The sequence below is a fragment of the Tetrao urogallus genome, assembly GCF_951394365.1.
Source record: "Tetrao urogallus genome assembly, chromosome: 3".
Lineage (NCBI taxonomy): Eukaryota > Metazoa > Chordata > Aves > Galliformes > Phasianidae > Tetrao > Tetrao urogallus.
In genome coordinates, this window is record NC_136815.1 from 71,474,962 (window position 1) to 71,545,654 (window position 70,693).

Consider the following 70,693-nt stretch of genomic DNA (forward strand, 5'->3'; position numbering starts at 1 on the left):
AAATGATTAAGGATGACAAATCTTGCTGTTAAAAAGGCTTTTCTGGTATTTGCCCAACACATTTTTCTCACTCACTGATTTTCATTACTCTTGGTCGAACCATTTCCCCCTCAATAGTTGTTAAGTGTTCTGGACACGTGTCGTTCAGACATTTGAACACAGAAATCTCTTCCTCTCTTAAATTGAAACTGTTGATCTTTTCTGGTGAGTCATTCTCATCCAGCCTAGTACTTATTTGGATGTGAATGAAGATGGTCTCTTTACAACAAAACATTTTAAGACACTTCTCATTTTTTTTAAGGTTGGGTTAAAAGGCTGCTAAAATATTCCTTAAATCACGGGTACGTAAGAGGTGTGCGATGGAACCTTTTAAGTAGATAGAGGAAGGAACTAATTACTCACCTTGTGCTGCAAGTGGCTTTGAGATACAAACTCCGATTTCAGCTTGGTCATGTGGAATTGTGGTGCTTCTGGGAAAGGCAGCTTTTTTTAAGTACTAATTAGAAATAATGAATTCCCAGTGATACAGCAGATTTCCCCTGTCATAGTTCCTCTCATCTTCTATTTCTCCCCTCCTTTGGGAAATTGCTGAAAGCTAATATGGAAAGGAATCCTCACAGTTCTCAGTGAGATTGGCAGTTGTATGTTGGCAGTTTGTCATGGAAGATATAAAGTACCTTTGGTTGATATTGCATTTGGCCGATGATGGCTAGCATACTTTTCACTTGAACTGCTTAAAGAGAAGTAACTCATCTGTAGATTTAGTAAGTGTAAATTTGAGCTCCTGAGAATTAATGCAGAACGCTGGACCCTCTGTAGCATTCATCAGCAAAATGAACTCTACAGAGTTTGGGAGAGCCTCGGGATGGGGATGGGAGGGCACAAGGCGGCTGGGAGCCACCAACAGCAGGAGAAACAGCCTTGTCTGCACCTGGGGAAAGGGGGAGGGCAGGGTGGGCTGCAGGCACAGCCAGAGTGGAGGGCTTCCAACAGCGCTGGGCAGGGCTCTCCCTCAGCCCCTGGGAAGGCCCAGCTGGAGCAGGGCACGGTGTGAGGATGGGGGGCCGGCAGAGTGGGGCTGTCAGATACTGACCCGATTCCCCAGCCCTGTACTGCTTGGGGTCAGGAGGTGGAGAGGTCAGGGATGGAGGAGTGAAGTTGTGCCTAGGAAGAAGGTGGGTGGGAGAATGATTTAACTTTTTTTTCTTACCATCCAATTCTGTTTCAATTGGCAATGCATATAATGCCCATTTCTTTTCTATTTTAAAGAACATGGTTGGGCAGTGGCTTGTAGTAAGAGTGCTGCTGGAAATTCAGAGGCTGCTAAATGCAGCACCACTGTTTGGAATGCAGTGTGATGTCTGTGCATAGGAACAGCTCCTGTAGTCTGCAGATCTTGGACATCAGAGAGGAATTGCTCGCTCTTCCCGTCTGTATCTTACGTCTGTCTGACATTAATGTCCCCCTGGGACATTAAAAGAAGAGCTGGCATCTTCCCTCTTGGTTCTAAGAACAGCTGGTGGACCTCCTGCTTAAAGGCAAGGGACAATATATCTCTCACCTACTTTCACAAACCCAAACTAAGCCACAGACAACAAAAAATGATAGAAAAGAAAGAGTACTTGACTTGTGTCAACATTTTTTTTTTTCTTTTTGAAACAAATCTCTTCAGTTTAATCCTCATGAAAGTGGGAAAAATAATAACAGTGGGTTAAAGCCAGTGTTTAAGAAAATACATTTAAATATATTTTTTTACTTAAAAATGACTTTCTTCAGCATTCAAAGACCTAAGAATTAAACTATAATTGTATACACCTTATGTAACAAATTGACAAAAAATTTAATAAACCAGACTATATAAAAAGCAAGAGGTTGGGTGTTGGTTTTTTGTTGTGGGTTTTTTGTTGTTTTTTTGTCAGAAAAATGCATTTGTGATTTAGCTGATCATATAAAAAGCATTAATTTTTTAAAAAAATGTGTTTTTTTGTTTTTTTTCTGTTTTTTTTTTTCTCAAGTGTTAATGGTTTTACCATTCATTGTAGCTACATTCCAAACCCCTGTAACATCAGGGCATATTATTCTTATCTGTGTAGCACAGTGAGCTTAATCTTTACACTGAGGTCACTCTCATTACTACTTCCCCAGAGCCATTATCCTCTGATGAATCTTCCTGAGGTCTCATGCGGTTGAACAGATGTAACAATACGTAGCCACACTGAAATCTTAGTGAGGTTAACTGTGTTGGGTGAACTAAATTTCTGTTTCTAAATGCAGTCAGTGGTAACCACAGTGTTCTTCCTGCTGAGGATTCTCCTCGATTGCTCTCTTCTATATCTGTAGCTTTATCATAATTTAACACATCCCAGTGTAGATTCACAGCCCTCCATCTCTTAAACACTCGATAAACAGGTGCACCTTCATGTACTATGAGACCTGAAATTAAGAAGAGAAGACGTTAGTTTGTACAAAATGTCACAGGGTATCATCTTGAGAGCAAATACAGATTTAATTCATAATGCCAATCTGTAATGGATCTAGCCACTATAACTGACAATTCAAATAAGTTGAACATGTGCGATGTAATATTCATATGTTCAAGACTGGGGAAAAGGGAGCATGCACATAAATTCTGCACTTCTATATTTTTTGCAATTTTAAACTTTTCCTTCATATATTCAAACAAAATCCAAAAATTACACAGATTTCCCAGTCCTGCTTAGTAGGGAATAAAATTGTTCTGAACAGAAGCTCAACATAATGAATATTGGAATTATCTGAGCATGCCTAACTGAAAAAAAGTATTTATGTGTAAGTAAAACACTATCAATCAACTTTACCAGCAGATCTGGAAATTGATTGTTCATGCTAGTGTTATCCTTGTTCAATGTAAGAGTGAGTATTATTTATTGAGAATTGTAACAGTTTAAGTAGATCTTTAAGTTGGACCTTCTCTAACGATCTTAAATTTGTTCAGCGGTGTTTTGTTGAATGCAATACAAACAAATGGTACTGTTTTTACATTCTTATTTCAGCCTGGGAGCACAGAAAAGTTAAGACAACTTGGAACAGCTCTAAGAATAATGACTTTCCTTTCTTGCTTCAGTGGAGAAGGAAGAAATTACATCTTATGATTAACTATGATGAGCATGGCAAGGATGATGGGCTTTCTTCTTAAAATTCAGCAGAAAAAAGCACAAACTTTTTTGCTGAAACCCCAGAGATCTTTTAGATGGTCCTTTCAAGGAAAACACAGTTTATCTGAAGTTCTGAATGGACCAATCTGCTTCTGATCTTCCACGTAGGCTCATGGCTTTTGTAACTGTGCAAGAAATTTGTTTACTTAAATGAAAATCTTCTTTTGTCATAGGTGTGCATATACTTTTATTAATTTATACTTATATGCACATTCTTCAAGCAGGAATGTTTCAAATATGAATTTGTGGGGTTCATTGAGTTTCAGCCTTATTAGTTTTTTCTTCTGCTCAGACATGGCAGTTTGTATGGTTCTGAGTAATGTTGCAATCTAATAGTTGTCTGATGTGTTTCTTGCTTAAAATTTTCCCATACGTTTCAAAGTCTGTAGTATCCTCTGTTGCACCACAGGCTACATTTATTTATCAAAAAAGATCATATATTACCTGTTGCTACACAACAAACTTGTAATTCAAGCATCCAAGTCTCTTAGGGATAAGAGATAACTAAGAGTTAACTGATACCAGAAAAGAGTCATTCAAAGAGAGATGGCACAAGTAGGAAAGATGATAAAAGAACTTATATGAGGAGCAAACCTCCAATTCAGGTGCAATGATTTTCAGATAACAGCACGTATTCAAATAGATTTCTAAAGATTATTGCATTGAAAGATGGATAAAAGCGAGGTTGCTTCCAGGACACATGACAGCAGGTGTAGTAGCCCTCTCAAGTCACCAAGAATTCCTTGAAGCATCTGATACAGGCAAAATGATCTTTGATCACATACGAAGTCTACAAACCAAATAAGCCAGGATTTTATTGCTGTGATGAAAATTCCTTTTTCTTTCTTTTTTTTTTTTTTTTCCCTGCTGCTTTTCCTACAGAATGAGAAGAACATAATAGTAGTTCCCCTCTACCTGTTCCTGGATCATAATACTCTTCAGTCCAATTTCTCCCAAGACTGTAATGAAGCAAAATTGATTGAACCTATTTTTCCCCAGTCTAAAGATTTCAGATATCTACCTGCTCTCCACTGGTGCCCAAACAGCATATTTTAGAATGCATCAGGAAGAAATTAGGAAGGATCAGTGAAGTATGTGAGGTACACCTAAAGAGTCAAAAGCATCCCCCCAGAGTTATGACAGAAAAGTCATAGAACTGTTTTATTTTAAAGAACTAATTTTTCCTGTTTAGTGAAATTATATTTTCAAATTTTTCTCAATAACGGTAAGGAAGATAAATTTGCTTTAAAATGGAAGCTGTTATTCACATATGCTCTCAAAGAGCTAAGTAACAAAGGATCAAATATTGAATGGCTTGAAATAAAGTTGACTGATTTGGCAATGCTGAAGGAAAAAAAGAGCACTTTCCTAACTTGTCTCTTCAAAAGGTTGATTTCCCATCTGATGAAACTGCAAATTCAGAAGGATCTATACAGAAGAGGCAGAAGAGTGCTAGCAGACAGCCTGTCTCTTTTGAAAGAAACTTTCGGGCAGAAAAAAGATAAAACACCTCTCTACACCAGAAGTTCTGAGACCATAAAGAAGGGGAAATCTGGTTTAAATGCTGGATATAATTTTCCAGTTACAGAGAAGTTCTGATGATCAGAATATAATGGTTAGTTAATCACTAAAATGAAGCTGCATCACACTGACTCTTTTTCTTAAGAGGTTCACAGCAGTGAATGGGGATACAAGAGAAGAAAAAACAAGGATAAATCCCTGAATTATACTAATTTGTTCCAAAACCCATAGTTTCAACAGCACAGAGAACATACGCAGTCCTAGAAGAAAAAATCACAGATCAGCAGAATACTTCTGTCTGACCTAGACAATCCCAAGAAGTAGTGTTAGATTTCAGTGCTATTAGCTGTTCCAACATTCTGTCCAAATAGCATCTACAAGGAACAGAGTTTTGGGAATGAGAGACCTGGCAAAATGTGCTAACGCTCCAAAAAGGCTTTATCTTCAGGATTTATTTCTAAAACGTAGTGACTGTCGTGGGAGCCAGACAATAGGATTATGAGGATATCATTTTTTGTTTGTTCATTGTAAAGTACTGTGAGATTCTTTCATTTGCTCTGTCCAAAGGCTTTCATATCCTGAACCACAGAACACTTGAGCTTTTTCATACTGAATGCCTTTACAAGAAGGACACATCATTGTTCAGATGTGGCATTAGGCTCCTGTGCTGTCTTACTTATCACATTCATTTCTCTTATAATCATTCAGGAATTATCATCCCAGAAGCCTAAACATTTTTTAGTGGGGAATTAAAGACACTTTTTAAAAACAGCCTTCACCCACTGGACAAAATTGTCAAGACTCACAAAAAAAAAAAAAAAAAAAAAAAAAAAAAAAAAGCAATAAATAGGCAAAGCATTAAAGTGAAACATCCACTTTAAAGGAGTAATTTAACTATTTCTCAACTATTTAGAGTTAAATAGAAATGTGAAAAAAACCTGTTTCTGACTGAAAAAATAGTGTGTAGCTAGATGTATCCATTATAAAAAAAAACCTCTGCTACTACAGCTTTGCAACTAAGGGAATCTGTGGATGTTATTAGGTATTTGCAATGGTGGGAGAGAAAAAGGCATGAAAGAAGGCTTGAAAGAGAACTATTTCATTGAAAGGTCAAAGACAAATGGTCTGAGAAGAAGTGCAGGCTGGAAAAGGAGTGGAAGGTCAAAAAAGGAGCAGCAGAACAAAACAGAGAGCAGACGAAAAAAAAAAAAGATTGAGAAAAAATAAAAGACTGAAAAAAATGGAGGTCAAAAAATGGAGTAGAAGGCTGAAAGTAAAGTTAGAGGGAAAAAAAAAAGAAGGAAGACAAAAAAGAGTAGGAGGTCCGATTAAGAGGTTTAAAAAAGAGTTGGGATGACAAAAAAAGGGTGAGATACCAAAACAGTAGTAGGAGACCAAAAGGGGTGGGAAGGCTTGTAAAAAAAATTTGACAGGCATAAGAAAACATGGAGCTTGAGAAAGAGGGAATGCTAAAAACAGGTGGAAAACCAAACACTGTAAAGGGATGGGAGACTAAGGAAAAGTAGAGACTGAAATAAAGTGAAAGCTTGAAAAGGGTGGAAAACTCAAAAAAAAAAAAAAAAAAAAAAAAAAAAAGTACTTGAAAAATGTAGAGGCAAAAAAAATGAGTAGGAGGCCAAGAAGTGGTGGGAGGCTGAAAATAGATAGATAGATAGATAGATAGATAGATAGATAGATAGATAGATAGATAAAAATAAAAATGAAAAAGGAAGCTGGAAAAAAAGTGGAGGCCAAAGAAAGGGTGGGATGCAAAAAAGAGATAGGAGACCAAAAGGGGGTGGGAGATCCTGTAAAATCCACTATTGTTGGGAGGTTAAGAAAATAATGTGAGAAAAAGTGGAGACTGAAACAACATGGGAGGATAAAAGTGGAGAGAGAAACTATGTGAAAGACTGAGAAATAGGTAGATTTTGAGAAGAAGTGGAGTTTGAGAAGGAGTGGGAGCTCTGACAAAGTAGGAGTCTGAGAATAAGAAGCTGGAATAGGGCTGTAGTCTGAAAAGGGATGTGAGGCTGAGAAAACCATAAAAGATTAATTAAAGGGTCCAGGCTAAAAAAGGTTGAGAGAAAAAGAAGGGAGGGATAGCAGAGGAAAATGTAAAGGCTGAGAAAAAGGTTGAATGTGAAAAGGGCTGCTGAGATCAAAAGGGAGGTAGAGGCAAAGGAAAAATCAACTAAAGCAGTGCAAAGTCAGAAAAAAATACACGACGAATGAGTACAGGCTGAGAAAAATTGGAGGCCCAAGAATAGTGAGAGGCAAGAATAAAAGCTGAAAGGTAATGGGAGGCTGAAGAAAGGTGGAAGCCTAGAATAAAATGAGGCTGAAATAAGTTGGAAGGCTGAGAACAAAATATGAAGCTGAGAAAAAGTACTGAACAAAGAGGTAAAAAAAAAAAAAAACCACCAAGAAAATGGTGTCTAGCTAAAAAACAGCACCAAAAAAAAAGTTGAAGCAAAAGAGGGGTAGAAGGCCAAGTATGTACAAGTATTCAAAGTATAAATATGTGTAAATATGTCAAAACTTTGGGGCAAACTGCTTTTAAAATGGTAACAACAAAATACTTCAAAAAGTTCAGCTATTTAAACTTCACAAACGGCCAAAAAAATAATATTGTTTGTGCAACAGTATAGAGAGGCATAACTCCAATGAACTAGACTAAATCTTGATTATACCACCAGTGACTCATCCACTTGTCTTGGAATAGGTGCTGCACAGGCAAACTCATATGCAAGCACAGTTTGTGAGTGAAATAAACAGAGATTTTAGTGGGAGTATAGGTATAATTGCAAATCCTTTGTAAGACTAAGCTCAAACGGAGGGAATGTCATGGATGACTAAATACAAATGAGAGCAGAGGACAGACTAAATGAGAAGTAGCTGGTTGTAAGCATTACAAGCTTTATGATACAAGAGATTATATATGATATCCAATGGTAAAAAGCATATAGTAATGTCTTTGGGAATTCATTAGCATAATTGGCAGTATTGTGTTTTTATGTGATTCATAAATAATAATTACATTTGTCTATTAGAGAACGTTATTCAAAGAATTCAAATTAAAACTATCAATCTAAAATTCCTCATTTTATGGTACAATTGAATAGAAATGAATATATTAATAAATATTTTGAAAAGCTACAAGAATTCCTGGTATTACAAGCTCACAGAATACAGATTACTTGAAATTACATGTAGACTGTGTAGGCTGAATGTCTGCATTATCAGAATTTTTCAGTGACCAAAGTTCTGTTTCTGAATTTAAAGATAAGTCATATGCGCACTGAATTTAAGCATTATTAAAAAACAGGGTCCAAATATGTTTAATTATAGTCAGTTTCAGAGCAAGCAACATGAAAGTTTTCATATATTTTCTCTGATAGGCCTGTAAAACATACATCTGTGTGATTTAAGGCATGTCAGACTTCCAGTCCAGAGGTGGCTTGAACAGTGGTTTACTTAAAGGGCAGATACCTAACTGCATGAAGCAGTCTATTGAACACACACCTTATAATAGTTTATTTATGTAGATGAATTCACTAGTATTTTGGCTCATCCACAGACATTCCCTGTTGGTTTTTAGATTGATTTAGTTGTTTTAACAACATTCAAACAGAATTAAAATAGTTAGAAATAACTGGTTGTTCCAACTATCCAGTGCCTATCGAAGTAAATTTTTGTAATTTGCACAAAAAAAAAAACCAAAAAAAAAACCAAAAAAAACCCCAAAAAACATGTAGAATTCCATACAACTGAAAAGCTTAGAATGCCTGAAGCACCTTTTGTCTATACCTGGAGTTTTGTTTTGTTTTCTTTTTCTAACAAAAGGAAAAGCCTTTGAGCGCTCAGCAGAAACAGGGATGTAGCTGGTCATGAAGCTGAGCTTTTTTTTTTTTTGAGTATCAGTCCAAAGTGTTGGAAATTTCAGTTGTGTTCACTTCTTGGAGCAGATTCACAGAAGAAAATCTGTCAAAAAATATTCTAGAGTGGGCTTCTCATAAAATTTACAAAACAAATAGAAATGGCCATCAGCCATTTTGATGTGGCTCTGGGCAGCCTGGTCTGGTGGTTGGTGACCCTGCACATAGCAGGGAGGTTGAAACTAGGCGATCATTGTTGCTTCTCAACCCAGGCCATTCTATGATTCTATGATTCTATGATTCTATTATACGGTAATGAAATGACAGTAAAAGACAATATGGCTTTATGGTTGAAGCAGAAGTCTTGATATTGGAAATCATTCTGTTTCCTTGAGCCTTATTGAGCAGAATTCAGCACTGCCCTTCACAATTCCCATATAAGAGATTGGGATAACACCAACATTTATCACTCAGAATTTCTGAAATTTGTTAGCTGTCTGTATTTTCAAGTATTTGAAACTGATCCTATTCCCATCACTAAGGTACTTTGATAGGACTGAGAGTAAAGCCTCTTTTGTTCTTTTCTCTTTGCAGTATCAATAACACTGTAAATAGCAATATTGGTATCAGCTGAGAATAAATCGGAGAAGAACTGGAGTGATTAATTAGAGTGACCAATTAGAAAAATAGATAGTCACAGTCTTACACCACAGTCTGTGCTTTTTAAGTTTTTGAGCTTACCTATGCATACTAGATCCATAAAACCATACAATCCATAGCAGGTTTGAAAAAGGCTGTCCTTTCTTTGCAATACTGCATAGGGGCTGAAGGCTGACCATAGAAGCCAAGTCACACTTGCTACTAAGAACAGAGATCCTAGGATTACAGCAACCATCTGCACTTTCTCAACCAGTGTTATAGTAATGCTTTGCCACTAAAAGAGAAACAAAGGTGTATAAGATAAAAATGTTATTTTCTGTGATTGTACATTCAACTCCACTTTTTTCCTGAAATCAGAAATTACTTTAAAATTTATACATATCTTCATAAAATGTTACTAATATTTTTGACACTAGCATTTTAGAGAACTTTTTTACCTATTTCACTTTAGCTAAAAGTGAAACTAATAGTTGCTTCGCCATCTCCTCCAGCATCACTACCATCACCATCTAGCTGTGAACTTCAGAAGAGTTATTAGTTTATTTCTATTTTGAATACATAAGCACAAAAAAATTAGTCTTAGGAACGGAACTCAGCCCTTCTTATTTGTATGCTAACAAACAGAATACAAAGAAAGTTGGGAAGCCAGTCTTAGTCTGTTTTTATGTTAGTATAACAAGTTGAAAGTGACAGTTTTCCTTCCCATCCCATCCCCCTCCAAGTCCAAAGCCATTTTCCACTTTCCTGCTGCTCATCAAAGAAGCTCCTGGCTGTCTCTTGGCATGCCAAGGGAGATGAGGTTCTGTGCATAAACCAGTGATAACAATACAAAGAGACATCCATAGCTTGGTATGGAGGCAATCTGAAGACTTGGGAAGAGCCCTGAACATAGGTAACACGCAGATTTCTTTCCAGTGCACATTACCTATGTCTGCCTTTCTAAGAAAGTCTGGAATGTATGTATGTAAGATACTTCAGATTTGTGATGTGACAAGATTTTAATATAAAGAATATACTTACTGAATTTTGTTGAGATATGAATAGAAGAAAAATTTTGTTAAAATAAAAGGTCACAAAAGCAAAACATAGCATGCCAAGAAAAACAAAATCATCCTAGATTGCCCTTAATGTCTGTGGTCTTTCATAGACAATTATTTGTCTGAATTAGTTTGGCAGAATCCCCACTCTAGCACCATGATCTGCTCCAGAGATAGTAGTGCCAAATCTTTAGATTGACATCATTTCTGTTCCTAATTTTGAAAATATCTGCCCACTTCCAGGGTTGCAATAAAGACCAAATGGAGAAAGATCTACTGAACCAACAGCTCTATTACTTCTTTACCGATCTGGTAATAGTTTTTTCTGTTAGTTTATAAAAGCATTCTTTTTTAACAGCAGTTGGGTAGTCAGTATTGTATGATTGTAAAATGCTAGAATAATTCAGGTTGCAAGGGACTGTGGGAGGTCTGTAGTTCAACTTTCTGCTTAAAAGGGGGTCAGAGATAGGATCAGGCCAGATTGCTCAAGGCTTAAAAATCTCAAATTATGAAGACAGCTCAACTTCTCTGAGCTATCTAGCGCACTTCTTTACTGCTCTAAGGTCATAAAACCTTTTTCTTACATCCAGTTTGAACCACAATTTAAGCTCTCCCATCTAGTCTCACTGCTAGATGAGCAATGAGATCCTCTCCCCTTTTCTACCATTTCAGCTTTTCCCATTAACTTTTTTAACTGGTGCGTAATTTGCACACCTGATCCTGCTCACCTCCTCTTGTTGCAGCCTTCTGAGTACAACAGTACAAAAAGGTAGCCATACAATTTGTGAATTTTGTATTTCAATATGCTGTTCTTTTATAATTAACTTATTAAACTCATACTAATCATTTCATTGAAATTTGGAGGTTGGATTGGAGCTATTTATATTAAATAATAAATTGTTTTTTTAATAGTAAGCCAAGTATGGATACTCATTTCCTTTGTCAGGGAAGGTCAGTTACAATTGATGCATGACAGAATGGTATGAGCTTCTCATGATTCAGATATTGTACATGGGACTTAAATATCAGGGCTGAAATTCATAGAGCTCTCTTTAGACTTGGGATATGTTCAACAAAATTATTCTTCATTTCACAGCTAATGCTACACAGTGTGACCCGGCAGAAAGCTGTCAAAAATGCTGTTGGTTATATATTTCTATTTTCTTTCATTATCAGTATAAGACAGCCCCATAATGTGTTTGTTCAGAACGCGTGAAATCATAGTATGTTTACATGAGGTAAAATTTAGTTTTATGCATTAACTGTCATAAAATGTTAAACTACCAAATTCATGGAAGAAGCTAGCAATAAACTGAAAAAAAAAAATGTATCACTGAAATAAACAGCTGGTCTTTCACAGTGCAATTCCTTAAGCTTAGTTCAGCTTACTTTGAGTTTTATTTTATTTTATTTTTTACTTCAATTGCTCTTAATTATTCTTCAAAACTAGCACTGAGCAGAAGGAAAAGCAGTCTAAATATTCAGGATAAATAACACAGAGTGCAGTCTAGATATAAAGCTTACCCTTTATTCTAGCATTGCCAGACATGCAATTTCTATGCCTGTTGTCTCCCATTCATAACCACACTCAACCATTTCTGCTTTTTTTTTCTTCCTTTTTTTTTTTCCCCTTTCCTCATGTAAAGGTCTCACTAGGGCATCTATTGACTTACCCCAAACTTCCTTCTAGAAAATCTTGACCTTTAAAAGTCCTAAGAGACATAGATATGATCTCAGTCTCTTCCTGGCATCTTCTTAATAACGTGCTCTAGTCATTTTGTTGTTTGTGAGATCAGATGAACAGGCTGTCAAGAATGTAAGCAACAATCATCTCTCAACCTTCGTAAATTTAATAATTCCAAAAATTCAGCATACTACTATGCTACCAACCAGGAAGGGGAGCCACTTCAATTACTGAGAAAATGCATAAGCTTTCCACAGATCATGGTTCCTAATTCCTTTGCCTTTAAAAATCAGTGAGCAATTAAAACAAAAACAAACAAACAAAAACAACAACCAAGAACTCATAAAGGGGGTTGGATGTTCTTTACTATTACTCAGCTGCTTTGACCTTTGTGGTGTCTGTTGCCTTTCTTCTGTACAAAAGAAACTATACTCCTCCACCTTCCTGAATATGAAGGTCAGCAGTTTCTAAGCAATTTACATATTTTATCTTCCTATCAGTACAGTTTCTAAGTTAAACTAATCAATAAGATTCCACAGTAGACAGGGGAGGAAGGGTGGTACATGTAATAGGGAAGGCACTCAAGGAGCCCAAACAGTTTTACACAAAACTAACTTATCTCTTAGTGCAAGGCTGTCTGCTGTAAGATTCCAACAGCATAACAGTGACAGAGTAGGGTAGATAGGTGTTAAACTCTACATGATCAGATTCAGGGCTTTGGTTACTGTGTATGTAGCTCTTTAGTGCCAATGGCAAGAAGACCTTGCATGATACTGATGTCTAACCGACCAGAAATGAAACTTTCTTCTCCCTGGCCCTCTGCCCCCAAGCAATTTTGCTTTAGAAACTTAGTCTGAGATTGCCTCTCAGAAAATATATGGCTTCATTTTTCCTTTGGCTTTTATTGTGTTTAGGTATGAATTATAAAAGCAAGCAGATTGAACTGAGACAAGCATATTTTTCACGTAGAGAAGGTATTCTATAGTTATTGCACTATTCGTATGTAAATAAGCTCCAAAGATTTAGTTCTTTACTTAGCCATAGACAATACTAGCCATTAGGCAATGAGAAGGAACTACATGGGACTGTATTGTTTGGTTACACCGCATTTTATAACAGAACTTATGAAGAGGAATGGCAGTCGTAGTCGCAATGCTTTCTACTGTCTGAAGTCTCATGCAAAGTGTAGTTACAGTGTGTGAGTGCCCACTCTGATAAATGCTTAGGGATAGAAGAATTTTTCTGTTTAAATACCAAAGACAGTTAAGCCTTATTTGATTTCTTATGATCATTCACCTTATTGCATGCCCTGCTATGTGTTCTGCTCACTTCAACTTTTAGTATTAAAGTAACTGTTTATGATAAAGAGGTCACAAAAGTAATGTGATAAAAGAATCAGCAGTAAAGAAATTGCATTTAGAATTTAACAGTCTGCATTATTTAACATCTCAAATTGAAAGTATCATTGTTGGTATGTCATAATTGAAATCCATTATTTCCATAAAATTATTGCACATTTTCTTCATAAAACTTGCTTTGTAACTCTTAGTTGCTCAAGATTATAAATTATGAGTTCCTAATTTGTCTTTGTCATTTGCTGACTATACATCCCCATAAACACTAAGTTCTTTTAGCTAAGTTTTAACAAATCAGAAAAGTTCTATGCAGCTTTCCTATTGTAAGCTTCACAGAATCACACAGAATCACAGAATCACCCGGGTTGGAAGGGACCTCAAGGATCATGTAGTTCCAACCCCCCTGCCTAGCAGGGCCAAACATACACATTTAGATCAGGTTGCCCAGGACCCCGTCCAACCTGGCCTTGAACACGTCCAAGGACGGGGCATCCACAACCTCCCTGGGCAGCAAAAGCTTCCGTTGCATTGGCCGGGAATCGAACCCGGGCCTCCCGCGTGGCAGGCGAGAATTCTACCACTGAACCACCAATGCACTTCAATAAAGTGCATAACCATAAAAAATAAGTATTTTGATACAAACTGGCATTTTGCTTTAAAATCAAAATTAAAAGAAAACTTTAAATATTTTGTGTCTTGACAAAAATAATAATAATTTTTCATAGATGGATTCTTCTTCTTCAAAAAAAAATCTCCTTTAAATTTCTGTGAAATAGTATCCTGTTTGATATCGATCCCCATCATATCTGTAATGTTATGAGCTTCTATGCCATACCCAGACTTCTGATTTTGATATAGCACTGCTTTTTCATCCCTTGAGAATTCCCTATACTCTCACTTCTGCTGACACTTTATTATGTTTGGCTTTGGTAATCTTTTATTTACCACTGCTCTTCCTTTCATAAATCATTTGGGAGTCTGGTACATTTAATGAACCCTGTAGTTCTGTTTCTAACCCCAAAACCATTGTTCCCATAAGTGCTCCATTAAGGATAAATACTGCATAATTTCATATTTTTTCAGGTAGAGACTTCCAGAAGTTGAAAGAAACATATTGCTTTGAAGGGCTAATTGCTAAAAAATAAAGTTAATGAAGAAATATGCATGTTATATACTAACATAAAAATTGATAGGCTATTCAAAGATTCATCATCTTCGATGATAAATCGATACTAACTTATCTTTTTTTTTTTTATTGTGCCTTATAAAAGCCTGTTGATTGTCATAAAATGCATGGCAGAAAAGTGATCTTAAAAGCACTCATTGAGACTGAAATTGGACTCAAAATACTTTATATGAAAAATGTCTGCACTGAAACTACAGATTTTCTTACATCCTTAATAAAGAACATATGAAAATTCCTCATGGCTGGCCAGATTAGATGACAGAGAGTAATCCCTCTGCATATAGTTCTATATGCACTCAGGAAGACTAGCAACAGGTGATGAAACAGAAAACTTTCTCAGAGGTGTTCGAGGCAATGTGGGATGGGTCTTGGAGCAACATGGTCTATGGCAGATGTCCTTGCCCATGGCAGGGGGGTTGGAAATAGACGATCTTTACATTCCTTCCTACCAAACCATTCTATAAGTCTATGAAGACACATGTGGACTATTCTGTGTTTGTGAAGGGTAACATTATCTTTTGAGTATATATACCTTTAACACTTACTTAATTTTTGACTCAGTGTTGGGTTTTTCAAGCAAGTGATCATAAACAGTGGGTTCCCTTCACTTTTTTTGAATTCATGTAGTAATCTAGAATTCAATGCAACTAAGGTTCTGAGTTATTATAAAAATGTGTCCAATTTTAAAATATAGTAAGGAGTAGCACAGGTGTGCACATTGGTTCATCATCAACTTTATCATGTTGGTATTAACCTAAATTAGATATAGTACTGAACAATAATATACCAACTAGTCTGCTCTGAATTCTCTGAAGATGCTTATAATCTCTGCTGAATTTTGATGTGGTAGTTTGACATGGCTGCCACCAACTATCTGCTCTGTCACTTAGAGACAGCCTATTTAGATGCCATCACAGGAATGAGTGTAGTTGATGGTTGGCTCTTGTTCTCTCTAGTCATTCTGGAATGTGTATCTATTGTAAAAGTAATTAAAAATAGCTGGTGGTGAACCAACCTTATGGTGACCTATTATAACATAGTTTGATTAACCTAAAGATGTATTAATTATATGACTTCAAAAAGATTTTTATAGAATCTTCTACTTTCTCTGGCTGCTAGAAACAGGTAGCTGTGACAGAAACAAGTTCTTAAACACAGACATTCATTATGCACAATAGGATTTGCAATCTGTTTATGAACAAAACTTAAAGAAGTAAAAAAACTCAATGATTCAGGTCCAATATATCATTTTTGAAATGTGTATTCACTGTAGTCTAAATGATCAGATAATTTTTCTAATGTGTTTTGCAGTATGCACATAACATTATTTGCATGATTTAAGATGCAGAGATATTATCAACTTATTGACCTACTTGGACAGAAAATGCATAGGATTGAGTATATGTATGTAGACATTTGAAATGCCCTTTTCACCATAGGCTTCTATTTTTAAAAGGGCTTTTCTGAAAGTAATGCCTCTGTATGGGAACTGCTGAATCATGGCCTGAACCTCTGATTGATCACCTGAGGCGAGCAACGAGTGAGCCATGGGAGTACAGGTGAAGGCAATTCAGCTGTGCTGCCAGAAGGGGTGGAGCCTGGCTCACCTCTCCTAGACCCATTTAAGAGCTGACTGCCAGTAGGGAAGGATTTCTTCTGGAGATCCATCCTCAGGAGTTTTATAGCAAGCCTAGGATGTGAGTAAGCTTTCTATCTATTCTCTTTTTGTTATTATAATCTGCTTTGTCAAACTCTCTGGTTTATTTCATAATTATAGCACCTTTATATTCACTGAATATACAGCCTCCTGTTTTTTTTATACTGGCCTACAATGTCAGAGGCAGATGCTGGTAGTATGGGATAACAGGTTGAACCTTCGCACCAATAATGCATTCTATGTTGTTGCCGTGTGACAGATAGCAGCAGAGTCTGACAGAATGGCTTGTGATATGGAAGTGCTTATCAAGCAATGGGAGGCCTTTAGGTCAAGAATATAGATAATTCAACTTGCATGCAACTTCTTGGTCTGCTTAGAAAACAGTACTCATACTTTGGGCATTCTGAAAGCATAACATTCACTGGGGAGGCCTATTCCATCTATGCAGCCCACATGGAATTTAGCTGATAGTTCCTGGAAGTGTTGGCTTATTGCTTGTACCTGGCAGAGTAGACTATCTGCACTTGCATTGGATGCATCATGGATTTTTGAGTGACCAGAAGCCTAGAAATCCTGGAAATCTAGTTTGCTTTGGATATGAAATAATAGTATTAAAAAACTCTGGAGATGTATTTTCTTTCTCTTAGGAGAGAGGAACTAATTGCAAATTTTAGCTAGTATGGTTGAGTAGGTTTAAAAGGAGAAAAATAAGCTGACCATAAGGATAAGATCATGCAACTCCTTAAGATATTAGTACACTCATCAAAAGTCTTGAAAAAACTGTTCAGCAGGGAGGGAACAAGCCTCACCTGCAAAATGCCCTGACCACCTATCAGTATAAAGAGGGATCATCTGTTCTTGACTGTTTTTGCTTGTGCCTTCTTGTCTGTGTTGAAGTATTCGACTATTAATTCCAGTTCATTTACTGAAATTCATGTTTCATCTGCTAACTGGACTTTCCAAGAGTGTTAGCTCCTATTTCTCTGTCTTTTTGACAATATGAATAATTAAATAGTTTTTACAAGATGAAAGATAAAGGGTTTAACCTGAAAATATTCTACTTCCTAATGGTTGATGCATTTCCTTTTGCAAGGCCTTCATTCAAACCCATTCTTCACCTGAGTTAAAGCAAGATTTTAAACTTCCACCTTGTAAGATGCTGTTTTAATGATGATATTGACACATTGTTCAGAATATGCAATGACTTTTCAAAGTCATTTACTGGAATACTTCCAATTCATATATACCAGACACACAAGTTTGCTGAACCAAAGAGAAAGCAGCTTAATTGATTCCTGTACTCATATCACCTCTGTAAGATTGAGTAGGGACGTGACTTTAATACTGCACAAAGCATGAAAACCTATTTCTGACACTGGTCTACCTCAGCTGTACTGAATGCTGACAAAGAGGCCATGGTCTTTCCTGAAAAAGAATGATAAAAATGATGTGAAGGTGGAAGAAATGCTTTACAATTCTAGGGAATTGTAGAGAATTGTAGGGAATTCTAGAGTTCAGAGTTTTGAGTTTGCTGGAAAATGACTGCAAGGAATTTTCTATATCATATCAGTACTTTAAGAGTTAAAATGCTAAGTATTAATATATTTTTCCAATCTAGGCCTAACACACAATGATGTTAACCATAGAGACAAAAAATGTAGGTGTACAAACAAATTTGAATGGATAAGCATGATCAAGAACTTGTTAAGTATCATTGTGCTTCGAGTATGCAGAGTTTTAGTGCATTCCACCATCTTCATCTTGTTTGTTCAAGTCTGTAAGACAAGAGATCAAGTAATACATCTTCATCTGTTGTCACTGGATTCTTTTACATCCTGAAGAAGCTACGTACACAGCTGAGAATTGGGCTCTTTTCAATAATTTTGGCACAAACCAGCTCTTTAGCATCTGTTAGGTACAGAATTTGAAGGACATTCACTATCCAGTCTTCTGCCTTTCGTTCTATGGCAACTACATGTGTCAGTAGTGAAAAGTACCTCATAAGAAAACATCTGACTGTAAGTATTGGGCTCAGGCTGTTTGGCCTTTCAGTCATAACCAAGAGTAATTCATAGAATTGTATCAATGTTTTCATGTGACCCTAGGAAAACCTTTGAGGGAAGACTGTGTTTCTTTGTGATATATAAATATATGAAATAAGGGCACCTCAGATTTTGAGGGCAAAGTGTAAAGTTAAAAAAAAAAAAAAAAAAAAAAAACACACCTTAGTTCAGAGTTAAGGTTGTTGCCTCACCTAATCCCTAAGCAAGATGTATATATGTTGGGTAATGGTTAAAAAGTAGGACAATAGATATGGCAGTGTAATATCAACCACTATGTAATCATGGAGAAGGCAATCCTAGGTTCTGGCCTGCACAAAATCTGGCAAAACCTGCTTTAAAATTCAATTAGAGATTAATGTACTAGATTGACAAATCAATTAGATTGACTGTGTAATCAATTACATTTGCAATAAATCTTCACTTGAAGACAACAGTCATAATTAGATGACTTCAGACTACGCAAATTAATATAGTAAGCAGCATATTGCTTGAAAATTTGGCCAAATAGAAAAATTCATTTATTATGCTTCCTTTTGTTTTAATTATTATACATTATACACAATATCTAAACCATGATATAAAAAGATGCACAATGCATCAATGATTATACCTATTAGTATGATGTATGCATTTTACAATTTCTAGCAGCAATAATTATTACTATCGATTCTAATTTAATAAGCATTAATATTTTAAAAATCAATTGTCTTAGTAAGTTTTTTAGGTATTACTACATAATCATGGCCTCAAGCTGGTAGGTATATTGTTTGAATTAGCAATTAGTTTTTTTCTAATAGTTTGGGCTGGGCACTGGAAATACACAGCTTTCTTGCTTACTGTGCATCAACATTCATAACACTACAAGAAGCAATGGTCTTAATAATAAAACTGTTATATCCAATTCATACTGCTGTGCTTGGTAGCCTTTAAACTATAAATTGCTCTTGGTCTAACAGTGGTTATATGACTCATACATAACCTATGTACATCCCTTCCAGTATAAATAAATACATAAAAATACCCTTGTTTTCTCTCAAATCAAGATGCACCTAAGAGAAAGAACGGTATGTAACAAGCTGTATACAAAGAAAATACTTGTATCAACGAACTACTGTTCAGTTAGTTAGAACTACTGCAAATTATTTTTCAAGTATGTGTCGGTATGTATTTTGGTTGTCTCTCTAGACAGCAGTCCCCTCTTTAAATTGAATAATCATATATGACAAAGGTGTTGGTCTTCTTTTCACATCAGCTGCTCTACCTTAAAATCAGCTGCATTGCATGAGTCCTTAACAATATTAACAATAGGACTTGATGTTTGTTTAGGTTGCTCTTTGAGAAATACTCCAGTGATCCTATAGGAAGTCCTTAGACAACTTGAAAAATTTGAAATGTCCTGAGACACTTCAAAAAATTTTCTATGTAGAATGCTCTTGTTCACCTCTCTGGAACAGACAGAAACAGGTAAGCAGATCTTCAAAAGTCCCTTGATATCCAAAGTTTGTAAGCAACTTGTATCTTCAAACACTGATAAAGAAAGCATGCCAGATAGAAATCTGGCATTGCCCTGGTCAGGAACTTCAGTTGAAGTTATTTTATGGCATGGGTGATAGCCATAGGAAACCATAAAATCTAAATGAAAAATTCAGTCAACGAAACCACAAGTTTATCAATAACAATATAGATCCCTTTCCACTACTGCTTCTTTCATAAGAACAAAACTCACAAGTCTCTCAGAAACATCACGACTGTAAACTAAGAAAGTGCAGAGCACCTAAAAGTGATAAATGAAGACAGAGCTAAAGGAGCGCACATCATATGCATTGTGAAACAGTTAGTATAAGATCTTATGGCTCAAAGAATGAAAGAGATAACTGGCTCAGACATCTAGTACAGGGAGAAGCTAATATTCTTCAAGGAGGTTTGCCCAGTCATGCAGATTTGGTTGACTGTTACTAACTTATCTATCATGCAGTTCTGAAGTGGAGAATGTTGGCTGTGGCCTAATATCCCAAATGTATGTATGGGGAAAAAAATCAGGAAAATAGAATAATAGAATCACAGAATTGCTCAGGTTGGGAAAGACCTTAAAGATCATCAAGTCCAACTGCAACCTAACCATATTACCCTAAATGGACACAATTCTGACGCTGACACCAGACATCTTTTGTTGTGCTCTGCTGAAGAGGACCAATTCTGCAATGCTAGCCTTAGCACAGAAAAGATTCCAAGAAAAGGTCATGGGAAAAGGAATTAATCATTTCTCTAGAAGGGGAACTGGAAATGATTAAGCAGCCCTAACACCACACGGTAAAGGTTGTTGTGTTTTTTGTGACTATGAAAACAAGCCTTGGAAAGCTTCTAATGGAGGAGTAGCTTTTAGAACGCTTACTCATGGCCCAGCCTCTCAGCTAAGATGCCAACTGAGTCCAATGGTAGAATTCTCCAGTAGGCAGTCAAGCAGCTGCCACTAGGGGACTCTTAATGCCCCCAGAGATGTTGAATGCCACAGACAGACCATACAGTACAATCAAGCATAGCACATACATATTTTTTTCAGAAAGTGTTTTGATTTATTCATGAAAATAAACATGAGAGTTGTAGATTAATTACTCTTTTAGAACAGTGCAAATTAACAGGTGAATTTGAGCTTGTAAGCTATTTAACTTTCTAAAGTCGTTTTCCTTTTCATATCATGAAATGTATTCTATAATACCCTCCTCCCTGAAAGAAAATGTTATTAGACTTCTTTTGATTACCAGAAAGAAAAAAGACAGTTTAACTTCTGCTAAATGAGATTTCTATCCCAAGAATCTTTCTGACTTCTTTTATAAACTTGGAAAGGTGGTAATCAGTGCAGTTACTGAGGGGAGTAGAGAGTGACAAGTTCAGTGTCATAACCAAGGTTCACAGCCTTCGGGATTTGTAAGTCAGAGGCAACTGTGGTTCATCTGGTGGTTAGTCTGGTCAATTCATGAATGAAGTTAGGAGAAGATTAAAATGTAGGAGAGAGTGATGCTGAGACAAAGGCGTGGCATAACATTCACACTTTAGATGTGCTAATTCAAGTTCAGAGACATAGCACCGTGGAAATGCTGGAAGAGTTTTAAGTGAACAGAATTGGTGCCTGTACTTCTGAACCCAAAAAAGGAAGAAAGGAACCTTCTCAAGATTATCATGAGGAGCTAATGCATGACAGTTCTGCAATAAAGACAAAGATTCCCTTATGTCATGTTGTAAACAGCAAGACATCCGAAAGTAACTGCATCTATTCAGAAATAATCTAGGCTAGAAGGCTGAAGTTCTTAGATCTTATAGGTCCTAATTGCCATGGCTAGATTTATGGCATTCATAACAAGATCTACAAAAGTATGAAGACAATAGCCAGTGGATAGATGAGTTTTTGAAACTGCCATAGCCATAAACTCTTCTAGTGAATCCACAAATCTCTGAACACATTCAAGTACCTGGTAACTGTATCAACTCTTACTAATGAAAAATCTCTGAAGCAGGCATCCTTTCTAGCTAGTCTACATATTTCTGTATCTTTAACCAAAGCTAAAGAAAGAATAGACTTTTGAAATTCATAAGCATTTGATGCTCCCTTGCCATATAATGAATGAAGATCTTCCCCTCAATTTTGACAGACATCAGATGATATCAGTAATTAATCAAATTACTATTTGGTGCAAGTTTTCAGAAAGCAGTGAGATGATATGCAATACTCTGTGACACTTGAAGAAAAAAGACTCTCTTTATTAAATCTTATGAGGATTTAAAGTCATCATTGTATATTTCAGTACGAGCAAAGTATCCTCTTTGGAAGGTGATATTAAATTATTGGAGTTTCAAATAACTCTTGAGGCCTCTGAAAAAAGAGGTTCTGTGGAGAACAATGTTGCAAGTGTAGGAAAAGACTGCATATGTAGGACTCCTATATTCTATTAATGTTATTCTGACAAGATACAGTGAACAACTGTGTTATGCTGATTCCTTCAAGCAAAATATGTCAGATTGCTCTCCTCCTATGAAACAGCAGCCCTGAAATTGAGATGCTGAATCTTGTCATCCACAAAGGAACACAACGTGCTGGAAGTAACCACAAGGTATAGTAGATTGTAAATTGCAGACTGCTCAGATAATGGCCATTAGAGATATATAAAATGTCCCATTAAGAAGTAGACTCTCCCTGACCGTTCTTCCCTAGTGAGCAGAAGAAACTTCCCTAGCATTAAAGAAGAGAAGGCATATGGAAGTGTACTCTCATTTTCTCAGAATACAGTTTCCTGGATAACAATGTTATGGCATTTATCTTCTTCAAGATCTTTGTCGTGCTCAGAGGACTCTTCTTCCAGTGTTAGCATAGTTGCTAAATATGCATGAAGCTAGCAAGCATGTTATCTTGATGGTGAAGGTCATGACTGTCTGAAACAATTAAGGAATTACTTTTGGAATTTTATTTGTTGTTTGGGCATTAAAGACCAGAAAAAAAAAAAAAGAAAAAAAAAAGACCTTAACTTAGGATATGGCCTTCTTCCAATAATTTAGTTTGTGTGGGTATCAGTATGGTATATCCCAGTGCTGGGAATACCAGTGCTCATCACAGAAATGGCAAAGTTTAATACTGCCCTAGAGGGAAAACACTGCCATAAAAATATCTAAAAATATAGAAAGGGGAAAAAAGGCTATTAAGTGGAAAGAAAACTGTATAGCTAAAACTCCAAGACTCATTCTCCACTGGCCTCATTGAAATGTAAACAAACGTGACCTGGAGAAGAAATACAAAAATGAAAATAAAGAGGAAAGATGAAATAAATTAAACAACAAAAAGCAAAGAACCCTATGGAAAAAGAATCGTGCAGGAAAAACTCACGATGCAGAGAGAGTGCTCTGACTCAGACAAGTACTTCAGAAGAACTGAGGTCAAATGGTTCTTTCACTGTTGCACTATTGGCATGAAAAGAGATGGACTGTCTTCTGTATATTCTGCACAAATAACAAGAGTCTCCAGTCCAAATACCAAACACTAGATTTGAATCTGCATGTGGGACAAAAAATCATAAAACATGTGAGTGCAATAGTCTGAAAAGCTATCTCACCAACTGAATAAGAAAGCAGTTAGCAATACCACTGCTTATTTACATAAAGCTTTGAAGACTTCATTGGAAACTGACAAAATTCAAAATCAAGAAACATTAAAAGGAAGTTTTAAAATGAAGTCACCAAAGCCCAATTTCTTCAATATATTTCTGTTGTGGGAAAAACTACAGTAGCATTTCACAGGTGACACAGAATAAATGGTAGAGAAGCAAGGAGATTTTGATAATGTTTGGTGCCCAGGCTAGTTATGCTGCCAAGCAAGCATGAGCAAAGGAATCATAAACGAAGTACAAAAGCAGTACACTATCATTTATTAACAAGTTTATCTATTAAGAGTTAGAAGAAGCCTGCTGGGGGAAAAATAGTAATAATAATAATAATTGGTTGTAACATTCTTTCACTAAGCCCCGGTGATGGGAATTAAAGAAATGAATGATCGGGATTCTGGACTACAGAAAAAAGAAAGAAACTTGTATTTGGAAAGCTTATATACCTCTCACTGCTAAATAAATTTCATCGATGTTAGGCTAGAATATCAAGCTCTTTGGGAAATATCCAATCAATTAGGAATAACTAAGAAAAAAAGACAAAAAACAGTAACTCAAAGAAACTGAGTTGTTTTGAGTTGACTAGCAAGTCTCACACCTTATCTTAGGCCTTCTGTTTACCTAGATACCCTAAGTATTTAAGATGCCAGAAGCTATGTTTATGTGGCTAACTGGATTCCCATCCTTGCTATCCTTAAAATTTGTTAAGTATTTTTCTGAGTGAGTTTCATGACTAACACTAGCCATTTTCCCCCATGAAAATTTTAGTTATGAAAGAATCCACTATTTTTCCTTAAACTAGTTAACTCACTCCATAATACACCAAGATAACAACACTCTTTAAATATACATATATGTATTATCACTGGATCGGGTTGACATCAGCAATTAGTGCTTTATATTTTCAAGCACAGTTTGCAGTCTGCATAATGTTAATTGCTCTTCCACACTATGCAAGCATTCAAAGAATACAACAAGAAATCAATTGGTTTTTCTTATGAGCAATATAAAGTAAAAGAATAACATAGAAGGGGAATATCCTCACACCTTAATACTATCCTGTTGTTGGTGCTGGGTTTTTTTTGTTTTTGTTTCTGTTTTTTTTCTGAATGCTCTACTTATTTTTATGTATGCATTCAATTATTTTAATGCACAGTTCAAAATAATGACCGATCTGGCAAGAACACAAGTGATCTAGCTATGGTAAGTTTAAAATCATTATCTACATATTAGTACAAAATTGTTCTCTGTGCTATAATTAAAAATTATTTGCGTAACCTATTTTTTACTGCAAATCCTCTATCTTAAATAAACAGACATAAGCACCAGAGTGGCTTGTCTATCTCCCTGCATGCCATAGCTGATGTTCCGACAAGAATGACAGATGTCCTATCAGTTAAGATGCCAAATTTGACCAAATGTTCCAAATAGCAAAGTATGAGCACATAGAGAATCAGGAAAGATGATCACAAGAGTTTGCTGGTGACACTACAACCATTCTAGCAATATCCCAAGTATTGAGTAAACCTTTTGGATTACCACTTCAATTTTCAGCTATTCCAACCATCAAGTAAGCATATTTTTTTCACCATACACCTCTAAAATCCTGTCTAGATAGGAATATGCAAGTTTCTGAGCTGAATTATAGTTTTCAAACATATGATTTTCCATTTTTAATGATTCTCACCTAAATCTACCCTCTTCTTTACTTTCAGCTCTCTCATAGAACTCTCTAGTACGAAATCAACTTCCTTCCCTTCCACCAAACTTCTATTGTCTGTTCTCTTAAAAACATTCAGTTTCAGCCTCTCCTTTCATCTTCAGTGTTGTTTTTACAATTTCCCATGCTCCTTCCTGATGGCTTCAGCTCCTATGCTGATTGTCACTCTGACCTTTTAGATGAGTATCATCTCTCTTCATTGGGCTTACAAATAAGGCTCAGTGTTCACAGTAAACAAACAGCCATTCCTTGCTTAGAATAGCTTGTCTCCTAGGTCTACATCCAGCGTTTGTTATCAATTCTTCTTTATTCTTACCAAATCGTTACTGTGATATTACCGTGACAGAATTAGTCCATTTGCTTACATTTTGTTCTCTGTTATATTATGACTTTCAGATCATTGCTACTGATGTTCAGCAGTTTCCACAAGTCACTGGAACTGCTCAGCTTGTATCAAGTCAAAAGTTTCACCTACTCTAGTAGCTTCTCCCTAGAAGTGGTTGAAAGTAGGTGCTTAGGAAAACAAGGAGCTTGAAATATACAACTACTTTGTCTAAGCTGAATGACCAATCTTTTTTGTTTCAGATTGCTCTCCCCTTTCAAAACTAATATATGTGGTATATATGGATCTCAAAATTTTCACGTTCCAGCCTTTCTCCAACCTATGAATCTGTTCTGTAACCCAGTTAATATCTTTTTAAATATCTATTTGGGTCTTCCTGTTCACAATGTTTCTATGGCACTTTCTATACTACATATATAATACTATATTTAAAAATTTAATTTCTCATCATCATTTTCATCTTAGGTCTCAATTACTGTAACACAGCTTTTAAGCTCTTGACAAATGTAATTTTCTCAGCAAATATGAGACTGCTTGAAACACAATTTTATAAGCCCTCTATTTTGACCATGTTACTGCCCTTCTGTCACCCCTGTACGGGTTCTTCTCCATCACACCAAATAAAAAAAGATTTGATTGTTAAGATGTACTTTCAGGCTTTTACTGATGTATTAATTACCTTCTAATGATTACTCAGACACTGAGTCTCACCTCTGTTCAGTTCGTAATACCTATCTCAGCCAAGTATTTTTTTCTAACATCCCTTCCTTGCTGCTTTCACATTCAAAAGGTGCCTGCAAACCCTATTTTCTTCTCAGGAATCCTCTTAAGAGTCATCCCATTTGAGATGCCAAAAACACAACAAAATTTAAAAGCGGTTAGTGTTTAGAGACTACTGCTTATTTGACAAGTTTAATATATCCACACAGATTTTTTCTTTTTCTCTTAATTGAACTGCTTTGTAAATAGTCCAAGATACAGTGAATAACACCACGTATCCTCTTGGATCTTCATTACAGGCAATGTAATAGCACTAATACTAGATTATTGTTAGAACATGGTATGGTTTAAAAAGCACAAATGGAGATTTGAGCCTTCACCCTTTCCCTTTCTTAGTTATGGCTTACAAAAAACAAATGCTTTCATCCAGCTGAGCACAGTCATTAGAGATAATTTTTATTACACATTTACTGTATTTACTACACTGGCCTCGAAATTTAAATATCTAAAGAAGTTAATAATTTCTGCATTTTTTAATATAAAGCACACACATATACCTACATTCTGCTACACAATCCTTCATCTAATTAATCTGATAATTCAGATTAAGTGAGAACTATTCACAACAACAAAATTTGAGAAATTCAGCCTATAATTCATTGAAACTATTGAACATCATAATTTTTATGTTGAATATCTTAGACATTAATAATCACATTATAAGCCTCTAAGAACCACGGAACTCATACGTCATATTCCACCTCAAGTAATTACATATTTGCTTAAATAACAGTGACTACCACCCTCAATTTTTTGGTCTGTATTCAAAAATCAGACCTAACAATGAAGAATTTACTTTTTTAAAATAACTGATTGTTTTACTGCTTTCAGAAAAGAGGTGATGAAATGCCGTGCAATTAGCTTTTAAATTATCAAACCAATTTGCTGTACCAATTTTGGAACAAGTCCAGTTCATCTGAAGTACTAGAACATAATATGTTAATGAACACAAATGCAGAGTATATTAAATACCTCACACAGTTGTAACTTCATGACAGACTACAGTAACAGTTACAAGAATCCCATTCTCTAAATATATTTATTGCTAACTTTTATAGAGGGGATGTTTTTAGCACCAAAGCATATTTTCCTAATCTTTGTGTGGCTGTGTTTCACTTTTAAATATTATTTCTGAATCATACAAAGGAACGTTCTGCAGATATATATTCACATTTAACTGCAAGCCTTGTGAACGAATTTAATAACAGCTTAATAATTATGCAGCTCTAAAAAATAAAGCAATGTTTATATTTTGTTTAGGAAGGAAATCCTTACAAATTGTAAGGCGTAACAAACCAATATCAACATTATTTCCACTAGTACTTTCTTTCCACTCATTAATCTATAATGTAATTCTAAGTGATTAAATTTTCAAGTCAGACTCTTGAAGTTTCTCCTTTCTTTTTATCTCAAAAAACATCCAAAATTCCCTGCCTAAGCTACTATTTGTTCCATCTCCTCTTATAATTCTGGGTATTTTTTTGCTACTGATTTCTTAATATAAAGATCTTCCCTATTACTGGATCAAATTCCTCTTTGCTATAAGAATTAAGACCAGCAACATGAACATGCGCATTCATTAAAGGATTAGTCCAAGGTTGAATATGTTTCTTTGATATGATGCTGAGAAGAATGCTGAAAAAAGGGATCAAACTGCATTTCTCTGTGAAATGTCATAGCAGATGTCACCAATTTGTTTAGGCACTCATCTTCCACTCTTAGCCCATTGGTTAATTTAATTTTTTGTTTGTTTAAGACCTAGTCCTGTATGAAAATTCTGTGTGCTTCCACTATTGGCTTCTTAAAATGGAATTAAGTAACAGTCGCTGAAATATACAAAGTGGTGCTGAAAAAAATCTATGGAAATAGTCACTTTGCACAGCGAATTCTTTTCCTTGAAAGTACTGCCTCCAAAGAGGTCCCTTAGGGATTACCTTCCCTGCCATGAAGCAACAGAAACCATGGAAAATGTTAGATTTTAAGTGGAATATTCACAAATATTTCAATATTCTGTATGAAAACATAGAAAATTTATTTACTTTGTAAGCATTGTGACATTCCATAAATAACTGAGATAAAAGTAAACCTGAGGACCTGGTGTAAATTTGCATAGACAATTTAGTTGAGGAAAAGTTACTTTGGTAGATAACACTTTTGTCTCTTTGAAAGATCAGTTTTCACAGATGTAATCCATAAAAGACTGGTAGAGACAATTCTGAGCCATGGACTGAAGCATACTGGCAGCTGTAGAGACAGTGAACAAATCCTATGCAAATATTGTATCTAACGTAACGCTTGCTTCAGAACTTCTAACTACATTCACTACTTCAATGAAGATGTTGTAAACTATTTCTGTATTGAAGTGGTCTAACTCTGACCTTTAGGTTTTTATAAAACCTGACCTAAAAGTTACCTTAAAAAGGACTTTAGTGTAGTTAAGCAAATGATCCAGAACCTGTCCAAAAGCTTAAACAAGGGCAGCTATTAAAAATGTCATAGTCAATAATATGGAAGAGAGGTGAGGACACATTAAGATTGATTGCCCTTAACAAAATACACAGATGTCCCTCTGAAGAGTTATAAAACCTTTTGAGTTTCAGGAATCTGATCCTAGGAATGCAACAGGAATTGTGATTTGAGTATGCAGCTCCATGAAATCTTTTTGTGCCCTGTCTTGTCAAGAATAATGAAAAAAATAAGTCATTGCTATAAAAAAGAAAAACAGCATCAAGAACAAGTCAGTTATTCTTACAAGCTATAAAAAAAAGATACCTGAATCTAGTTCCCTGCTCCGAAAAAAAATAAATAAAATAAAATCTGCTATAACTGATGAAAAGAATGACATTATCTTTTTGCTCTTCAGGTTGTTTCTGTTCTCTCGTAGCTTGGCCAAATGTTGCTGTTATCCACTGAAACTCTCTTCTTCTGTTTTGCACAGGTCCAAAAATATTTCATATATACCCTGGTATCTCACTTGGCCTCTGCCTCTGTTCCAGAGCCTCTTGTAAGTTATGTTATATCTGCAGATACTAAGGCTACCTTTGGGGATCTCAAATTGTACCAGTTGCCAGCTTGCAGGAAACTGCTCCATGCCCTCGCCGTTAACGTACTGTTTCCAGGGACTATCACTGCAAACAGTTTATAACAATATAAATCTTGCTAGGAAAAAGGATACAATTGCTGTGAATATACAGGAAATAAAGATTTTAAAAAGATTTTAAAAAGCCAATAGGATCAAACAGAATATCATGCTGAGCTGCCAAACTAACAAGTCGATGTAGAAGCAAAATCTACTACCTTCAATTTCTGAAGGCTTTTACAAATCCACGACTTTTTTTTTTTACATTATCTAGGTTCTATTCAGAAAAGCTTATAAAAATTCCTTTTGTGGGTTCATTAAGGAAAGCCTTGAAGTCACAAGTGGCTCTGAAAGAATTTGTACTTAGTATGAACGGCTGTACACAAGTTTTCCAGATATCCTACATCCACAAATGCTTATCACTGACACAAAACTGCTGTTACCATGCAAGTATGCCTTTTCTATAAAGGTCCTCTCAAACTCATAAATTACCCAAGTGCTTTGGCCCTCAGGAACTCATAAGATCAAAATTTAAAAAAAAAATAAAAAAAGATAGAAGTAGCTTACTAAATGTGTTCCTCAGATATATGAAATTCAATTTCTAGGGTGGAATTTAAAGTCTCTAAAGAATTCTGATATGCAAAGTGGAGTTAAGACTTCCCAACTGATCTCCCAAAGCTTTGAATTGTCCCTTCCCTCTCCCTCAACATGCTACCACTGTAACATTTCAACTTCCAGCTGCATGTTGCATTGCTGATGCAGGTATCTGTGAAAAAACATTATGGCACATTTCAGTTTCTGAATCAGCCATTCGTGGACAAATCTTAAAGACCATCCTTCTATTCTGGACTGTGCTAGGACTGAAAAGTCAACTTGTTTTACTTTTTTGGACCTCAAACTAGAAGAACGAATGAAATTAACTTCTGACTGAGTCTTTGCCAAAATATGAAATATTTTTAAAGTTTAGAAAGACAAGCAGGGAAGTCCAAATTTTTCTGCTGTGTCTCAACATGACTTATCTAATTACAGGATTTAGCAACCTCTCAGGACCAATTATCTGGCAAGACAAAAGCTACAACATACCAGAATCAAACAACCGCATGTTTTTGTATACAACTGCTCTTAAAACCTAACCTCAAGTGGGTGTGCTGGTGCTAAATGGTGAAGCATATAGACTCTCACCAAATTTTTCAAAACATTTAAAATAAAAGCACTATTTTGTTTTTCAAAAATTACTGGAAATGCATATTTTTGAAAACTAACAAAAATTACCTGGCAAGGCTTCTTCATTTTAATTGCTATAACATGGTATCTGTAACAGCAGAGTTCACAGGTCCATGACCCTCTTTCACTAATCCACTTTAACAGGCAAAGTTGATGTGTGTATCGTACTGACCCATCACAGCGGCAAGGATTTAACAATTCACCCTGAAAAGGCAACACAAAAGCATGAATTGTACAGAAATATTTTGTGCATGTGTGTATTCAATACAAAAGCATTTACACCTCTGTGATTATGAATCGGCTCCAATTTCAATACACAAAATAATAAGCATGTATTCTTGACCATGGTAATCCTCAACAGATAACCCATCTTAAAAAGATGTAAGTGCTTCTGGAAGTACGGAGCAAGGTAACTATCTATGCATGCATGTAAATCTATGTGAAAAAAAAGATTACTGTGCATCAGCCAACAGTAGCGTACCTCAAATAAGTACCTCCCAGTGAGGTGATGGAGTCACTGCCTCCGTAGGTGTTCAGGAAATGTGTGGATACGGCACTGAGGGACATGACTTGGTGGGCATGGTGGTGATGGGTTGACAGTTGAGCTAGATGACCTTAGTGATCTTTGCAGACTTAATGATTCTATGACATGGTACCAAAAGTGGCTTAATGTATTCCCCCAGTCATTGCTAGGAAAGAAACTGATGTCATCACAGGGAATCGTGTTCCTTGAGTGGGGTTTAATATTGATCAGAGAAGCCAGCTATCAGGCAGGACCAGAAGTAATCTAACTAAACACTTCCCTCACAGTTCATATATTTCAACATTTTACAAATTGGCTATTTGCTTATTTCCTTAGAAGGATTTTTTCAGCTAAACTAAAAGACCAGGTAGAAACTGCTAGCTGCAGACCCTCTGCTGTAATGTAATGACCGTGAAGACACTTGGACGCCTTTTTAGCGTTATCTGCAAACAAACACTCTAATTTTAAAGGACAATAGGAACCAGAGAAATTTCTATACTTAAAGTCTCTGAGGGGAGAGACAGCGAACGTGATGACCAGAGGACAAGCGGCGCATAAGCTGATCGCGGCAAACCGCTGCTCCCCGCCCTGCCCCGAGCTTTCGGCACGGCGCGCCGCTCAGCAGCCGCTGCTGGCGGACCCAATGGGCAGCGCTGCCGGCGGGCGGCACCGGGCGGCGGGCGGAAGGCGCCGGGCGCTGTCCGCGGTGCTGATCGGGGCTCGCTCCGCGAGGTGCCGCCTCACCTGCTCGGGGCCCTGGAAGCAGATCTTGCAGATGGGGCCGGCCCCGCCGGGGTGGCTGCCGCTGCCGCTCTCGCTGCTACACACCGAGCGGGTCTCCGGCTCCTCGTCGGCCGCCGCCCCCGCCTCGCCGCCGGAGCCGCCGCTCTCCCCCTCCGCCGAGGGATCCCCGCTCGCCTCTCCCGCGACGGCCGGCAGCTCCAGCGGGACGCTGGGCTCCCGCTGCGTCTCCCCGGCGTGCGGAACGCCGCTCCCCGCGGCGCCGCTCATGTCCGGGGCAGCGCGCACCCGCGGCGGGGAGAGCCGAGCGAGCGGCCGGGAAGGTGACCCGGCGCTGCCGCCTCCCTCCCTTCCTCCCTTCACCGCGCCCCGGCGGCCGGGTCCGGAGCCGCCCCGGCGGCGTGCGCGTGTGTGTGCGTTGCGGTGTGCGAGGCCGGCGGGGCGGGGCGGGAGGAGGCGCCGAGCGCGAGCTGGGACCGGTACCCGGCGGGAGCCCCGCGGCTGTGGGGCGGGAGTCTGTGAAAACCGCTGGGGCAGCCCGGCGATCTAGGGGAGTTGGGGTGTGCTACTGAGAGGCTGGGGGAAGCTGGCGAACATTCAACAGGTGTTCCCAGGGGCAGAGCGGTGGCTTACCAAGTCTCCTGTGGCTGGCTTATTATTTTTTCTTCTTCTTTTTTCCTTTAAAAAAATGCATTACATCACCTCGTTCTCAAAATTAAATCTGCAAAAAGCATCACGACCGTCTCAAAAAAAAAAAAAAAAAAAAAACCACAAAACAACACAACACACCAGCTAGAAGTTCCTCAGACTTTGGCTAGGGAACATGTGTGAATTTCAGCATCCAATCTAACACCAGTGCACATTTCACCTCGTGAAAAATGACAGCAACTGCCTGCATGGGGGAAGGAGAAAATGCAGAAGACAATTGTGAAGCCACACGCTCCTGTACAGCCAGATTTAGATCCAAGAGGCAATGAGCTTGCCTGCCCTCACAGAATGCACTGGTGGCTCTGTGTGTGCAAGTGGGATGAAGACATGCCAAGGTGAGGCAAGGTGCTGCCTGCCCCAGCAGAACTTTGGTGGCTTTCTCGGTGCAGATGTTTTGTTGGGAGACAGAAGAGGTGTGTAGAGATAGAACACTGCTCGCCCAGAGGCCATATGGCTGAACACCCACCAAACACCTCTCCATCCCTTGTTCTGGTGGCTCTTTGCTAGCTAGGCCAATGCTGACCCTTGCACTTGGTGTTAGGGAGAGAAAGACCAAGCCCAGGATTTCTTTTGTTCCCAAGGTGGTGGTAAGTAGGTGACTGACATGGATTTATCCTCATTTGGTGAAGCAAAAGAAAAATATCGTATCAATGGTGACATTTTGACCAACCGTCAATGTAGATATTCTTCTACATTTAATTTTCTCATGGCAAAGTAACACCTGGAGAAGTTGCCAGAGAGACTAAAGGGCAATAGGGACAGACTTAATCAAATAAATTAGTTCTAAAAGAAGAGGTGATCACAAAGACCAAGAAATGTCAGAAAAAACAGATGAGTCCAAAGTGCTTGGTAAAAAGAGAGGCAGAACCAAAAGGAAAAGACAGGGAAAGTAAGGTTGTGAAAAGAAAAATGGATGCTAATAAGATACTCATCTGCATGAGAGAAAAACAGCATGCCCTTGCTATTTGTTAAATGTGGGTTTTATACTATTTTTCTTTCTCATCCCTTTGTATGCCATCACAAATTCAATAAATAACACAGCTTTTGAGAAGAATGCAAAGAGAAGATAAAAATGTCATCAGAGAAATGGAATGGCTCCTTAATATCAGAATAAGAAAGATGTGACTATAGAGAATAATGCACTGTATTAGGAAAGTTAATCTTTCCTATTTAATCTTGCTCAAAATAAGTGCGCAAAATGACTCTTAAAAGGGAAAACATCCAATCTGAATTAGAAGAATGATTCTTTCTCACATACGTAATTAATTTGGAGAGTTGATGGTGAGTGGGTATTTCATAGACATGAGGTTTTTAATACATCACCTGTTTGCATGTCTATCAGCAGCTAGTGTTATGCCAGCTAAAATAAAAATGCAGAGGCTATTGATCCTCATGTTTCAGAGCATATTAGTGATACTTAGCATGCCAGGGTGGGAGGAGATGCCAACAAAAGAGCAGAAAGGGTGAAGAACATTGTATAACACATCCTCCAACCGAAGTAACATTCAGCCTTCTGCTGAGTGAGAGATGAGAATAGCAGCCAAAAACAACGATCGAAACAGAAAGAAGAAAAATTTAAGCAGAAAAGGGTGTTCTGCTTCATAACAGCAGTAGTGTAGGTGGTTGGGAGAAAGAAGATGAAAACAGGAAGAATGAACATGGGATTAAGGCAGCGGACTGCATCTCATGGGATTTAGGTGCAAGCACAACTTTGTGACACATTCCTTGAGCAATCTTGGCCAAGTGACCTGAAGGCACCCTGTTACAAAAGCATGGGCAGCTCATAGCACACCTGCTTGGGGCCAGCAGCCTGCAGGGAGTACGGGTGTCACATCTGCCACCTCTTTTGGGAACAGAAGGATATCTCAGCTGGTACCAGATCCCCAGGTGTAGGTGTAGCTCCCTTCATTTCTCCTTATCCTGTTTTCTATGTAAACTTGAAAAAATAACATTTGTATTCTCTGTTCTCAGCCTGCCTCTGCCATTATTACTGGCAGAATGAGGCCACATTTGAACTGTCCTGATGTTGGCTAAGATACCTAAGTATTACAACAACACAAATTATAAGGAACAATGAAACAAGTAAAAATAACACTGAGGTAATAAGACCGCGGGACAGTGAAATGAATTGCATTATTAGTGGGCAATGAAAAAAAGCAGAAGTACAGCTCCCAAGGGAATGAAAGTTGCTTCTCCTTTATCTTGGTTGTGCAGGAATAATGGACAGAGGCAAGAAAATACTTGCAGAATGTTATATTGGAAACACTGCGTCACTGCACATTTAGAAACCAACTCCAGCTCTCCTTTTTTCCTCAAAAACTTTTACTAATACATTACTCTGGACCATAAATACAGTAACAGAACAGCTCAATTACGGGTTTATTCCATTTTGCTACTTCCTGTATCTCTAAGGAAAACAATATGATACAGTTCTGAAATATTAATAAAGGAGGAAAGAGAGAAATTGCCAGTATATTGGATGCAAAATAAAATACTATTCAGATAGGAAGTTAAATCTCCTTAAATAAGAATGCAGAGACATTATTATCCCATTTACTAAGTAGTAAATATCTGCCTGTTTCAGAATGAAGATCTCCACAGGTGGTGGACATTACCTGTAAACAAAAATAAGGCATTCTGACTGTAAGCAAACGCTTCAGTTTAATTTGAAATGCGCTTTACATGTTTCGATCAAGATGTAATGTACTTCTGAGTAATATTCCCATCTGCTAAAATTCCATGTTCCTCTTTACAGCACTAAAATATCTGTGCAGATGGTTAATAGCAATGCTAGTGGCTGTGTTATTTGATTGTTCACAGAATGTGACTGATTTTTGTTATGAACACATACTCATTCCACATTTGAAGCTTTTACGACTATGTCAAACAATTAAAGTCTCATGTATACAGAAACCTATTGTCTCATGAAAAATCTTTTTATTTATTTATCTTTTAATATTACTCTCTTGGTTTGTTTGTTTTGGTGGGTTTTTTTGTTTGTTTGTTTGAAACACATACCTAGATTCCTATCCAACCCTATGTTGCTCCATGCTGATAGAGCACTGCTTCCAAGCAGAGCACCTACTTGCATTTCTTCCTCAAACCTCTGCAGGAATTTTGCTCTGGTGTTGGGATTTTGAGCACAACACTGCTTCAGGAGGGGTGGCCCTTGGGACTCAGAGGAGCTGTGGTTGTTCATTTTCTTCCCCTGGTGACTAAGGATAGGGCACTTCAGGCTGTTCTGGGGCAGCCACAGACAGGACCAGCCTCTGGCTGTAGGAGCTGTTTCTGGCTAAGCCATTGCCCCTGGCCCCAGTCTATAGTTCCCATCCTGGCCCATAGCTCCCAGTCTACTAAAGGCATGCATCTACTGATTACTTCAATGCCTTCCCAGAGCCTGACATGGATGATGATGTAGAAGTTTCAGCTTTTTAATACGATTTTTCTTCTTGGCATGGTCTTGTACCATACTTAATTGCTATGTTTTCTTTATTGCATTCCTGTCTTATTTGCCAGTATGCTGTTTGTCTTCAGAGCTGCTAATTTATTTTTAAAACATTTGAAATATCTATGATTGATTTTTCTCCACCATGAAATACAGACCAAATAGCTTCCTATGAAATGCAGTTTCCCTTTTCATCTTTGGAAGTTTTGTGTTTTAAGTTTTGTTGTATCAGTTGCTGAGAGGGGGGAAAAAAAAGATTTAACACAGCTTCTTGAATGAGGTAATTATTGTTTAGAAATAAACTCAGATCATTGGTTTATTTTGGAAGTAGATCAGCTGTCACAGATTCTAGAGGACGGCACCACTGAGTTCAGTTTATCGAAACAGAAATGACAGAATGTCAATTAGCTTTTCCATTACGTGCCATACAAACAAAAGCCAGGCCAAAGAGAATTTATTTTACTATCAGCTGTACAGATCGTTTTTATCTGTTTACAGATAAAAAAAAAAAAAGAAAAATAATTTTTTGGTGTTAAGTATTTTCTTTGGATTTCTTTGCCTAGAAGTATCAGAATTAATGTAATACGTAGTAAAGGCAACCTCAACACTTGAAAAGTAGTGGTAAAACAACAAAATTAATACAAGAACTCTCCGAATCCTTACCCACTGGGTTTTAGTCCATTCTATACACCCCTGGTGTATGGCAACTTGAAAAGTTACAGACTGCCCAAAATTTGTAGTAAGACAGTGAAATGTGGTTTCTACTGCTGAAACTCATTCTGGGAGACACTACCACGATCTGGGCCTCCTGTGGTTGGCACTTCAGCACACACAAGGCAGGACACAGAATTACCCACAGGTAATTACTAGCAAGAAGGAAACAACAGTGAGTTTGTGAGAGATGAAGTAGAGGTCATCCCATGATGCCACCCCTACACCACTGACATCAGATGCCCATTGAACAAGCACGGAGATGACATTTCACAAAACAAACCACAGAATGCAACAACTTCTTTACTTTACCAAACTATTTTAGTTACATATTGTATTATCAATGAATATACAGATGTTATAATTAAGAAATGTACATGAGAGTTTAGCTAAGCAGGCTATTACACCAAAAAAGAATAGATAGAGGGCTTACCTTTATCCCAGGCTCACTGGAAGACTCCAAAAGGAGGGATCTCCAGAAAGAGATCCTTCTCCCCTGGTAATCAGCTCTTAAATGGGTCTAGGAGAGGTGGAGCCAGGCTCCACCCCTTTCAGCAGCACAGGTGAATTGTCTTCACCTGTGCTTCCAGGGCTGCCTCATTGCTCGCCTCAGGTGATCAATCAGAGGTTCAGGCTGTGATTCAGAAGTTCCTATACACATATGTGGCAGGAAAAAAGAGGAGATGATGCCTCCAGGTCTGAGATGTTCATTCCTGGCTGAGGAAGCATTGGTCTGGCTGTTCCACGTACCATAGGCAGCTCTTGATGGTCTCATCTCCAAGCACTCAGTCTTGGAAGTTAAAATTCAAGTCCTTGTAGCTTGGACTAAAGATCTTCTACTTCTGATATAAAGCAGTTGTAAACCTCTCTGTGTGGGGTTTAAGTTACAAGATGCGTCCTAGCTATGATGAATCAGTGTAGCTTGTAGGATTACCCAATGACACAAATGCAGACAGCCAGGTTTGCCTCTGCTGGACTGAGAGTTTCCACCTCTATGGAATGTGACCTGTGGAAGTTATCAGTCCTTTGTTACAAATGTGCTGAGAAAGAGATCAATTCCTACAGATATGAAACTTTGACTCCTAGGGAACGCCAAAACATAAATGTCAGCTGATAGAGGAGCTGGCAATAGAGTTCTTAATTTCAAGGTTTCAGTGTGAATGTGCTTTATTGTGAAATAATATTTTGTACCACATCTTGCCACTCACCAGGCCTCTCAAAAATAATTGAAAAAGGCTATTTAACAAAATTGTCTCTGTGTTTTGGGAACCAAAATTTTGCTTCTTGTGATAAATTTGTAGGAAATACATAGTAGTCACCACAAGCCATGTGGGATTAGATTTGAAAGGTGTTGCATCACTGAAGAGAGTCTTTCTAATCCTTACAAAGTCCACTGTACTTGCCAGTTAAATTGTCTTTTTTCAGAAAGACAGTTACATAAACCAGAAGAAATTACATCTTTTATGCTTCTTAAAAGGGAAGCAGTAAATATCTTGCTCCTGCTGATCCCAGTCTTGTCAGATGACTACTGACTTGTCCACATGAGATAATAGGTAAATTTGTTCAATTCTTTTTTTGTCTTCATTTTTACCTCTGGAGACACTTGCAAAAATGCCAGGTATAGCAGAGGGCATATCATCCAGTGTGGGAAAAGGAAGGGAAGTAGCTGTTTTTGATGGATGCTGCTGAATGTTTAATCAAGGTCTAAAATCCATAGGAAAGAAATGTAGGATTTCCTGTGAAATAGCGATCAGTCCTGGGGATGTATTGAGCAGGGAGTTATGCAGAAAAGTGAAGGCAAGAAAGGTAGAACAGGGCAAGGACAGAAAAGGAAACCACAGAGGCACCTATTGCTGGTGGGCAAGGACAGAAAAGGAAACCACAGAGGCACCTATTGCTGGTGGCAATGCAGAACTGGAAATTTCACAAACTCAAAAAGAGGATTCCTCTCTAGATACCATATATAAGAATAACCCACATACTGCAAGGTGCTGATGCATCCTCCAGAATTGAATTCTCCTGCATGTGGTTGTTCTCAGGACTGGATTAGAAAAGCAGCTGCCCACTGCTCTACTATGTGGATTGTGTACAGAGGTATAATCACTTAGATCCATTTATCTAACTTGCAGGTTCTCAATTTTTAATTTGGAAGTCACTGCCGAGGCTTCAGCTATCCTCTTCTGCTTCCTGCTTTATGAGTACTTATTACAGACTGTACAGACTTGCAGAATTTGGACCTTTGTTACATTCTATGAAACTCCTGGTAAAGAAGAAATCATTAAGCAAAGGAGATTTATATACAGGACTGACTGATGTGTCCTTTTTACAGAAACAATACTTGAAGGAATATTTTCACAAACTGTGCAAGTGATGGGATGAGAAGATTTAGTCATGATAACATTAGCTTTGCAATGTTTGGGGATTTTAAAACTAGTATTAACATTACAGTAACACCCAGAGCTGGCTGTGGGAAGATTTACTGTCTTCCATTGGAATTCTTTCATTCATGAACTTCCAACACACTGAGTACACAAAGGGTGAGGCACAGATCTGTTCAGTATACACTTCCTTCACTGCACACTTTTCTCTTTCACTACAGAAAGGCAAAGTAGGGATGTGTGTCCTCACCAGGGGATTTGGCTTCACACTGAGTCTGCAAGGTTACTGCAAAGAGAAATTGGACAAATTATGTTAGAAAGCTACAGTGCTAATGTTTTATTAACTGCCCTTCCTGATAAACTGTGCATTGTTCAGCCTGAACCTGAACACTGAATAGATTAAAATCTGAGAGATAAAGGCATGTGTTAAGCACATACATGGACCACTGGAGCATAGCTACAGGAAAAGGATAGAGTGCAGGTTAGTCCTGCAACTGGTTTTAAATTTCATTGACTGCTATAGCTGCAAAATGAAATGTCTGTGAGATACTGGACATTGTGCAGATACTGGGACTGGAATGGCTGCAGATCTAGAGGTACACACTTCAATGAAAACTGTAAGTGTGCTCATCAGGAATCTGTATCCTTTGAACACAAGATACCATTGCATTCCTCTGAGGCATAGCTTGCATATATGCCACAGGACATACAAGAAACCTGTGCTCTTCTAGGGTAGTATGTGGAGGTCAAGTAGGATACCTAAGGTCATTCAAAATGGCATTAAATACCCATGTGTTTGCAGCTATTAAACCCTAAGTCAACCAATGCTAGAGAAATAGAAGTGAAGTAATGTCACACTGCACTTAAATTAGTCTCAAACTATTTTGCTAGACTCCTTGAGAACTGAAGCATTACCACTCCCATTTCATTCTGGCAAAGTTCCTTTTCTTTCTGTCATTTGTTGTTCTGAGGTGCTGATGGTAGAGAGAGAGGTATGTGGGCAATGTTAAACTGGATGAATCGATCCTGGATAAAACTTCAAAATGTTCTTAGATTAAGCCTATTGCTAAAAATGGACCTACGATCAGTGAACTTGACCCTTGTTCTCCTGGTAACAAAGACTCCTCTCTGGAACAACTGCACGAAACAGTAAGCAGTTACCTTCTTCTGTACATGTGATTACTACTTTCTAACCAGAACAACAGAAAACAAGTCACTTCTCTTCCAGTCCTCACATTATATTTTAATTCTGCTGCCAAAGCCTGTCTGGCATCTGCTTTGTATATTTGATGTACAGCTGTGGTAGGAAGCCACAAATAGTAGCACAGCATCTTCCAGAGCTGTGCTGCCAAGGGTAAAAGGACCCTGCAGGGCAGCTGTTCCAAGGGAGCCATCCCCGCTCCTTGGAAAGCAGCAAATCATGTTGTGGTGAGAAAGGTACAGAAACAGCCAGAAAACTGTTCTTTTTCCAAATTTTTCCATTCTAGGAAAGCAAGTGGCTTCTGGCCAACGCACACAAAAGGAATCAGTACTCTTTCTTGTTAGTTTTAAAGGCAGCCATAGGCTTCTCTAGCTATGCTATTTATGTATATAATTATGAGGCAGCATGGAAGTACTGTACCATGTATTGCTGTTTCTTTTTATACCTGATGCAAAGCAGTCAATCTGTGGGATGCCTCAGGATTAACTACAACGTTGGTTTGTTGGTTTTTTTTCCATAATTTACAGTAGGGATGGGATGTATGGCATTTGTTTAACTAAAAAACGTCATGCACTCAGAGGAAGGGAAGTATCCTTGAGCTGCACACGCTTGAAACTAATTACTATTCCTCCCTGATTTAGAATGCTTAAATATGCATGGGTGTCTGTCTTTAGGTGAAATAGGGCAGCCTTTATAAAGCTTACAGGACTGGCTGTGAGCTTTTCATATTCTGCATTTTCCTGTCTCCTTTCAGCCAAAACGCACAGCACTACTTGAAAGATATGCACGGATGTTTAATTAAAAACTGAAGAAAGATGTTTGAATACGTAACTTAAACTTCAGCCCTTTGTCTATTTTCTTCTCATAGATGATACCCCTGACAGCACTGACTCTCCTGAAATTGATCTGTCCTTGTTTATTTGTAATAAGCATTCCCCTCTCTTTCTTAGTAATATTGCAATGAATCTTTCAGAGAGTGGAGTGAGATGGATGGTTTGGTCCAGAGTACACTGTAATATCCAATAATTTTTATTTCCTTATGTCTGGGTTATGTTCACCTGAATCACAGGGAAAATGAGTTTTTGCATCTTTAATAAATATGTCACTTTGGAATGTATGCCCAATTTGCAATGATTGATAGTTACAACAGCTAATATAGATGTGAGAAGTTAGTGGCTAACTTTAATTAGCACTTCTAAGTTTCAGATCCTGGAAATGATGTTCACTAGTATAGCTAAGTAATCCTCCTGTCTGTATGTGTTTTATCTTCTCTTTATAATGCCTGTGTACATTTAGCAGCAACTTTGACATCAAATAAAAATATTGTGCATACATCCTTATATGACTGCATATCATTACTGAATCCTTAACCAAAATTGATACTGGATTCAGAATAAACTTTATGAAAAATTAAGCATAGAAATGCATACGGAATTTCAGGGCAAGTATACAAACAGAACCCTATGGTTTCTTCAAATATGCGTAGGAATGTAGGTTATGACAAGCCAGAAAAGGTCAGAAGTCTAAACGCTGAGATGCTGACTGTCTGGTAGAGGCCTTTAGTTATCTTTCAAGGAAGGTATACACAGAGTATTTCTATACTTGGTGAAGCCCTTTTGGGACTAAGTATATGTTCAAATGCTAGTCATGTGAGCAACCCATTAGTGCCCTAAAGAACTAGATTTGCTTTCCTTGGTGATTCTGATTTGGCCTTTTTTGCTTTCTACCACACTCCTTTAATCTCACGTTTGGTATCGAAGAGAAAAGTCAATCCATAAAATGTGATTCCCTTAACTAAGTGCTTTGCCATGATTTTCATCTATTTAACTAGTATTAATAAAAAACAATCAGTTAATACAGTGACTTTGTGATAGGACATACAAAATTCTAGTGTCATTGAGTTTAAGTACTGCACTTATTTCTCAAGGGAATCTTCCTTATAAGCTGAATTACTACTATTAATGCCTTAACTAATAGTTAATTGGCATCCTGTTGCACATTAACAGCCTGCAGCTGCAGAATAAGGAAATCTGTAGTACTAAATACTGCTATCTAAACACATGAGATGTAGTTAATAGCAGTATCCAGTGCAGGTGAGTGTTTGCACATACGTGTTGACATTAATTTCAAGTACCAGTTCATTTCACTGTTTCTTGAATTTACTGTATTTGCACCTACTCTAAAAAATAAATCAGGTCAGGAAACAGCACATTGGTTAAATAATTTGTTCAAGCTGAGGAATTTCTGAAGGTGGGCAGCTGGAGAGAAAAGTGTTCAAACCAGTGAATTACAGGTGGTCTCAGCCATCTTGACAGTCTTCACTTTGGATACTTTTAATACTCACTGTCAAAATAGACTTTGAGAAGACATTTCCATTTGTCCTCTTGAGGGAAAACAGATCAAAAATCCCATTTTGACCTCAATAATACATCTGTATCTTTAACAGAGACATAAACAGTGTTCAAGAGCATGCTATACTTACACCTTGTACACTGCAGCGTGTTCTGTTAAACCTAATAGCCAAATGCCTGCATATATCTGCTTGGTTATCAGGAGGAGCCTTACAGTAGGAGCTTCATGGAATAAATGAATTGATCTCCTGTATCTAGCAATTCCTTCTAGCTCATTTGAAATGGTTTTCTCATATTCTTGCTTGCGACTTCACAATTCATTATTATACCAACAATTGGGATCTGTGCTGTATATACTGTAGCACATGGCTGCACTAAGGATAGATAACAGCTGCAAAGCACCTCTTGCACTTAAGATTTTGTACATCAGCACCAAATGTAGAAAAATGTGCAAAAAAAGACTGGAAACTTTAAAGTGGAACTTCTATGCCTGTTAGGGATGTCTTTTAAAGTGCTTTTTGTTTGCTTGTTTGTCCTGATACAGCTAGAAGAGTTACAGGATTTTTGTTTTGTATATTTGTGCTTTGAGTTGTGTTCTGAGGAAGAACTACTGTGATTTCTTTTTTTATACAGACATTTTGCAGTGTGGAAGTTAAGCCTTCTGCCTTGTGATTCATCCAGAAACGGCATTACTGAGGTGGAAACAACGTTTTTGAAAAGGTACCAGAAAACATCACAGAATTAAAGAAGAATGAGATAACGCAAAGAATGGAAGCTATGCTGGCCACGGAGATGGGCTGGGCTATTCTTTGTACTTAATAACAATGGTCCCAAGTGTGTCAGGTATCCTGTCATTCTGATGTCAGCTTTGATGATGATGCCCATGCAAGCATAAAAAGCTTTGTTATTACAAGCCTCTGCATTTTGTTACTTTGAAAGTACTACTCATTACTCTTTGCAGCATAATTTGACTGTCTTCTTCCTTTCCTTCCAGAAATTGAAATTCAAGGCACACAAAACTGTACTTGCTTTTCCATCTGCAATTATACCAAAGTTCCTCCCCTCACCAAAAATAAAATAAAATCATTAAATCGGCATTGCCATCTTTAGCAAATATTGGAAAAGAGCAAATGCTTTGAGATTCAATTATGCAGTATGTGCAGTAATTGAATAAGCAAGCATGGAGGCTAACATAATACATGAGATTTTGTTCAAGTAGATAATAGTATTCTCACTGTCTGAGAGGTTCAAAATGCAGCAGAGAGAATAAGAAATGGAGAGTGTCATTTTCCAGGACAAATCACATACAAGTGCAGTGGATTGTTCATTAACATCATTGTACTTGGCATAGAGATTTGCAGATTTTCCTTGCACCTAGATTCTAGTCTAATATTATATATGTGGGTACTCTCTGGTTGTACAGATTAGTCCGTGGACTTTCAGAGCTTTCACACCGTATGAAAAGAGATACAAATAACTTTACAAATAACTTTACAGATGTTGTATAGAGGACAAATGGCTGCACGCACAAAAATGATGCTTGCAGCTTTTACATCCCAGGTACTTTGGAAACAACACCATCTTGCTTCCATCTTTCAAATTGTGCACTCTGTGGTCACTGTGCATTTATTAGAGTTTTCTGTGCATAAATTAAATTTTCTGCGCATATTACACTGCTACAAAACTTTTTGAAATTGATGACAGAAGGGAATAGGAAAGCAATACATTTTATTTCACAAAACTGTTGCAGCATCTACTTAAATTCTTCCACAACAAGGTCAGAAGGAAAAAAGTCACATTTTAACCAAGCATACGTGGGTTTATCTCTTCCTGCACCTCATCTCTACATCATCTCAGTAACATTCTCTTTGCCAATGAATCTTACATGAGAACTGATGAACTTGCCCCTACAATGTCTCAAAGAACATAAAAGAGCAGCAGTCTATTCTCAGTCTCATTCAAGGAGTCAAACAATTGGCATGAATGTCCTATCACATTCCCAGCAGAGTTTGAAAAATATTGTCTCTCAAAGGTACCTTTTACCACATGCTTGATGTGCCCCAGTCTTTGGGCAAATATGCCTTGTAGCTCCATGAACCTTCACCATCATCAGACAGCCAACTGAGTGTCTACTAATACTCAGTTTTGTTAGTTAAGTTGTCAGAGTCCAGAGGAGTTTTGCACCTTCATGGTCTGCGATGCATGGAAAAGGGACTGATAAAATTTCAGCGCAGTTAAAAATTACCCTTGAGAATCCATGGAGAATAGGCAGCCTTTCAGGTAATAGTGAAGGATGAGCATGCTGCTGAGGTTTAAGAAAGAAAGAAAATGCAGCCTGTCAGCAAAGCCTCTGTTGTGGAAACAGAAGTACTGGAACAAGTAACTAGACAACCTTCCTGGAGCATAACACAGAGAGGGTTAAAAAAAAAAAAAATGTTGTCAGAATAGATCTTATTAGAATAATCCACTTTCTATGATAAGTAACAGATACTTTAAACAAAGAAGAAGGAATTGTGATCACATTCTATTTTCTACTTTAGAAAATGTTTTGATGCTGTGTCTCATGACATTATCCTCAGCCAATTAGAAAACACGATGTGAGTCTAGAAGAGACCAGATATAACCTACATTTGTAAAACCATTCTCAGAGAGATAGTGGTTATCAAGGTGAACAGTTGTTACAGAAGTTTGCGTTGAATAGGTTCTACAAGGGTCTTCCACGAGGAACCACTAATATTCAAGTGATATTCTGCAGTGAGATACTGCAGATTCTTCCCCTGAGAAATCTTTTCCAGTGACGCTAAGAATAAGGATATTAAGCGCCTCTCAAGGAAGCGGCATCCTCATTAACAGAGCTTTTAAAAAGTAGTCTAGGAAAAAAAACTACTACTTTGAAAGCAACATCAGTAGAAATCTGAGCATTGCAGTATCCCCTAATATCCATTTTAACTGGCTGTATTGAACTCAAAGACTTGGGCAAACATCTCAGACCCTTTCAAATGTCCATTGAGCTTCATGTTCTGGCTCTAACCATAACTGGTAGTGATGTCTAAAGACAGCACATGAGAAACAACACAAACATAAGCTCATGCATAGCCTCAGTGAAAGCCTCTTTTTCAATTTATATTAGCTATTTAAGGCCTTTTTAAGTGTATATTGGGCTGGAGATAAAATCTGGAGCTGTTGTTTCATAACACATCCATGATTTTTTCCAGGATTTTAAGCCTTCTTGGTTTCATGTAAGTTTTTCTAATTCTTATAACATCAACTGCATTTGATCAGTAATGAGAGGCTACTGGGTTAAGTGAATCTTTAGTCTGACCACTCAAGGGTTTTCATTGAGAAGCAGTTACAGTGATAGCGCGTGATTCCTGCCTCCATAACTCCAAACATGACCATTAACAAATGGTTTCTGTGACCAAGGGGTACAGAACACACACTTCCTTCGGTGCCTCACAATCAGTTTACTGCTTGTTAAGGTAGAAATGTTTGCCGGTGTGTGCCGTATCTACCTTCCTGCATGCACTGGTGGATTAACAAATTAACTTTTCTAACTAACAGTTAGAAAAGTAGCGTGGTTAGGACAGCATTTCAGAGGTTTATAAACAATAAGATTATCATGGTGGAAAAAGACAATAAAAAAATGAAATGATCACCCATAGCCAAGGCTCACAGTAGAAAACTTCAAAAAGAGGGATCTCCAGAAAGAGATCCTTCCCTAGTAGCAGTCAGCCCTTAAATGGTGTCTAGGAGAGGTGCAGCCAGGCTCCATCCCTTCTGGTCACACAAGTGAATTGCCTTCACCTGTACTCCCATGGCTGACTCAGTCCTTGTCTCAGGTGATCAATCAGTGGTTCAGGCCCTGACACAACAGTTCCCTTACAGTCTGTGCAAAGGAAATTAGCTGTGTAAGAGGGGAAATGTGTCATCAGTGGCTCATCCTGTTAAGGAATCAGGCTGCACCTGAGAAGTTCAACTGCCCCACATTATCAGTAGTGATCTCTAAGATGTCACTACTGCTCACCACATACAATAACGTCATCTAGCTATTTAGAAGCCTGCCATGGGTTTCTTGTAGTCTGGATATATACAGAACGTTGGCTTGTAGAAAAGCTTGCCATACCTATGAGTGTGTCAGTATTTCTCTTTATTCCATCTTGGTTTTATGGTACAAAATTATCTAGATTACACATAATTTATGTGTTGCACAGTTGCACAAATACTTCTGCAAATACCCTGGAAATACAATGTCTGGTAATGGTAGGCTTGTATACAAAACAGTGAACATACTGCACTTTTTCATTTCTTGCAAGTAATTTCAGGAGGACTGTACAATGTGCACTGGGCCATGCCTCAGTCCAGAGGTTTGCTCCTGTATCTAATCTCTGAGGCAGTCATTCACATCAGTAATGCTCTGACAGAGACTTATGTCAATCCATGTGCCTCTGTAAACTTTGAATTATGGCTCTGTGTGGCACACATGGGACCTGTTCTGTTAATGTTTGCCATGGCTTTTAGGTAAAGTACTAACAAGGCACTATCATTCACTTGCCAGAAATTCATCCCTGCTTGTAAGAACACTATGTATAATGAAGTCTTAACAACATTCAGTCGAGCAAAGATATATATTTTTTTTTCTTTCAAGGAGCAAATTTTTGCAGCTATTTTGACAAGCAGCTCCTATTCTGAGAATGGACATCTTTGGTTTCATTGTAATGTTTTCATTCGAGAATACTGACAGAAAAAGATCTGATTCAACAGGCATAGAGATATCAGAATCTGAACTACTATAATGTAGAAACATAATTGTATTAGGAAAAAAAAAACAACAACCAGATTTGGTAACAAGATAAATTTTCTCTAAGGCTAATACACACTGAAAATCTAAATGCCTAAAGAAAAATAGTATTTTTTATTGTTTCTGCAGCCTTGGGTGCTGCAGTTCTGCAGAAGGATCCCTGGTAGGTAAGGGGTGCTTTTCCTTTCTACATGTATCTACAGATGCTTGGCATGCTGCAGATCCTGCTTTGTTGGATGGCCACCTAACTCCCAGGCGCTATGCCTCTGAGTTTAACACCATGTATTTCAGCCTAGCAGCCTGAAATCATTTAAAAGACATTACATGACTTTAATTGTTTTGGATCAGCACTCTCTGTTAATCATCATCTGACTAAACCAGGACTACTCATGTAAGAGTTTGCAGAATCCACTTTAGGCAGCACTAACCCTTTGAAGACTGATGTTGTCAAACACTGTTCCCAGCCAATATGGAATAACTTAGGGAGAAATAATGGATGAATGCCAGCTGACATAAACAGCAAATATCAATGATTTTTTTATTCCAATCTTTGAACCATGTGTTAATTGCAAAAAGCTGTGTAAGACTGGTGAAAATGTGGAAAATGCAGTCTGCTGGGCTATTCTGCAAACTGATAAAATCTATGCGGAATTAAGACATGTGTCTTCATTTAATCTTATAATTGCCAAAGGCAGTTCATAGGCCCTCTTCAATTCCCTTCACTTTTCTTCCAAAATTCATGGGCTGCAAAACCTTTACTGGCATGTTTTCTGTTCTACCAATTAGAGAAAGGCGTGCAGAATCTTGATGTTATGACTATCAATATTATCTATTATGCCGAAGGTGCATTTCTGAATACTCAAAGCATATTGCAATGTCAAATCACATCCTAATCTAAATACAGACCTTGGTGTGTGAGAATTCAAGGATGCATTCTTCTAATTTGACACATTAATGTCCAGAGAATTGGATATAAAACTGCCATTCTGACCACACAGTAAAATGACTAAAGTAAGCTTATTCTGTACTCTGCACTGATAACTTCTTCACTGAGGAGGTTCCCTGAATTGTAGCAATCAGTGTGGAAATGAAAATCACATGGTTTTACCAGACAGCTAAGCCTAACCTGAGTAAATACAGTAGAAAGCTGTAGAAAGTGAAAGTTTGCAGTGAAATTTGTCTACCTTCGTCCATGGGCCTTCAGTCACCTGCTGAAATGAGATGGTAGACAAGGGGCCATCTTGCCACCCTAAGATGATTCTGGACTGTGTTCCTGGCAGAATTACAGAAGGGCTAACGTTGAAAATGATTTCTGGAGATCATCTTCTCTCAATTGTCCCATCTCTTCTCAAGCAGGGATACCCAGAGCAGATTTCATAGCAGCATGTTGAGACCGCTTTTTTCCTCCAAGGAGGAGACTCCACAGTCTCTTTCAGTAGCCTGTGCCAGTATGGTGTTCCATCACCCACACATTAAAGGAGAGTGAGCCCCTTGTGTTCCAGTTTGTGCTCATTGCCTTTTGCCATGGCACTGGGCACCACCAAAAAGAGCCCAACTCTATCCTCTCTGCACCACCCCTTCAGGGATTCATACACATTGATGAGATCCCATTGAGCCTCTACTCGTGGCTAAACAGACCTAGCTCACTCAGCATTTCCTCATATGAGAGGTGAGTGATGAGTCCCTTTTTCATCTTTGTAATTCTTCACTGGACTCTCCCCAGTATGTTCATGTCTCTCCTACACTGTGGGCCCAGAACTGGACTCAGAACTCCAGGTGTGATCTCACTAGTGCTGAGCAGAGGGGAAAGGATTGCCTTTCTCCATTTGCTGACATCATTTTGCCCAAGGCAGCCAAGAATACCATTAGCCCTCTTTGCTACAAGGACACATTCCCATCTTGTGTTCAACGTGGTGTCCACCAAGTTGACCTTTTCTGCAGAGCTGCTTTCCAGATGGGTGCCCCCAGTGGGTGCAGGGCTCTACACCTCCTCTCACTGAACTCCATGAGATTCCTGTCAGCCCAGCTGCCCAGGTCACTCTGGATGCCTGCACAACTCTCTGATATGACAGCCACTCCCCTAGTTCTGTGGCACTGCAAACTTTCTGAGGGAGCAGTCTGAGAGCACACTCTCCTGAGTAGTCCTAATCTTTACCTGGAGAAGATTAAAGAAGGTGAAAGATACCGATTCTTGATGCTGTGATCCTTGGCTTACATGCAATTTTGCAGCTGCTTTGATCAGTAGTTTTTCTTCCCCATATTACAGTTCAGTAGATTCTGACAGTATTTCCTGAGATGCAAAAAGAAATTGGTCCTTCTTTGCTCCACTGTTCTTTCATCCATCTTCTTTAAAATAGATATATTTCTAGATACAACATGTGAGTATAGTGCATATCTATATGTAACTATGTCAACTGACTTTGTGAGACAAGCAAGAGTAGCTTCTGAAACCTTACAAGACAATACCATGGGCTCTGCTAAATCTCTGTGATTTCAGTATGTGCAAAATGACTGGAATTACTGTACTGATGCTGAAAAATAGTAAGCCATATAATTATTACTATGTATTTGCTACATGTCACCCTGCTTAATTCAATATAAGAGCAGCATGAGCACCTCTGCTAGTGCAGCTATAGGTGTAGCTGCCTAGTATTCTACTCACAAGAGTGCTTTGGAGAGGGACTCTGTGTTCCAGAAATGAAAATCAATGTTGTTATTGTAAGCTCTGTAACTCTTTCTGATACTCAGATTTAAGTTGCTGTTGTTAACTGATAAAATGGAGGTGCATCTTCCAATGTTTTCTCATCTGAAGGGAGAGGCAGTCTACCCACATCCCTAGACATGGCAGTGTTGTGTGAGGAAACAATTTAATGTGAATTATAACTGATCCCATAGTTCAGATAATAAAATCCCAAGTATTTGCAGGTAATTACTCTGATAGGAGAACAAAAGAGAGGAAGCAATGTAATTAATAACTCTGAATCTGAATGTTTGAGCTGGTCACTCATGCCTGTCTAAAAAAGCAGCTTTTCATTTTAGTAACAGAAACACTTCTAAAGTAAGGTGAAACTACCATAAAGAAGAGGAAACTATTTTATTTTATTTTTTTTATTTTATTTTGTATTTTATTTTATTTTATTTTTTAACAGGGATGAGACTAAATTGATCTGGTTTGTAAATTATTCATTGTAAATCTTTTTTTTTTTTTTCAACCCAAACCATGGTTTTTATTGGGGTTTCTTGTTAAATCTGTTAGAATATTAAGCTGATGAGTGCAGCACAGAGAGGAAGCAATACGTCTGGTTTTGTTTTTAAAGTAAATGCTTTCCAAAGCTCTGTGTGTGAATCCTGGAAAAGAATGGTTTTGATTTTCCCTTGAGAAAAGGGCCGAAGCATTTTTGTCGATAGACATCCTTCTCAGATAGAAACCTAATTTATTCTGGCCCTGCTGGATGGTTTCAGAGCCATGCACCCTGGCAGCAATAATACTGTCAGCTTTACTCTCATATTAAATTCACACTTGAGGAGCTATAGATGATGAATTTCAGATTTCTTCAACTCCTGATGCTCTTTTCAGATTTCGAGTAATTCTCAGAAATCAAAGCAAAAGCTGCTGGACAAAGAGAGTTGATAAGACTCTGATCTTTGGATTCATATAGTAAAACTTTAAACACATATATATTGGCATGATATCAATTAATCTGTAGGTAGCACAGTGACCTTACTTCAGGCAAGCTTAAATCAAATATTTTAACTCTCTCTTTAGATATGTTTATACCACATTATACATATATTCAGTTCAGTTGATCTGTCCACCAGAGATTTCTTCAGAACTGTGTACGGAGATTTATTACCAGTAAATAAATTTCCCAGACTTGCCTTGCCATAGGAATGCGGCTGGATTTCAACCAGGCTCTACCCAGAGCTTCTACTTCCCTTGTTCTCTCTTTTTCTGGAGCTCTTGACTTGACTGCACCTAACTTTTAGGCAGAATGCATCTTAAAGCCACTGCAATGAATGGTAAAAAATATATTGATAGGTTTCAGATTGTTAATTAAATATAAATTAAATAACCTTACAATATTCACTGTTTAATGTGGGTTGTTCAAGAAAAGCCTAAAACAAGGATGACAACATCATTGCAGCACAATTGTGGAGAGGGTTATATGATTTGTTTCAGTTTTGAGGAATTTAGGCTCAGTGGGAGAAGAAAAAAATTCCTCAGCCATAAGAACCAGCTGCTGCAACTGAAACATGGACAATAAAATCAATTCCTGATTAAAAATAAATAAATAAATTACAAGTATTTGGGGAAGTGCTTCTTTAGAGCTTAGGGCTTGAGAATTGTAGGGCTATGAAGACTGGTCTTAATTTGCACATCGCAAAGACCTCTGGAATGATCTCCTTTCAGCCTGAAACAAGCAGAGTGATGTTTCACATCAGCTTCTGGGCACGTGTTCATAGCTTTTCTTTTGCAGTACCTAGGTTGAGCTATGATGCTACTTCAGAAATACAGACACCAAAGACACAGACCCATGGTCTGTTTGAACTCATTTTTGGTTGTAATATCATAGAATTTGGCTCCTAAGGAGGATATCAGAAATATCTGGAAGTGCTGTTGGATGACACAATTTTTAGTATTCCACATCAAAATGGAAAATATAGCATTATTTTTTTTCTCAAAGCCCCAGATTCAGATAATCCCAAACTAACCCCACACATAGAGGAAAGCTGAAGCATACTTGATTATCTTAACCTGTTTCTTAAATCCAGTGGCAGCTAGGTTCTCTATACATCGTAACTGTGAAGATTCTGCAAGGACAGTAAATGTTTCCTGTTGTACTACGCTCAGCAGATGAGGGAAGCTCAGAGCCAGACACATGTGCAGATGCTGTACTCGCCAGTCAAGTAGAAGATTTAGACCCAGCAAGGAAAATGTTGGAAGGGAAATCTCTGGCATCATAGAGCATTCAAAGAAGTTTCCTTCACACTGAGATGGACCCAGCAGCATCAAATGTAGGAGAACTTTGGGTTAAGTTTCACGCTTGGGTGCTCAGGCTTGTCACTGATACTCACTGCACTTGGACATCATAAAAAATAAAAGAATTTCCTGTCTCTGAAATATTTTCATTCACAGAAAGCAGTGCCATGTAGATACCGTGGGTTTAACTGGTGAACTGCAACTTTCTGAGATTAAACATCACTACTGCTCAGTAATAGTGAGAAGAAAACCACTGCATCGTAGTTCCCACTATGCATTTTACTATGTGGTCGCTCATTCACTCTCCTCAGCCTGACAACAGACAAATGGAGCAGCATCAGGACAGTACTTACTCAACAGTTGGCTCTTGCTTTGTGGTTTTTTCCCCTCTCCACATTTCAGCAGTATGTGGCTGTTTTTATTATTTCCTGATCCAAGGGCTCTCTGTGTGTGAAGATGTTGCTAATGGCTAATTGTGTTCATGCAATTCTAGGAGGGAATGCATTTCGACTTGAAATACTCTGTATATCCTACATTTATTCTTAATCAGGAAGCTCAACTTTTAAGGAAGTGTGCTGCTATATCTCCTTTATTTTTCTGTCTGACCACTTCCAAAAAGAAAAGGAAAAAAAAAAAAAGAGGATTAGCAAGAACTCCCTCTTTACTAGACTAAGATTTTAACTCCTCTGAAGAAGGAGGCTTTTGAGAAGGAAAGATGAATCAGTTTGAGTAAGAAAGGCTTCTTCATCCCCCACACTCTACAAACAGAGAAGTCTGGTAGCCCTGTGAGGGTGGAATTTCAGAGGAAGTTGATTTCTGATTTCAAATGCAAGCAGAACTTTGAAATCTAGATATTACCAGCCTCCTCAAAACTGAGAGATGGCACTGAAAGATTTCCTAATCTAAGTCAACCAGCTTGATTTCCTGATCACTAGAATTTCAGTTGCAACTCTGAAGTTGAGCTGCCTCTCTGCATCTTGTATTTTATGCAGCCTTAAAGAGATGTACATGAACTGACTTGTGAATCTTTCAAGGGGTGCTTAAATGCTCAAAGTCCCCAGAAGAAACAAAAACACTGGCTCTTAGGGATGGTGATGGACTGGAGAATGTTGCCCAGGAAGGTGATGGAGTTGCTGCCCCTGGAGGTGTTTAAGAAACATGTAGATGTGGCACTGTTTGATATGGTTTAGTGGATATGGTGGTGATGAGTTGGTGGTTGTACTAGATGATGTTAACAGTCTTCTCCAACCTTTATGATTCTATGATTCCATGATCTCACTGAAGCTACACCATCATATACCTGTTGGGATGTAACTGCTGGGAGAAGCAGTTAACATTGGTTTTGGACCTTCTGTACCATGTACACAATTATTGAGAGATTAGACAAGTATCAGTGTAACTCGCATAGCAAAAATCTAATACACCCTCTTCAGAATTCATGGGGAAATCTATTGGTTTCTGTGAACTTCACATCAGTTTGCAGTTTGGAAAGAATTAAAGAAAATAGAAGTTTACATTGGTGTAGTGCAATGGTAGATCTGCATGTGTCATGCAAACTTTTGGCATATATTTCTATCTGCAATTTTTGCTTGAGGTTTGGTTGTTTTTATATGGGTACAAGCTGGTGTGATTATGACCAACAGGTTCTCATTCTGTGACATGGGCACCATTCATTGACATGGGCCCAGGTGACAATGTCCTCAGTTATTCACTTTCAGGATGGAGTCAAGCAACAATTACAGAGTCTTTTAAATCCACTCAGTTAATCCAGTTAATTGATCTTTATTTGTACAGAAATCTAAAAATAAAGCACAGCAAGTTTTGGTGGGAATGTGTTTACAATGGCTACTACCTGAAATGGAAGAGGAGGGATGGGATGGGATGGGATGGGATGGGATGGGATGGGATGGGATGGGATGGGATGGGATGGGATGGGAACACATGCAAATATCCTACCTGACAACAACACAGTACAGAATGCCCAAGTGTCTGTGTATGAAACCAGGTGAATGTGTCCCTGCTGTCAGTGTGATTCTGACCTGTTGCGGCGAGGACTGGAGGTCATGTATCTCTTTCCAAAAGATTTTCTTAAATGATCTCAATAATCATCAGACGAATGGAATCAAGCCTTTAATAATACGTCACACTTTCAAATCTTTGCTTTGGCTCTGAGAACACGCTTAACATTTTGAGCTCTGAAACTTTGGTATCAGCTGTTTTCCAAAGTGGAGTGTCTTCATCTGCAGGTATTTATGATCAGAAGGTGATATGTTCTTTGTATCAGTGGGAGCTTAAAGCGAAGGAAAGATTGGTATGGGTGATGACATGTGCCACTGCTATCTGGTACTCAGAAGCAAGTTAAAAATAGCTGGGCACATGCAAAAATGTACTCTGAATCCAAAGTAAAACCAAACACTTCATAGTGCCCCAAAGAGCATTTATCACAGTTATCCTCTTTAGGTAATTATGTGCTTCTGTAGGTGGTCAGTCTCCAAAGAGAAGCCAAGAGGTAAAAATGTGCATGAGAACACAGGGGCAGAGAGATAATGTTGAAAGGGCTAAATAGTTGTGTTTTAGTTTCCCCAGCAGAGAGAAAAATTCTCATTCCATGATGGCATGTATAACGACAGCCTGTTTCTAGGAAAAGCTTTGAAGGCATGTTATTTTTTAAGATTCCTTTAGAACACTTTTTAAAAAATTTTCTAGGAATGCTCTTTTCAAAGCTTGTTTACATTAAATTTAAATCCCAAGCAAAATGATTTAGAGCACAGTAAGTTTCTGCAGAATTATGCAGGCAGGTCAGGAAATGTCCTAGAGAGGACTGTACTCAAACTGTACCTCAGAACTGTAGTGTATATGTAAATATATAAGTAACCTTACACAAACATAGAGCTGCATCTATTTTGCCCTTCAGTGCTGATCCAGAAATGCAGATCAATTGGAAAACATTTGGAATTGAGATAGGGCAGAGCTGCAGTGTTACAGGGGCAGTGAGCGGCTGCTCGGTTGGCTGTGTCACTACGGAATGGGAAGTGAGGCTCAGGCTGCCCCAGAAGACCCAACTGCTTACTCTGAAATCTTCCATTGTTTAGAACAGAATATTTTAGGTGGAGGAAGCAGCAGCTGCCAGCAGCGGAGATTCTAAGCCATTGCCTTTTGATTATCTAATAGTGCTTTTTTCCACTGGATGATTTGCTACTCTTCAATAACGTGGCCACCTCAAATATACATGATGATGCTTCTCGAGGCACAGATAGGAGTGGTGTAGCAGGGGGAGCAAACAGTGTGTGCAAGTGCTTGCACACACCACAGGCCCTAGCTGCTCCTAGAACAAAACCACGGCTCAGAATGATCTATGCTGTGACTGATAATCATATTAGTATTTATGGGAATTGCTGTGTAAAGTTACACACGGCATTCCTTGCCAAAGGATCAATTTAATGCTCTGCCTTTAAGGTCCATCAATTGTCTGAATAGTTTCCTCTTTATAGATTTGGGCAATATGAGACTGCATTTTCAGATACTCCTGGCGGGGGTCCAGTCATGGATTCACAGATGCATTGATTCAGAGGAGGAAATGAAGGAGATAGGGAGGAACTGGGGAAGTACAGACCTGGTAGTCGGAGTCAGATTGAATGAGTCCTCTGTTCCCCACATTGGAGGGACTATACCAATCTCAGGTATGTTTAAGAAAAGGGTCTGAATCACTGAGTTCTCTTCCGAAATAACCAAGAAGCTTACAGTATTTTTGTCAACCTGTTTATTAGCCATTTAACAGTCTATTTTAGAAATACATCTATGATTGTGCATACTATTCACTAGACTGGCATTTGTCAAAATGAGCCTAGCTTGTCTCCCCATTCTTCAAGCCTCAGTTTCATTCCCAAATATTTCAGACAAGCTATCTATCTGGCAACTCTTTCTCAGGACCTGGAATACCATTTTTTATGATTTCTCTACTTGAAGTGGAATCACACTGAAGAGTGTTGCATATCCTTGGCTAACAGCCCACTGAAGCTTACTTGCCATCTTCTCTTTCCCCTTTAAGTTTTTATCTCAGCTAAGGGAAAGTCATGACATTCAGTCTGGTTTCCTTCATCTGCACAGTGCTCACAAAGCTAAAACAGGAGCAGTAAGGGAGGGAAGTGTTATGAGCCATTAGACCTTAAGCCAGTCCAGCTAATTCTGCTCAGAAACAGATGTTTTCACCAGATTTGCTGATTCTTCCCAGATATAAATCTTCTCTCTAGATTACTTGATTTCAGTGGAATTCGTACAAGAATGCTGCCAGAAACCTGTATGTATGCTTTCCTGCCCTGCTCCTGGGTCACTCTTCTTGTTGATGGCCATTAGACAAGGAAAGTACCAGCTGCACAGTGACTTGAGATGCAGAGTGGCTTTAGTCCCTGCAGCTCCTTTCACAAGAGGAGAGGCAACATTTCATAAGCAGACATTACTGATGTTCCCCTCCGCACAGGATAACCGCTTTACATTCACAGTTCTCCATGAGATGCATAAATTAATTTGCCCAGCTCAGCTCTTCACTGTGACTCACATCCAGCTCTTCAAAATGGGAAAAAAAGCAAAGTTTGGTGCTTTGCTGCTTAGAAAGTGGCAGCTGCATAGCCAGCTCACTGGAGAACTTTGTATTAGCACTGAAGAAAAAAAGGTGCCCACTGCTGCTAAATGGTATATGGAAAAATGAAACCCTAAGATACGTTTGTGAGGTGCACCAGAGCTATCTCTAATAGATACTACATGCTGCCTGACGTAGTGCCAAGGTGTTACGGAATCCTCTGAAAATTTAAGATGATGCTTTTCTTTCTTTCTTCTCCCTTTTTTTTTTTTTTTTTTTTTTTTTTTTAATCCTTCTTTTTCTTTTGTTTCATAGCAGACCAGAGGAAGGTAAAAAGGGCATTTTAGCATCTTGCTGTATATCAGTGGCAAGGGAGTAATGTAATCTTTTGTCCAAACACTTCTATATTTGGTATTTATAATTTTAAGGATATATTTCAGGCCAGATATTTTCTCTTTCCAAAGGTATTTTCTCCTTTACATCTGTGCTGATGTTGTATAGCTGAAAGAAGATACTTTGCAGACGAACACACATATTTCTTCTCTGACTAATTGTTGTTGCCACTAGTGTGGCACGTTCATTTTCTCCTGGAAACTGAACTATCATCAGACTTAATTTTGTGGCATTTTATCACACAGTTGCTCCTGGAAAGAAAGAAAATGCTGTAGTATGGAAAGGGCAATGATAAATAAAAATACTCTTAAAGTCAAGGTCTTCAGCCAGATGAGCTCAAAGAAGAAAATAGCAATGCTCTTCTTTTAGAAAATCCATTACAGCATTTTCTCTCTGGCCACAGAATGGCATGAGTGCTGCTGTTACACATGTCTGCAGACAGCTGGAATTAGAAGAATGGGAAAAGCTACCTAAATTCTGTGTACTGATTCCACAGCACCCCAGAAGCCACTAGAGAAGCTGGCATGTAGAAGAACAAAGTATGAGGGGGAGAGCTGGAAAACAAGAAAGAGATCTAGTGAAGTTCCTTGTGATCAAAATGTGTTGCCATTTTAGGAGGCTATATTTCCTACCCCTTATTGACATTCATGAATGTAAATGTGTAATTTCATGTGTTGCTGGAAGAGTCCATCCTTTATGTCAGACCAGATGATGGAGCAGCCTTTCAATGGACACAGCAAATGCATCTATGATAATTTTTCCATCCACTAGCAAGCTCAGCTTAAGACATCTGTAACCTATCTATCTCAGAAATTGACAAAAAGTTAGTACTTTTCTAAAGTGGCCACATTATCAATGACATGTCCATCCTCTCAAACATCTGAGAACACTCTCAGGGTGAAAAAACACATTCCGGTTATGAATGTTGCCTTCAATTAGCAGCACCACTGATGCAGAAATGGTTTCTGGGCTGTTCTCATACTCCCAGCCATCTGTTAAAATGCCATCGAGGCAGCTCAGAAATCCTTGGGTTCATTTCACTGATGTACACCTGCCAAATAGTGTACATCATAGGTAGGCATAGGCAAGCTATCACAGTCCAGCAAGAGCCATTTCTGTTGGAAGTCTCAAGGTAAAGACTGCCAACCTCCTGCCTTATTTCCTTGTGAGACACTGGTGATTAATGCACAGAGATGATCAAACACTTCTTTGCTATTAGATTCTGAGAAATCAGAATCAAGAAAAAAAAAAAAAAAGGAAATAAAAACAGAATCTGTAACATGAAAATACTTAAAAAGTTCAAGCATATCTTTTCATTGCATTATCTGACTATGAAGCTCATTTACTGCTATTTCTTTTTTTATTTGCCAAGGTAGCTTCCATAAAATCTATAGCTGCAGTTGAAAAGAAATATCCTGAAAAGACTGCCCTGCAATGACAACATATCAAGAACAATGTTCACAGGAAAAGCATTTAGTAAAAGATCATTCAAATGGCACTTTGCACGTACTCTATCAGTGAAATGCATCCACCTCTGAGGTAGTCCGTGGGCACTGTTAATGGTACGAGTGAGGAATACTGAACACGGCAGAGAATTGTGTATCCATGTGAACAGAAAAACTTTTACAGAAGCTATTATTTGAAGATAGTCAACTCCATTGACTACAGGCAGTTTATATGGGTTTGCTTTTTAATCACAGCAAGGAAATAGATGCTTTCTCACTGGTTGTCTCTGTATCTTTGGTCTGGTCAGGCCTATCAACCCTTCCTCCAGGAAGACAGTGTTCTAGCAGGAGGAAACATCAACTGTCTTTGGTGAGATTTGCCTTCCAGCTCATTCCAGCATCCTCCTGTAATAAATACAAGCTGATGGGAAAAGGGACCCTCAACGATAGAAAGAAGGTGGTGGCAGTAGGTTTATTACCAGCTGTGGACACCCATACTGAGAGGACAGTATGGCAACTTCCTTGCTAGACACCTAGGTGGTGAAGTTTGGCACCCAGAACTGCCAATTAAGTGTGCTAGAATGAGCCAGTAAGTCTATAGGTATGCTGAATAGGGAAGAGTAGAAAGATTTGCTGTAGAATAAAGTGTGGCTGTTAAGAAGGAGATTAAAGTCCAAGACCTCCATGCCAACTTTTTCTAAATACCACTATATTTCTGGGAGAGACCCTCGGGACAGGTAAAGGTCTCAGGTATCAGTGCAAGGATAAGAATGGGGTAAAACTGGAGGATTTAGGCCTATTAAGACTAGAGGACAGGAGAAAATTCCAATGGATGGGTGGAATGCACCTTTAAAGGAACAGGTCCAATTTACTTGTATGGGAATCCACATCTGATAGAGTTAATAAGCATGGACAATTCTCTTTACAGCTGACATACCATCAGAAGGGATGTGGCTAATGCATTGTGCCTTTGAAAAGGCCAGAAATGAAATAAATAGCACAAATACAACGACAAGAGGCGATCACACTGCCAGCAATGCCAGTACTGAGTAACAGAGCAAGGGCAGTACTTGCAAATACATTTACAACAGCACCAGATGCCTAAAAACAGCATGAGGGAGATAGAACGCTTAGCATCAAATAGCAATCATCACCAAAACAAAACTTGTGGTATGCCATGGGAGGAAGATGACCCATGGCAGTTCTGCCATGCACTGGAAAGATAGAGTGGGACATACAGATTGAGGAGTGATACCATCCATGAAGAGTAATGGAAGAAATGTATGATAAGAAAGAAATTAACTCTAGAATGCTTGTGGGTAAGAAGACTGAAATGCTACTAACACCACGATCAAGCCGGCAGTAGAATTTAAGAAATGCTATTTCAGATCAGATCACCTGAAAATTTAGGACTGATAACTGTAGGAGTCTTGGCTATCTTAGAGTACCAAAGAGTGAATAAATGCAGTGGCACTATCACAGTGGCCACTGCAGTGGCCTGCGGACATCACAACGGCCACCACTGCCCTCACAAGTACGGGAGCACCAGCAGGTGGCTCACACTTGCTGAGCTTAGGCCCTCTGGGTGCCACACATGGATGCACAGGAGAGGAGCCAGAGCAGGAAGGCAGGCGACTGCCCGCCTGGGTGTGGGGTGAGAGAGAGGCAGTGCCAGGAAGCACAGAGGAGGATGCCACCTGGAACGCAGATTCAGTGCAATGGGAGCACAAGAGGAGCCACTGCATGACAGCCACAGCCACCACTCTTGTGTCCAGCGGCATGCAGCCCACTAACTAGTCTACAAGAAGGAACAAGATGGAGCACAGCTGTGGGCTTCATCAGCCAAAGAGTGAAGTATGGCACAGGCATGCCCAGCGCTCAGAGAATGGCGTGCAATTGTGTCTGTTCTGCCGTTCACTGAGAGGATGGAGATCTCATCATGCTCATCACAAAGGAATATTCTGCGGGCAATACTCAGGTGTCTGGAAGACTATGAGGTGCAGCGTTGCCCCTTGGGGACTAAATGGCATGGGGCATCTCATCCCCCGTTTGGCAGTGGATGCTGAGGAGCCCATGGAGGTGCATCCTCCACAAAATGGCATGAGGCCCAGCTATGCCAGACGTGGACAGAACAACGGGAGGCACAACTGACACCACCAAACAGGCAGCTATGGGAGCCACAGCTCCAGCCACCATTCAGGCTACTACTGATCACACGCCTTGGGAACCACAGCTACAGCCACCAGATGGCTACAGGAGGTACAGTTATGGCCACCAGTAAGACAGTAGTATCTAACCAAATGCTTTCCACTCTCCTGAGAACAGGAAGAGGCCAAGATGTTCCTGATTTTAAGAAAAAAATATATTAATAATAAAAAACAAACAAAGAAACAAACAAAAACAAACAAAAAAAACCAACCCAGATCCTTCCTGCAAATTTGTACATCTATTTCTTTGGGTGCTATGGGGAGGTGCACAGGGCAGAAGTTAAAAGGAGGGCAATAAAACTGAATATAAATAGAAATAGACAATATAAGAAAAGAGAAAGCAGAATGGGTTTAATAGAAATGTCAGGTAGGTTACCATTGGAGAGGCTAAAAAGTCAGTACTTTAAAATTTAAAAGAAGAGAGCAAGAATGATCACAAAGCAAGCCAGCTGAAATGCAAACAGAGAATTTAAAAAGCTGAAAAAAACCTCTCAAAAAGCACCTTGGATGGGCAGTTATGCTGGCAGCAAAAAAACTGTGTAAATACTAAAAAGCAGGAGGTGCTGGGTATTGTGAGATGCTTAGCTGACCACTATGTAAAAAGGACATTGTACCAGTGTAAGTCCCATCTAGAAATACAGCCCTGAGGCAGTTCTGGAAATCTCATCCTTCCAAACCTGGCAAGAGGCAGTCTGTCCTAGAAAATAGGACCTCAGAGCACTGGATGAGTGCAGTGAGTAGGAAAATTGCCAGCATGGCTTCTATCACAGGAAAACTCTGCACCAGCCTACAGCTCTATCAGTAAGCATATGGATAAAGAAGATCTCTTGGACCCAATATACCTCAATTTTCAAGAAGCCTTTTACCTGTTGAAGCTGTTTAAAGATGTTGAGATGTTTCCAAGGAAAGCTCCTTCAGTGGATAAAAAACGAAGGATTAGCTTAATGGTATCTTCTTAGCATAGGCTGCTGAATGGTTCACCTACAAACAGTGGTTTGTAGGAATCTGGTTTTGGTTTGTTGGTTCTTTTTTTTTTCTTCATTTTCTTCATCAATTCCTTGGAAAAGGAGCATAGAAAGATCCAAAACATGGAGGTAATGAGAACTTCCAATTGCAAAATACCAGCATGATGGTATGGATCTTGTAAAACTGCATGTGTGCATGGTGGGAGTGGGACAGATGAAAACATGAAGGTACGTAAACATGTGTTATGTGTCTAGGGGGAAAATAATCCCTAACGAAGGAAGTAAGCTAATCAGAAGTAGCAGAAATGGAACATGACTGCTGAAGGAATATGAGGAGAATGAGTCATTGAAAATGGCCAGGCTCAAAGACTGCCAAGTATTTGTATCAGTATCAGCACAGGCAATCTCCTATTGCCTGTACTGGTGACTGAAGAAAAAGCTCAGCAGAAGGGAGTGATGCCAGGCACACTGTGCTTGTTTGTGAGATGTTAGGCCTCACAGCCAACCTCACTGAGTGTGGCTGGGTTGGAGAGCTAACACATGGTTTATATTAAAACCTGCCTCTGTAACACTGAGGCATCCTTGGTTCTTCATGGCTTTTTTCAGAGCCATATAGAAGGAAAGAAGTCAGCCCAACTATGCATGAAAATATTCATAAAAATCCATGCAACTTTTCTGCCATATTGCATCTTTTTCCTTTTTCTTTCTTTTTTTTTTTTTTTTTTTTTTTTTGATAGAGGACTAAGAGAGTGGAGAATGTGATACTGAGTAGTAATTGCCATCAACACTGCCAGAACCAGCTACCAGAAAGTGAGGGAGTGGTAGCAGATGCATCTTTGGTCCGTGCAGTGTCAACCTTCATAAGCCTCTACAGTAACAGGAGGGAGATGAAAGAAGCGTTTTGTAGTCTCTCATCTGAAAAGACTGAACCTACTGCAGTGCTGCAGGTATGTATTGTAGTGAATAGAGAATTCAACAGGATGGATTAGGCCATTAAAACAAGAGCATGGAGTTCTTCCTATTTAGAAGGAAAACAATCTGAACCTGAGGTTTGGATTCATCATTCAAGCTGCAGCACCAATGAACTTTAAAGCAGACTGTAGTAAGAAAATTAATATTCCTGTCCCTTACCTTGGCACTCCTGCATCCTCACATTAAGCTTGTGGGCTTGCAAGGAACAGATTTTCCAAAAAATACGCAACATGTAATTCAGTATGTGAGGCTGATTCTTGTGATCAACATATTAATTTTAATCCTGTTGATCATGTCTGCTGTAGTTCTGCATTGTCTGTCATTTTCTCAGGGTTGTCTTGTAGTCTCTTCTGAGAGGATTGAACATACTCTAGTGCTGCAGTTCTGTAGTTTAACAGTGAGAAGTTTAACAGGACAGTCATCAAGAAGAGCAGTCATCATTAATGCTGCTAAAATACTGCAAAAGGACATGGGCTTTTTTCCTTTATTTAACCCAGATCTCAGAGGAGATTTTCCAGTGAGGTTGGAGGTATTTTGTGTAGTTCCTTAGGATGATCAGGCTCTTGGCTGATTTCTCCAGTACTCCTTGGTCTTCTGTCTCCAAAAAAGAGTGTACTGTACTCTACAAACCATGCAGAGGAAAAGTTAGGGCAGTGGACATAGCTCTACTGTTGAGTGTGGAGCCTGCTTACCTGCCCAGATCACATGTGATGCTGTTGGGAATCACAGATACAGTCCTTACCAAGTGGCATCAGTGAAGAGGAACACCTGGGCACTGAATCCACATCATCATGCTCACTGTGACAGAGTACTTAGCATGGCTCCCATTCACAAATAACTTGTGTCTATCAGCTAGATCAGCATCACTCTTCATGTTCCATACTTCACGCTTCTTCCATTCATTCATCAACTGATTTTAGCTTGCTTAACCATGCTAATATGCAAAAGGAGGTTCTGATTTACAGGGCTATCTTTTCAAGATGAACACTTTTAAGTTCATTATCAGTTACAGAACGAGGCTCTAGGTGAGATGAAACCCTTGCCTCATGAATATTGTTAGTAAAGCTTTGTATGCTGATGATGGAAGCCAAATAAAAGCCAGCCAAGGTGAATCAGCATGTGCTCTGTGACTAAGCTATCTTTATCTCATGCAGTGACACCACTGATCCCTATTTAATCACACAAGATGACAGTACTGAGAGGAGATAAAAAGGAAAAACTGGCATCTATGACTGGGTAACAAATCTAAAAGCTATTGCAATTCTGCTGGAGGCCGAGGAAGGTGTGCTGGACGGAGAAGCTGTAATTTCCTTTAAGATTACAGAGGTTTTATGGCTATGGGATTTGAACCATTGCATCCTAGTGGTTCTTTTTCCGACCTTGAGCACATCTCTGCTTGCCATGCAAAGGCTCACCTGTGTTTGCTCTCAGGTGAAAAAACGAGGAGCCTGGCACTTGGTGGAAGCCTCAGCATCGCCATAGGGCAGACAGGGAGCAGGGAAGGAGCAGGCACAGTGTGAAACTGGGAGGGGAGCTGAGGGAGAAGTGGCAAGCACAGGTGCAATCTGTGGGAACCGAGTGCTCATGGCAGGGTTGCCAAGGGAGGGCGCAACCCCCGGTGCATCCGTCTGTCTGTGTTCCATGCTGGGAGCTGCCACTGTTCGCTCCCAGATGGTGCAGCAGCTAACATTAGAAGTGTTCAGCTTGTGTAAAGCACCAGCTCAAGAAAAAGTAACGAGGCTGTTTCTTTGAATGCGAGATGCTTCATCCACTTGCCCCCCACTTGCCATCTGCCCAGTTTGTCACCCATGTGAGGGCAAATTGGAAACAATCCTGGGCAAACAGCTCAGTGAGAAGAAAAGAGAGCAGAGGGGACGTAAGTCCCCATGAGCCCTGCCTGCACCATTTTTAAGACTGCTGTCAGGAATTTAAGTCCTGAGGGAATCGGTTGATGTAGTCGCCAAGTCTATCTTGAAAAGTCATGGTGGTCAGGTGAAGTCCCTGGTGACTGGAAAAAGGCAATGTCACATCCACTTTTAAGAAAGGGAGAAAGGATGACCCCAGGAACTATCAACCTGTTAGCTTCACTTCAGTGCTGGAGAACATCATGGAGCAGATCCTCCTGGAAGCTATGCTAAGGCATGTGGAAGAGAGGGAGGTGATATGGAATAACGATGGCTTCACCAATGGCAGGTCCTGCCTTACCAACCTTGTCACTTTTCATGATGGCATGACTGCATCAGCAGACAAGGAAAGAGTCACTGATGTCATCTATCTGGACTTCAGTAAGGCCTTTGCCCAGAAAACACCCTTCTCTCCAAAATGGTAAGTTATGGATTTGATGGATGGACTGTTTGATGGACAAGGAACTTATTGCAAGATAGCTTGTTGTTATCTAAATATTTACACCTCTGGACAAATCTGTAACAAGTTTTTGGAAGTGAGAAATCAATCACTGTACTAAACTACATAAAAAAACAATAAATGGTTAGTCTCTCTTGAAACCATCCTCAGAGTACTGGGTCTTCACAAAGATATGCATCTACTGTAACTAAATAAATAGGAAACAGAAGTAAGCTTAGGGGTTGCTGAAGCTCATCCACCTGAGTGACAGATGCCATGACTAAATGAGCAGTATTTGTATTTCAGTCTCCAAATACAGGAGACACAAAGACAACAGACATCAGGAGGAGCACAACAGGTGACAGAATGCCTCATGATAACCAAAGCTACTCGAGCAACGAAAATCCTTCTTGTAAGTAATACAAATCTGAAAGACCAGCTGGAAGCAGAATGCTTCCAAAAATCAAACCTTCTGGGGAAAAGAATCTCCTCAGTGTTGTGTGGCTCTCTGTGTTTTAGAAGAGACCTTGGTCCCTCTGCAAACATTTCTTCTCATTCCATCTGGATACGCGTACCTTTTTCTTGCTGTAAACTTGATTTGTAGCTCTATTCCAGAGGGCACATCAGAAGAGAAGATAAACAGATGTAGAAGAATGATGAGGCTTTTTGCAATATCATCACCTTGGCAAAGGAGGGAGACAGTCTAGTGAAGCCTGTTGGATACTTGTTCATGAATTGATGCTGTTGTATTAATGATGGAGTTCCAGTCTGGTGCTCAATGGCTCCATAAAATAGCTATTCACAGCACAGAGAAAAAAAGCAAAAGCCCTGTGTATGCAGTGACAAATAAATAAGAGAAGCGGAGAAGTTAAAAAGAACTAAATCAAAGAAGCTAGCATCTACTTGAGAACCAGTCACCAATTCCACAGCTGGAAGTGGCTACAGCTCATATATTTCTAAAGCATTTGGTTCGTTTTTAGGAACACTTTACCTGATTCTTCAATGGGCTTTCAGAACATTAAGCATCTGCTCTGTAAATACTACCTTCAGAGATCCACTGGGATTGTACTGCAGACTGCAAACCCTGTCATATTCAGTGCACGAGGGTCTCAGACTGCACAAAATCCTTTTTTTCTCATTACACAGCTTCTTTTCTTCCAAACTCCTTAAGCTTCGCTTCAGATTTCATTGTTTTACTCCGATAACTCCAAGAGGTACTGTCAGGGAGCTAATGAAAAGCAAGAATGGAGCGCTAACGAGGGGGGAAAGCCCAGGAACTGATCTTGTAATTCTGCTTTGAAACAAAAATACAAAGCAGGATGAAGTCCATCAAGGCAACTGTTGCCTTTTAATCTTATCGCTTTTTGCTTTGTTTTCCTTTTGAATGAAGATTTGAAAGAGCTAAAATTGTTCATAAAAGCTACTAACCACAGAGGCAGGCGGAGCATCATTGAACTGGATGTTCCCAACACATGACTTCAGGCATTTGTGTGACATTCACCCCTTGGCACGGTTACTTCTGCGTGCTGCTGGACATCACCAGCCAAACCAGTCCAAATTAGAGTATTTCAGCAAAGTCAATGAGCCAGTAAAATATTATGCAGAATAATGGAGGATTTATTTATTTTCTCTGCTTGAATGATTTCCCCTTAATAGCTGCAGCTGTCACAGACAGGCATATATACGGGCTTGGAAGTTCAGGAGCCTGCATGCTAGAATGTCTTGCTTCAGTGGGCACAAGGGAATGCAAGCTGTGATCCACCTCTGCTCATACAAACTGCAGGAGGCAAAACTTGTTAAAAAAAAAAAAAAGTTATTTTTCTATGCCATTTCCTTTTGTTGTTTGCTAGAGTCATCGAAGGGCTTATTTTATTTTCTTTTAAATTTGATCTCCTAATAGGGCTGGTGTTAAGGAACAAAATGACATTTTGGGCTACCATACTCAGCTGTGGGTGCTACTCCCATCATGAAATGCCAAAGAGAACAAGGTGCTACAGGCAGCAGCACAAGTGCACAGCACCAGGGAACCACCATTGTTAGAACAGGTGGAATTTTAAATTACACAGTGCCTGGTCTGCTCGGTGGCCTCTTATGTACACATGATCTTGCTGTTGGGACATGATAAGTGTTTTAGGTGGAATGACTGCAGTTTCTGACGCTATTTTCCTCTATACGTGACCCAGAGTAACTGATGTATGAGCATATTGCTTTGGCTGTAATCTCACCCACAGCACCTCAGCTATTCCTAATGACTGTGCTGGGATTGCTTATTGGAGCTATGCCACTGTACAGAAAAGAAAAAAAAAAAAAGGATGAATAGTAGGGCCAAAAGACCAAGACATTTGAAATAAAGCTACTAAGACATACGGCTGATTTCTGTGTTTAACTACCTAGTAACAAAGAATTTGAACAGCTGGCCTATTAATTCAAAAATTGGCACTTTCCTGCAAGCACTTAAACACCCAAATCCATTCAGCTGTCTGAAAAACACCTGCCCTCAGGAGAGCACTCTGTGATGTAGACCACAACCGATACAGGTGCCCAGGCTCCGGGGCAAGGTGAGATGCTGCATTAGATAGCTCTTGGTTGCTCCTTGCTAGAGAATGATGTAGTCTCAGCTGAGTCTACCAGTCCTCTCTCTATGCTCTGTAAGTAGTGCCAGGCAAACATAGGACTGTGCTGATCCTACACTCCATTATTTTCTGCCAGAGGCTGTGTTGCAGTTAGAACCACATTCACTTCACTGCAGGAAGAGGCAGGGACAAACCAAAGCACAACATGCCCACTTCTGCAGCTAGGTGGACAAGTACACAGACAAAAATAGACTGTACCATGAACTATAGGGCTTCTAATGAGACCTGTTAGCAATTCTCTATAAAGCATTCAAGGATGACAGACAGAGCCCTGCATCTTACAACTCACTTCTCTGTGGGACAGAGAGCCCTCTGCCAGTGGGGAAAAAAAGATGTAGCTAGCAATTGTCCTCTGTTAAAGAAGAAAGAAGACCATGCCATTCACCAGGCACTTTTGTGTGGGATCAGCTTACCATACACTGTTTGAATAAAAACAACAGCCCGTGTTTATTCTTGGTCTATGGCCAAATGAGGGTAATTCCAGTAGGTACAGCTTACAACTTAGTGAAAAAAATACTGAAACTATTCCTCATCTTCTGTACTTTAAAAGCACACACTTCATCAAGAGTAGATTAGTTAAAATACAGTGACTTGAACAACAGAGAGTATTGAAATACGACAATTGCAGTGAATTAAGGAGACTAGGTATGACTGCATCCATTATTGATGTCAGAAAATATCAGGAGTTCAGAACATTTCAATAAATATTACACCAAAATATTCAGTGCCACATGCCATAAGCAGACACATAGCTGCCCCACCCATTAACATACGAGTGGAGTTCAGTGAAGCAGAACTGTGTGAGATCAAAGGCAGATCTTGCCCAGGAAATCCAGATTGCTTTCACGGCTGTAAAGAGCAGAAATGTAAGGGTGGAAAGTACCCATGCCAGAAAAAAAAGAAGCCAAGATGTGTATAGATGACTACAGAGACCTTGCCAAGTCGTTAACAGGCATTGGCTGGGATGGGAAATACGAAATTTTTTTTGCATAGTGGGATTTGGTTGAGGGGGAGCAAAGTAAGAAGGCAAATTGGCCTCGAGGTTTACAAGCATGCCTTCTTTCCTGGCTTAAAAGAAACTGAAATAACAGAGGCGAGGACACTGAACTCAGGCCTCAGCTAGTGTTTAGAGCTGCACTTTCATCAGCTGCAGAGCCTGATACTAGTGTGCTGCACATGCAGAGACCCTCTCTGCAGCACTTTAAAAGATAAGCCGCAGCATGCATGCTGAGACTTCGTTTTTCCTCCCAGCTTCCCAGAAAATGGGTCCGCAGCTGAGTGACAGCCTACCCTGCAGCATTCTTCTTAGGTGTCTGAGGTGCTTGGGTTAGTCTTTTGTTGTACAAATGCAGCTTCTATTCATCTAGCAACTACTAACTGAGCCACTCAGCTTTGTAAACTTCCAGCGAGGTCTTCCAGGTATGCGTCAAAAGCCCTCACTGAACTGGCAGAACAGCTTTATAACACTAGTTTTTGCCACTGCTGATTTTATCTCCCAAGTTACTGTTGGTAATTCCACCCAAACCTGATTCATGAAGATCCTTCAGGTAAGGAATGTTAAGATGGGAGGTCATCTGAAAATGTGAACGTGTGCTTCTGTGCCCTGGAACATGTGGACTTTTGTTTGCTAATGCATGACATAGGAATAGCAAGCCTCCCATTTTCACACATAGGATTAGGTAATTTATCCTGCAAATGTTCTGCAAGTTTCCAATACAAGTGTTATAAATGATGCAAAGTATATCTCAGTGTTGGACACTTTTTTCTTGCATCAGAGAACTGTACAAATGCATACCGTGTAATATAACAAATATTTGTGTGGTAAAGTTGCTATTTAAAAGTTGGTTTCCTGATCTCTTTTCGCTTTTGGGACAATTCATATAATATCACAGTGGGAAGTGCTGACTGCTTTCAGAGGAGAGCGATTCTGGTTCCCTTCCAGGCTCAGCCAGCATCTATTATTCTATTTTTAGTGTTGTACCATGGGCATGTTGAAATCTTTAACACCAAACTGGTTACAGGTCTCCTGTTCCTGCTGATGGCATTCCTGAAGCTCTTGGCTGCTGCATCTTACTAGGGGTAGTATGGGACGTAGTGGGTGAGACAGCAGACATTTCTTTTGGATCAGATTGCTGAAAAAAGATTATTTGGCTTGCTCTGACACATGAAGCACCATCAGCTTGCCATCTCAGCTACCCAGGTTCTGTCAGCTGCAGGGATTCAGGACAGTCTGGTGACTTATATTCCAGCTATGGCTGCTTACCTCTAACCTCTTGCCTATTGTGGGTCATAACAGTATAACCTCACCTGAAGTGCAGTTTTTCACCTGCAGCTTTATACAGACAGCACACAGCAAGGTAACCAAATCCCTGAGCAGACAAAGCCCATTAGCACAGTTTGCCTCAGTTCTAATAGATTAAAACAAAAAACAAAAAACCCTCCTAAAAGCTGTAGCAAGGATTCTCACTCTGATGCCCCTCAAGCACCAGATGTTACTTGGGCAACAGTCCAACTCTTTTACATTTGAGGTCCTCCAGCTTGTGGAAACCAATTATGGATCAATAACACACTCTTAAAGCAAGTGCTCACTTGAAACAGATCTTTACTTGTTGATTTGCAAATTCAGTGTGGTAAGTTGTTAGGATGCTGTACTCATCTGATTCTTCTGCATCTCCGCTACTCGCATCCCATCAACTCTTCGCTCTGCCCTTCCAGATAATGCACGTTTTCCCTTCTAGAACTGCTCTGTCTTTTAGATACCTTATACTTACAACAGAAGACCTACTCCCAAAAA

At 38.9% G+C, this 70,693-nt stretch overlaps 1 protein-coding gene across 1 annotated transcript; it reads right to left on the reverse strand.

Annotated features, from left to right (window-relative positions):
* Window positions 1-2,110: 2,110 nt before the first annotated feature.
* MARCHF11 (membrane associated ring-CH-type finger 11) lies at window positions 2,111-32,062 on the reverse strand (the record flags this gene model as incomplete). Its single annotated transcript, XM_079533767.1, has 4 exons — window positions 2,111-2,433; window positions 9,335-9,527; window positions 30,577-30,732; window positions 31,796-32,062. The coding sequence occupies 4 exons, from the start codon at window positions 32,060-32,062 to the stop codon at window positions 2,111-2,113; spliced, it is 939 nt and encodes a 312-aa protein (XP_079389893.1).
* Window positions 32,063-70,693: the final 38,631 nt, after the last annotated feature.